Genomic DNA, 71652 nt, shown 5'->3' on the forward strand with positions numbered 1-71652 from the left:
AAGATGTGGTAGAACCTGGCCAGAAAACATGGTATGTGTTTGTGTATGGAAATGCATATAAAAGAAAATATTTTCATACTCGAGTTGTATCAATCAACTTATCAATTCAATGTTCCATGTACATTTTTTTATCTCTTGAATTCTTAAATTAGAAAAATCCTGGTAGCAATAACCAAAGCATAGGAACTAACAGACCCAACTGGATAAAGGCTAGACCAGCATGCATACCTTAGTGAATTCGTGGACTGAATGAGCCTCTAACACTGATTGACTTTGCTGGCTTTGCTTCTCCACTACTCTACCTGTAGTTTGTTAGGAATTGGTTTGAAACCACCTATAAAGAATTCCAGAACAATTAGATATTTTCATTTTCTATAACTAACTGTTGTTAGGCAGTTAGAAAATCATCTATAAATGTAATAGTGCAGTAATGAATAAAGGCAAAGAAGAAATTACTCATCTTAGTATTATTAGGACTAACTTAGAGCAATCTACCAAGTGGTTCGACCTGCCAGCCATCATGTCTGACCATAATACGCGCCTCTCGGCCACCGAACGTCTAGAGGAGGCGGTGTCGCGGCTCACCCAGAACCAAGCCACCCTCACCCAATCCCATTTCGCCATGAATGAAAAGCTTGAATCTATTCTGGATCGTCTTGCTGCCATGGCCATTGTTCCCCCTTCCCCAGCCCAACCACCTTCGACCCCACACCATCACCCTCAGCTAAAATTGGAAGTACCGAGGTTCAACGAACAAGACACCCTGGGGTGGATATTCAAGATTTCTCAGTTCTTAGACTACTAGGGGGTGCCAGAACCGGAGCGCCTCACGGTTGTTTCCTTCTACATGGAAGGACCAGCACTTTGCTGGTATCAATGGATGACCCGCAATGGGTTTTTGTCCACATGGCCCGCCCATGCTTCAAGCGTTGGAGTCCCGATTTGCACCTTCCTACTACGATGATCCCCACGACGCCCTTTTCAAACTCCAACAGCGCAACCCCATCAACGATTATTTGATGGAGTTCGAATGCCTCGCCAACCGCATCGTTACCCTTGCCCCACCATTCCTCCTCAGTTGCTTCATCTCAGGGCTTAACCCCGATTTGCGTCGCGAGGTCTAGGCGCTCCAGCCCATGTCGTTACCATAGGCGGTGGTCGTCGCTAAGCTTCAAGAGGATAAGCTTAACGACCGCCGTAAGAGTTCGTGGACCATGCCGTCGACCTTTACCCCTTCTGCCAGTCGACCTTCCTCGCACCCTCCTCCTCGCGCTTCTATTTGGCGCTTATCTTCGGCGGAATTGGCGTCGCCCCGTGACAAGGGCTTTTGTTACCATTGTGAAGACAAATGGTCATAGGGCCATCGTTGTAAGCCTCGTCTTCAGTTGTTTATTGTCGAAGACGACAAGGATTTTTCCGACGACAGTCCTTCTTCGGAAACGCCTTTGTCCCCCACAAGTACTTCCACCACGTCACCAACCCCACAACTCAGCCTTCATGCTCTCGCGGGAATACAGGCGCCAGAGACATTCTGCATGAATGGAACCATCAGCCACCATCGTGTTGTGGCCCTCTGTTCCTCATTACTTACAAGGATCTTGCCCGGTGGAAGCTGTCGATACACTCCTATCTGATCATACCAACATTCGTAATACTCTGCATCGACGTCTGCTCAAGGCAAAGGCCAGTATGAAGTGCTCTGCAAACGCTCATCGTCAAGATGTCCAATACTCTGTCAGCGATTGGGTCAACGTTCGCCTGAGGCCCTACCATAAAACTTTAGTGACCAACCAATATCACAAACTCTCCAAGCGATATTTTGGTCCTTTCCAAATCACTGAACTTATTGCAGCAGTAGCTTATCGCCTACAAATTCCGAAGACTGCCAAAATCCATTTGGTGTTCCATGTCTTGTTGCTCAAGCCGCATCAGGGTCCACCACCCATTACTTCAGGTACTTTACCAACCATGGTCCACGACAACAATCCCATTGTCCATCCCTTGACTGTGTCGAACTAGAAATGGAACACTGACACGAACCCACCTTTAAAAATGGTGTTGGTTCAATGGAGGGTCTAGCACTAGAGAAGGCCACATAGGAAGATTGGACGGAAGTTCAGAAAACATATACCTTTGAGGACAAGGACAGTTTTCACGCGGGGGGTGTTGATAGCAATAACCAAAGCATAGGAAGTAACAGACCCAACAGGATAAGGGCAGACTAGCATACCTTAGTGCATTCGTGGACTGAATGGGCCTCTAGCGCTGATTGGCTTTGTTGGCTTTACTTCACCACTACTCTGCCTGTAGTTTGTTAGGAATTGGTTTGTAACCACCTATAGAGAATTTCAGTACAATTAGATATTTTCATTCTCTGTAACTAACTATTGTTAGGCCGTTAGAAAAATCATCTATAAATGTAATAGTGCAGTAATGAATAAAGACAGAGAAGAAATTACTCATCTTAGTATTGTTAGAATTAGCTTAGAGCAATCTACCAAATCCCCTATTTTGAAAATTTCATATTTTCCATTCACTTCTTCCTTTTAATCCACTACCATACAGAATCTTTCTCGCTTTCATTACATCCTTCCACTGTTCCACATCCTATCTGAACTGAAGCATACAATATTTATTTGATAATTAGGCATATGGTGAAGTTCAATAAGCTCCTTAATATAATAGTTAATATAACAGGATCCTTCTAACAGGCCCATCATAAAGGATGAGTTTCCACTTTCCATAACTTAACATGAAATGTTGGGCCTTATGTGTTTATCTAATTTGACCCTGACCCAAATGAATGATTGGGCCGACACCAAGTTTCATTTCAAGGTCTTCTACAAACACCTCTCCCTATCAGTTCATTTTAAGTGCCTTTTAGCAAATAGTTCAGAAAGCGATGTCTTCAGGGATGAATAAATTCATCCCCGTCACGTGTATATGTAGATGCTAGATGTAGGACTTCCTCAAATTTTGGCAGTGAATTGACAAAAGGGACAAAATTAATGCGCATTTGGGATGCTCGTTTTAGAAAGAAGAATTTTTTTTTTTATCATCTAGAAAAAAAACATTAAAAAAATAACCTCATCAAACTTGCACAGCAAAACATAGAGAAAGGAGTATTTGGGTATAGAGAAAAGTTTATTTTTTTCCAGAAAAGAAAAACCCAGCCATTTTACCTTCTATTTTGATGTTTAGCTACTCAAATATAAAATGAAACATGATAGAAGGCACTCATTATAGTATCTTTCTTTGATCTTTTTCTATTTAATGAATCAGGGTAATTGCGATTTGATAGGTACTCAACGAGCTTGGAAGTGGAGAATAAGCCAAATGATAAACAATAGCAATAAAGACATTACTTTCTCCTCCGTGATTCTTTCAAATTAAAATAATGAAATTCAGAGCCCACCTCTCCCATGATGGATGGATTAATTATCACAACTCTCTAAGCATGGACCAAACAATATAAAAAGGTTAAAATTCTGAATAGGTACTACTCCTAGCTAGGGAGGGATTTCATTAACCTTTTTTATTCATTCAACAATTCAAAGGCTCATCTTCATCCATGACTCGTGAAAGTCCCTAAAAGGGGTAAAATGTGTACAAAAAGTGAGATGATTTGGGGTGATTATGTGTCCTTAACTAGCATCAAAAAGTCTAGGGACTTTTGTCACACTGACAACCACTTTTGCCCCCATTCATAACAAGATGAATGAGTGCCAGTCCTTTTCAACGAATCCATCAACGCTGGGGATTGGGGACTCCTATTACACATGGGGTAGAAACTACCAAGTGTGACAAAAAAAGTCTTGGCAAAACGTTTTGTCAATAACAGTTATTCCCATATTGCACTTATATATACTTTTGTTAATCATAGTATACTTTGAATTCTAATGACTAATAATATTTTTCTTACCAGACAGACAGCTATGAATAAACTGGCAACGTAGAATACTTAAAAGTATAACCTTTTCCTTTTTAATTCTTTACCTTTTTCCCTCTCTTTTTGGTCAGAATAATGTTTGGTGACACTCGTATGTGTTCATCACACTTGCTTTGTTTGTTTGGAGTCAAAACCAATGGGCGTCACTGCATTTAGCATTCCTTTCATTTTGGGGGGAGAAAGTGAAGGAAAAGATGTTTTGGCTGCATTAGAATTTAGAAAGGCTAAAATACCATTAGTTTTACATATTTATTTATTTTTATTAAGGGTGTTTACATTATTTTATTAAAGTCCAAACATTTGGCATGTATGTATGATCATGTGTCACATTAAATACATGCAATATATATATTTCTATTTTTACTTTTTCCGTTTAAAGATATTTGGCTATCGAAAATGTCTAATTTAATTGCTTAAGAAGTGTGCGTAAGTTGCCGTAAAATGTCTAGAAATACTTTACAGTGTGAAATAGTCATTATGATAACGAATTTGTGACTGTGCTTGCTGATCTTTGACTAGGCACTGATCAATTTGTAACATTATTGATTCATCCAAATTTGATGACATTTCTCCCCATAACAGAATTTTGCATGCATGGTGTGTGTGCATGTGTGTGTTTTATTCATCTCTTCCCATAACATTACACGAGTTCACGTATGAATGATCAATTGATGATAAGGGCATCTCTGCTCACATGTGGTGTATAAGCATAAAGACAAGGCTAGTGGGTCTGCCAACATGGGCAGTGCAGTGCAGAAAGCAACCGTCACCATATAAACTTCATTTCTCGTTTTATTATTATTCCAAAAGAACAGTACACAACGTACAGAACAGAATCGACTCTTTTATCTCTACATCTGCATCTTAATTTGTTCCCTTATATACAAGTTCCACCACAACACAACCATAATTCATAAAATAATTAGGAGGTTTTTTTTTTTTTTTTTTTTTTTTTTGTGTATTGTACATACCGTGGGACCATACTTGCTGATAACATGCATGCAGGTGATAGAAAATGACTTCAATGACCTTATCATAATTCCTAGCTAATATACATTATTTTTTTTATATTGGAGTAGTAACTAATTTTGTGATGTATTTTACATAGATTTATTTCACGTTGTGTCGTCATTTTTTTGAAGAATAAAATGTCAATCTTGAAATACTTTAAAGTATATAAATGCTATTTAAAGTTTAAACTACTCATATATGATTATAGGCCATGTCATTAACATTTACAAGCAGTGCTTTTAATAACGTAATATAAGTATTTATTGTATTTTTGTAAGCCTAAAAACACAGAGATCACGAACTAGCATGAACTAATTGACGATTACGGGTCTGTCAAAATAAAAAGTGACGATTAAGACAAGCAAGAAAAGTGCGAGGATGGATTGATTTTTTTAAAAGTAATTAAATCAAAACTAAAAATAAAAAATGGTGTGGTCCCAATAAATCAGCTTTTCCGATCTCATATATGTGGAAGAGTTGTCTTATATGTAAAATACTTCAGACAACATTTTATATAACAACATTTTTTTTTGTATTTATCTCTCTATAGAATATTTATTATACTGTGTTTTTTATTTCAATTTTATGATTTGTTTTATGAATTATTTTTTATACGTAAATATAGGTGTTAGCAACGCACTTTTCATTAATTAAAATTTATTAAAAATTAAAAAGCATGAGCAGAGTAGAGTTGGTTAAATAAAGAGTAACACTAATTTTGTGACATCTAACAAATTTCGACTAAGAGAGGCTATTGGAAAAAAATGTTTAGATAGTTGTGGCTAGCATTTTTCTACGTATCCAAACCTCTCTCACTTAAATTGCATGATTCAATTACACGTTAACTTATAAAAACGTTAAAAATTTCAACCATATAATCAATATGCTAACTTAACACAACATTGAATTAATTATTACTACTGTTATGTTCTACTGTCAGTGAAAAAACATTTATATTTGGTATATAATTTTGTTATGTGTGAAAATATTTATTAAAAGAAATTAACTTCTTAAATGGTATATAATTATTACTGTTATGTTCTACTGTCAATGAAAAAACATTTATATTTGGTATATAATTTTGTTATGCCTTGTAAAAGTTTATTCAAACTAGTAACCGTCAATTACGAACATTAACATAAAGCTTTCTTTCCATCAACTCTCCTTTTGACTCTGAAGATTAAAAAAATCTTCATGAAACGTTCACATGGACAGAGTTAGATAATTAATATGCATAATTGATAGCACCATAATGATTACAGTCCTCATTGTTTAATTTGCAAAGTCACGAACGTAATCAAAATCATATTATAGTAGTGTCAAAACTTATAAATCCCAATATTTTATATTAAGGTGCTATAGGAGTTCGGGGACTTCTTTTATTATTGTTTCACGTCGATTTAAAGGAGGACTCATGTACGCGGCAATGAAAATAATGACCCAGGCTATGACTAATTAAAGTACATCAAAATAAAATAATGTTTTTTGTTAGACAGAATAAATCTTAATGGGATTCGATGTCAAATTCTTAAAAGTTAAATTGTTAAAATAATTTAGTCATAAATAAATATTTTGTATTATATAATTGTGACAATTACATACTATTTTTTACATAATTTGATCATTATGTAAAAGAATTACTACCTTCACTTTCTTTTTATCCGTCACTTGAAAAAAAAAACCATTTCTCTTTATCTTTTATTTTAAAATTTCAAGATGGCATCAATTATTACTATTTTTAATTATACCCTTAAAAAGAGATTTAAAAAATAATAAATGAGATATGTAAAAAAAATAAAATAACAAATAACAAATGATTTTAATGATAAAAAATAATTATTTTTTTATTAATATATATACTATAACTTTAAATTGTAAAAAAAATAAAAATATTATTTTTTTTAGTTTGAGTGATATTAAATTAAGATTTTTTTAAGTAAAGGGAAAATGTTAACGGTATATTCTTTTTTGTCTTAGATATAAGGAAAAAAAAACTTATTGTCATAATTTCAAATATAAAAAAATCAAATAACTTTTATGTAAGAAGATCATTCCTGAAAAGCTTTTTATTTAATTGAAGTTTTGTTTCTAATGATATATTCTTTTTTCTTGATATTAAGTTTCAAGAGTAAAAATTTTAAAACATGGTTTAATTTTAATGAAATTGGCATAATTTATTATTATAACAAAAAAATTTAGTAAATAAAAAAAGTTATCATTTTCTCTTATATTCGAGGTCGGAAGGAAGGAATAACACACTGTTTATTATTAACTATAATTCATTAAAAAATATAAATTTTGGTGTACCCACTTCTTATTTAATTTTTAATAAAATTTAATGATAATAAAATATGTGCTTCAAAAAATGTGTTAATGTTTCTCCTCAAATAAAATTTAAAATTTTATTCTTGTGAATGAAGAATTATGATTAAAAGGTATATAATTAAAGTTAACTAGTTAAGTTTTGTATATACTAATCATTAACTTGGTAAATATTTTGTAACAATAACATAATAAAAAATATTTTTTTAATAATGATTCTTTTAACAAATTATAATTTCTGTTTAGAAAACTAGCCACGTTATTAAACATGTCAGCTATGCAAACGAAATAAAAAAATAAAGGTTGCTACACATTAGAATTATAAATGGAATAAATTAATTTTAAAAATAGAAAAATTACATACTATAATTTTTAGATATTTTTAATATTATTTTCTAATTAAAATAACAAATATTTGCATAAAAATATCAAGATAAAATTTTAATTCTAATTTAGAGAATAATACAAAAAAATACTTATAAAACTGCATTTAATAAATGGCTTTGTCAGTGGCACAGGGAGAGTAATGGTAGAAATGGAAATTTCAATAATGAGTATATGTCCCTTTTCCCGTCCCTGTGATTTCGGACACGCGTAAACCCCACCAAACGGCAAGGTCATTCTCGTCTTTTCATCTCAACCGCCTCCGACAGCCTGCGCGCGAATGTCCCCTTTCCCACCTTTTATTTATTACTATTAATTTGCAAATTTGCTAAAAGTAAGAAAAGAAAAGAGAGAGCATAGCATCCATTTAATTTAATTTACTAAAATCCGAATTCCGAACAACGCAAACAAAATGATTCCAATAATAATGATAAACAATGAATGCTAATTATTAATTATACTAACAACAATATTAATATCAGTTCCCTGCATCAAGATTCAAGATCAGACATGATGCTCTTACTTCACTCCATTGACATTCAATTCAATTAAACAAATAAACCAAACCCTAACACTCTCACTCACTTCTACCTTCTTCTTCTTCTGATTCCATGGCTTTCAGGTTCAACAGTGATCGTTAGATCACTGATTATAGCAATGTGAATGAATAAGTGAGTGCATTGGCGTGTATGTGAATCAAGTTAAGTACGTGTGCAAACAATGCCCATTTCGCTTTTCTCTTTGATACCAACTTCTGCTTTTTCCCCCCCTCAGAATGATTCTTTGCTTCCTCTCCTTCATTACTCCTTATTCTTATTCTTATTGTGTTTATTTTCAGCTTCACGTGCTTTTTTCTTCTTCTTTTTTTCTCTGCTTCCAGTTGGTGTGACTGAGAGCAACTGCTGGCTACTTGGATCAGAGTGAGTGGACATTGGTAAAGTTTGCTGCTTTGAGCTCAAATTTCAAAAGGGTTGTTTCAGTTTTTAGATATGGAACCAGCTTGTATTTTTTATTCAGCTTTTTTTGAGTTACCGTTTCATTGGTAAAGTTTGCTGCTTTGAGCTCAATTTTCAAAAGGGTTGTTTCAGTTTTAAGACATGGAACCAGCTTGTATTTTTTATTCAGCTTTTTTTGAGTTACCGTTTCATTGTAAAGTTTGCTGCTTTGAGCTCAATTTTCAAAAGGGTTGTTTCAGTTTTTAGATATGGAACCAGCTTGTGTTTTTTTTATTCAGTAACTTTTTGAGTTAACGTTTTGTCTAACTGGTTGGCATTGACTGGACCTGACACAGATCTTGTAAGCTGCTGGAGTTGGGATTGGTTAGTGAGAAATGAGATTGTTGGAGTTTGGGTGTGTGTTGATTGTTCTATCTGCACTTCTGGTTTCTGGGGATGCTGAGGTTTACATAGTAACTGTTGAAGGTGAGCCTATCATAAGTTATACTGGAGGTATTGATGGGTTTAAAGCTACTGCTGTGGAATCTGATGAGGAGATTGATACCACAAGGTACTTGCATTCATTTCTCTCAACTCTTAGTACTACTACTAAGAGTTGTTCCTTTGGCAAGTTTCTTCCTTCAATAAGATATATTTACTTTTGAGTCTTAGACTGGACTTGTTGCTAGTTTTTGTTATTGTTGTTGTTTTTTTTTTTTTTTTTTATCTTTATTGGCAAATGTTAGTTTTGTTAGAAATGTTAGTGGGGGAATTCGAACCTGTGACCTCTCCCTTCACCCTTCCCCCTTCCCCCAACCACTGGGCCACTTGTTGCTAGGTGAGGTGAACACGTGAATAGGTTTTTGAAGAGTCTAATTTAATTTCTTCCCGAGTAAATTTAGTTTAAACCCTCTTAAGAAGTAGGTAATGGTTTAATTGTTCAACTATTGCTCATATGAAGTTATTCTTCGAACCTGAATTATATGAAGTTATTCTTGTGTAGGCTAACTTGTGATTGTGAACAATTTGTTTACAGCTGGTGCTTTTTCTTTTCTCTTTGTTTTTAAGGATAATAATGCAATGATCACCAGCCCACTCTGTTTTGAACAGTAATTTTCATTTTACAAAAAAATAATGATAGTTTTTGGCTGTTATTTTTTCTCCTCTAGTATGTGATGAACCAAGAAATGGATATTGGCAAGTGTGGTTACTCACCTTTTGTACTATTTTAAACTTCTTCCAGTGAATTGGTTACTTCTTATGCTCGCCATCTTGAGAAAAAACATGACATGCTGCTGGGTTTGCTGTTTGAGGAAGGGACATACCAGAAACTTTATAGCTATCGACATCTTATAAATGGGTTTGCTGTTCATATTTCACCAGAACAGGTGAAGTCTTCTTCTTACTTCATTCCTTCTATTATTCTTACTTCACTCTAATTTCCTTATGCTATCCCTTTATATTAGTAGGCAGAAACTCTAAGACATGCTCCTGGAGTGAAATCTGTTGAGAGGGACTGGAAAGTGAAGAGACTTACAACACATACCCCACAATTTTTAGGGCTTCCAACTGGGGTTTGGCCAACAGGAGGTGGCTTTGATCGGGCTGGAGAAGACATTGTGATTGGACTTGTGGACACAGGGATCTATCCTCAGCACCCAAGTTTTGCAACTCATAATTCTGAGCCATATGGGCCAGTTCCAAAGTACAGAGGAAAATGTGAAGCTGATCCAGAAACTAAAAGAAGTTACTGTAATGGGAAGATTGTTGGAGCACAACACTTTGCTCATGCTGCAATAGCTGCTGGGTCATTTAACCCTTCAATTGACTTTGCTTCTCCTCTTGATGGAGATGGACATGGAAGGTTTGGCCCTGCCACCTTTTTTATTTATTAACTTCTTCCCTCTGAATTCTTCACATGTTCCCTTCTCTACGAGATTGAAAGAGATCATAACATGCCATTTCTTTCTTACGAGCAAATCATGAGAACTTAAGAGTAACATTGGTTCTTCATCCTGTGTCTTCACTCACAGCATCATGCTTAACGCAATATATCTTCTAATTTGATTATTTTTTTTAAAAATCCTCTGTTTTCCATGCATCGTCATCCGGCAGTCATACAGCCTCTATTGCGGCCGGAAATAATGGAATTCCTGTGAGGATGAATGGCCATGAATTCGGGAGAGCGAGTGGGATGGCTCCTCGTGCTAGGTAAGGAATAATACCCTTGGTTGTTTTAAAATTGGGAATTGTAGTCCTTTCTGTTGCATTAGACATTTGGTGTGTCTTTTTCAGGATTGCTGTCTACAAGGCAATTTATAGACTGTTTGGAGGGTTTGTTGCAGATGTAGTTGCTGCAATTGATCAGGTATACAAGTATATCATATTTATACATTGACTTGAGAATTCATGAAATAGTCCTTACCTCACCCCCCACAACCACTCAAAGTACTTACTCTCTCACCTAGGCAATTTGTTTACACTAGATTGCTTATGAGTGGATATTATTGCAGCAGCACTTTTTCTTTTGCTGTAAATCTCAGCATTCAACATAAAATTCAACAATTTGTCTCGATAATTTGTCACGGTCTTATATTTTTTACTGCTGGTATTCTATCTCAAAATTTCTAATTTACAAAATTTGAGTGTCTACAGGCTGTATATGATGGAGTGGATATACTCAACCTTTCAGTTGGACCCGACAGTCCTCCAGCAGCCACCAAAACTACATTTTTGAACCCTTTTGATGCCACACTTCTTGGAGCCGTGAAAGCTGGTGTATTTGTTGCACAGGCTGCTGGAAATCATGGTCCTCTTCCTAAGACATTGGTTTCATATAGTCCATGGATAGCATCTGTAGCAGCTGCAATTGATGATCGTAGATATAAAAATCATTTGATCCTTGGAAATGGAAAAACCTTAGCAGGAATTGGGTTATCACGTGAGTTTTCCAACTTTTGACTATATTTTCTTCAGATATAATTGTAATGGATTGCCGTTGAGACTTGGGAGATATAATGTGGAATATTTTGGATGAAATTTTCTTTGTCGTTGATGAGAACATGAAAATAAGTTTCCCCTTCCCAAATAGGTAAAGAAATAAAATGTAAACAAAAACACATTTTCCAGTAGAACACATCTTTTACCAGTTACTGCTTCACTTTAACTTTGTTTTCTTGGGTAGCACTAAAAATAGAATTAAAAAAAAAACAAGATAAAATTGTCATACTGGGACTAAGGTATGACATATTCTTCCATATTTTCATTTACTATAGTTGGAAAAATGCATTTACTATCTTTAATAGGGTCAAGTTAGAGTAGTAGTCAAAATAAAAAAGTTTGGCATTACTCCAATGAAGTTTGGTTTATTAAATATGTATCAGATATGTTGATTTTGTTTTTTTATTTTTATTTTATTAGCATCCAATTTAGGTGGTTCAATGCATTTTAGTGAGACAAGTCTCATCCCATAAGTAATTAATACGTGCAACACGTTCTGTTATTTGGCTTGCAAATTATTTTTTATTTGAAGCTGACTATCTGAAATATTAAGCTCTGACTACTTAATGCTATGAAATGTTGGCAAACTGGTATACATATTGACTACCTTCACCAGTTACGTTTGTTTTGTTATATTGGGGTTTGGTAATGAATTATGTTGGTTGCAAATCAAAATTCATGAGTTCTTCCTCAAGCAATAAAGTCTCTTCAGTGTTTTGTAAATTCAAGCTTACATGGTAAAGCAAATATATGGATGTTAGTTCCCCTTGTATACTTTATATACTCACTATTCAAACTGTATTGCTAAAATATGCATAATGGCTTGTACAGCTTCCACACATTTAAACGAAACATACACATTGGTTGCCGCAAATGATGTGTTGCTAGATTCTTCACTTATGAAGTATAGCCCCACGGATTGCCAGAGACCAGAACTTTTAAATAAGAATTTAATAAAGGGAAATATTCTTCTCTGTGGATATTCCTTCAACTTTGTTGTTGGCACTGCATCGATCAAGAAAGTCTCAGAAACAGCAAAGGCCCTTGGTGCAGTTGGATTTGTTCTTTGTGTTGAAAACATTTCCCTAGGAACAAAATTTAATCCAGTTCCTGTTGGCCTTCCTGGGATTCTCATCATAGATGTCAGCAATTCAAAGGTAATCAGACTCATCTGTACTGGTGTATCTATGTAGAGGTAGATGTTTGAAGCTAAATCCATTTTCTCTTGGCCCTTAATTTTTTGGCTGAATTGCAGTTTTGGTCCTCCTAGTTTTCCAAATTCATGATTTTGGTCCCCTTGTTTTTTAATTGTAACATTTGGTCCCCTAGTTTTATAAATTTGTGATTTTGGTCCCTTGATAGATTATTAACTAATAATTGCAAATATTAGAGAGATTAAATTAATTATAAATTAAATAAAAATTATTAATCATTAAAATTTTTTTAATAAAAGACTATTAATCCTAATGTGGTGTTACTATCAATGAAGTCGCGTGTGACAGTGGAGGTTGAAGAGGTGTTTGTGGAGAAGAGGAGGAGCATGGTGCTGTGAAAAATTAGGATTAGTGAATTTTTTATTCAATTTTTTAATAATTAATGGTCTTGATTAATTTATAATTAACTTAATAACTCAGTTAATCAAATTTATTTGTTAATAATCTATCAAGAGGACCAAAATCACCAATTTATGAGACTAGGGGACCAAAATGTTACAATTAAAATCAAGGGGGACCAAAATCATGGATTTGAGAAACTAGGGGGACCAAAATTGCAATTTAGCCTATTTTTTTTCCAGAGACAAGTACTTATCTCAGTTATCTCTCCCTGTTCTACATTTCCATCTATAATTCTTTTTTGTGTTTATGATCATAAGTATGCACTATGTATCATGTGATTTAATACTTTCAAATTGTTATTTTTCAGGAACTGATAGATTATTATAATATCACTACACCAAGAGACTGGACTGGGCGTGTAAAGAGTTTCGAAGGTAAAGGTAAAATCGGTGATGGTTTGATGCCTATTCTGCATAAATCTGCACCACAGGTAGCATTATTCTCTGCTCGAGGGCCAAATATAAAGGACTTCAGCTTCCAAGAGGCAGATCTTCTCAAACCAGATATATTAGCTCCTGGTTCATTGATTTGGGCTGCTTGGTGTCCAAATGGAACTGATGAGCCAAATTATGTTGGTAAGTAATGGCTTGACTAAATTGTCTTCTTTGTTGTTACTTGAAAACTTCTACCTACAATTATACATTTCAACCTCATGACCTGGGCTTAAGCTCATATGGGTTGGTGAGGTGTGGGGTCTGAGGTTCAATTCCAAAGTTCTCACAAAAATAAAGATCTTTGAACTTGAATTTGTTTGGAGCAAGTGGTTGGTTGGAGATAACCAATTTGTTTTTTTTTTTCTTTTCTTTTGTTCTTGTGGATAGTATGAGAAATTCATCAATCACTGACACAAGACAAGATAACCAACTAGACTAGAGACCGTCTTGCTAGAACAAAGTGGACATGTAAATTGTATAATAAAACCTGTCAAACTAGGAATATTAGATACAGATGTTTAGGGTTTCTCTTTGTTTTGAGCTTACATATAAATAAATTTAACTCCTAGTAATTGATGTTCTAAATTATGGGAAAATGTGTTAAGGATTCTCTCATATTATTAAAAGAATAATTGCTTGATTAAGGACGCGAGGGAGGAAGGTAGAAGAAAACTTACTAATATATTTACATAATTGATTCATTTTAAGCTATTTTGCTTGTGCAGGTGAAGCGTTTGCCATGATATCTGGAACCAGCATGGCTGCACCACATATAGCTGGAATTGCTGCTCTTATAAAGCAGAAGCATCCTCATTGGAGCCCTGCAGCCATTAAATCAGCTTTGATGACTACATCAACGACTCTAGACAGAGCAGGGGATCCTCTTCTAGCCCAGCAAACTTCTGAATCAGAAGCTATGAGGCTGGTCAAAGCTACTCCTTTTGATTATGGGAGTGGTCATGTTGATCCAACTGCTGCATTGGACCCTGGGCTCATCTTTGATGCAGGTTTGGTTTCTTCTTCTACAGCAATGAGCCATGAACAACCATATAAGGAAACTTAACACCACACCTTATTCCAAAACCTTAAGACTCAGGTTATGGGTCTTCTCCTCACTTATATGGTGCTCAACTTTTTCACTTCTACTAGATGTGAGACTTCACCTCACACTTGTTGGTTACCAGAAGTTCAATAGAAAGAATCTCTGTAACATGAGTAGGAATGTAATTATAGCTGTTAAATATGTCTAACCAAAGCTGGAGACCTTCTATCTTCCTCTTTCTGCATTTGTTTGCTATTTACTCAAACAGTATATGACAATCCATCATGGATCACAGTGTAAAAAACCTTTATTCAGCATATTTTAATAAATTTGAATCATCAATTTTGCAGGGTACGAGGATTATATAGGCTTCTTGTGCACAACACCTAGCATTGATGTTCATGAGATAAGGAACTACACTCACACCCCATGTAACACCTCCATGGGCAAACCATCAAATTTAAACACCCCATCAATAACAATTTCCCATCTTGTGAGAACTCAAGTTGTCACGCGCACGGTCACAAATGTTGCCGAGGAAGAAACCTATGTGATCACAGCCAGAATGGAACCGGCTGTTGCCATTGAAGTCAACCCTCCAGCAATGACTATCAAAGCAGGCGCATCGCGCCAGTTTTTGGTGTCACTTACAGTGCGCTCGGTGACAGGAAGGTATAGTTTTGGAGAGGTTTTGATGAAAGGGAGCAGAGGGCACAAGGTGAGGATTCCTGTTCTGGCCAACGGATACCGACGATAGATAGCATAGTGAAGTTTGGTCAGCAAAGGAAAGGAAAGCAAGTGCTGCTTGTAATATTCTTTGTAACCTGTGGGGAATAAGGTATGGCGCTACATTTATTCGTCTAAATATATAAATATGTAATGTTAAATTATGAATAGGTGTAAAGGTAAGCAGGTGTAAGGGGTCACTCCTAGTTTCTTCCACATATAGTTTTGCTTATATTGTCTAGTAATTTTGTTGGAATGCTTCATCACAAGTTTTAACCTGTATCTGCCCCATTCCCCAAAAGTTCGTTGCTTACAGCATGTGTAATACATGAAATAATTTGTATAACATAAGGTATCAATGGCACAGCGTAAATCCTACCAAAGCTATTGGCTAGTTAAATTCAATTGCTCTTATTTCAGCGGTCATAATTTGAAAGCAAATTAGGGCTTTCTTTGAATACAAGGAACTGAGTTTTCGGCCAAAGTATAAATGTCAACCTTTGTTAAACGATATGTTCCACAAAGAATATGATATACATGAAGGGTCGATTTGATATGTACCACAACCGTTATTTCCTTTCATTCTCCTGTCATCCAAACCTCTTCCTAGGTCGGTTTGATGTATATATTATTTCAAGATGCGATAATATCACAAGCAAGCCAACGTTTACTAGCGGTACACGGCATTTGCTGCTTGTAGTATGTATGTTACGTACGGGCTTCTTTTGTTGTTAATTAGCTTGCTTAAAATAACAATTTGAGGTGGTTAAAACCTAGAATCTCTAGACAATTAATGTGCTTAATAATTAACTTAAGAGTGGGTCGGTCATCCAATGTTGTAACTAATCCCAAGAAAATATAAATGTTTAAGGAGTATTTGGAAAACTAATTAAAGTAAGCTTAAAAATGAAATTTTATTTTAATATTTTTTTTAAATTTCTCGGATTAGAGAGCATTTAGCTACATTTCTCTTAATTAAATTTTTTACACACCTTTATTAGTTGAGTTTTTTTTTATTATGATACTAGTATGAAATAGTTATAGTTGAAGATAATGATTAATTTTTATTGAAAATCATCAACATACATAAAATATGTATTTCTCTTTTGACATAATTTATTTTGTATCCAAGATCAAATAAAATTCCAAATCACTTAATTAAGAAGCATAAATCAATTTATGTTTGATATTAGTTGAACTGGTTTAGTAAATTGATACTATATATTCACTTAAAAATAGAATTATTCGTTATACGAATTCTAGTTGAACTAATAAATTATACGTGATTAATACATGATTTGCTTGCATTTATTGTGATAGAATATTTATTCAATCTCTCTTCCAACTCCCAAGTTCCAAATCTGTGCAAACAGCCAAATGCTACAGACTACTAGAACTGAAATATTTTTTTCGAAAATGGGTAAACAATTAATGGAAAAACGCAACCCATGTATATATATATATATATATATATAGACGCTCAATTGTGCCATGTCCATCACATTTCTGTAGCTCTATGGCCGAAATGATACAGTTTGTTTCCTTATTCTAAACCCCAAAGTAGCAATAGTTAGATTAGAGTACATAGTTTTTGTCACACCTCACTTCTCTCCGATTTGCGCTTGTTCTTCTTCTTGGTCAACTCGATCGTAAGTCGTAGAACTAGAAGGTACGTCCTTAATTTGTTTCTCAACAATTTCCATGTGTGTGCACCCGATCCATATCATAGATGAAATAATTACATGTACTGTTTTCGATTCAAATAGGTTTTGATTCTTTATAAGTTTTCCGGCGTCTTAAGAGGGCGGTTTTAGTGTTGGTGACCGCCAAATGAGTGGTATTCCTACGAATGAACACTATATTATTGTTTCTATATAGACATGCTAATCATGCTATGCTCGCTAATCACTCACGCAATAAAATATTATAATATTATATGCCTTGGTTGTCATGTCACCTTAAAGCACGTGAAAACGAAACGAGAAAAAAAAAAAAAAGGTTGATAAAATGTCCCACATACCTTAGAATATTGTTGATGCCAACTCTAGTTCAGTGCTGTACCTGTTTTTTTAATTGCTTTCACTATTTTCTTCTCCTTTTTAACTAATAGGACTTTTCTTTTCAGTTTTAAATATATTTTTAGTGTTTATAATTATATTTTTTTAATTTTTATAAATTATATTTATTTTGTTTTTAGTCCTTAAAATATTTTAAATAATATATTTTTACTGTTTAGAATGTTATTTAAAATATTTTAAAGACTAAAAATAAAATAAATATAATTTATAAAGACTAAAAAAATTAGAAATATATTTAAACCTTCTTTCTCCTGTATTTTTTTATCTTCACATTTTTGCCCTCCTCGTTTTACTTGTGATTCGAATATAGACAAAATTACGCTGATGCGAGTGAGTTTCCCAGAAAAAAAAACAACGTTACCTTTTTTGAAAATGTTGTGTGCCTTCATACAAAAGTTCCTTATCAGATTGTTCATTTCTTTCATCTATGTTGTTAAATACCTAAGCATAAAACTTAATTAAGTTCTATATACAATAAGTTCAAATCCAAAGCACATTAATTCTATTAAAAAAACCCGACGTACCATGTTTTTCCCCTTCATTTTTTAATACTGCTTCGTGCCCAATTTCGTGAATTTGGGTGGTTTAAACTGCTTTGTGGGTGGTTTTTGTAACACATACTACTACACAATATAGATGATTAAATTGTGCAATTCAATTTTCATGAATACAAAGGAGCAGAGTATAAAAAAAATCATTTTTACATATTAATTTTTAAAAGTAATTTAATGTCTTGTTTATTTTTTATAAATAAATAATAAATGTTACATTATGTTTTTCACATTTTAAATTAATTATACATATATTTTTAATAATTTAAATATTTTAATTTTAATTTTATTTGTGCACACAATGCCCGATAGACCTCCTGATTAATATAAATGTGACGGTAAAAAAATACTAATAGAATATGTTTCATTGTGGTTGGGTTAGGGTGAGGGCAATATGGAGGTAACAAAAGGGAAGGAAACTAAAATTGTTTTGACGAAACCCTTCCAATTGGAAGCTGAATCAGATTTAGAACCGTCTTATAGAGCCCCCCATCTCCTACATCGCTTGTTAAGTTTACTCAAGAACGTGCGGCCAGGATCAGATCTCACAAACTTCCAAGTAAGTTCTCTCTCTTCAGTCATTTTAACCTTTTTTCCTCCAACTTGGACCTAGCAAATTACTACACAGTACACACTACTAGAAGCAAATTCCTTGGCATACTAAAAAGCTCATCTTAAACATGTATGTTATTGGTTTTAAGTTTTAGCTACTCCAACAGATTGTATTGTATAATTGTCCCCGAGTTAAGTTTAGTGCTGTTAAAAAAAATGAACTGAACTGATGTCGAATTGAAGTAAATTGTGCTAATAAAACTGAACTGTTTTGAATAAAAAACCAACTGGAACTACTTGATCCGAACTGAACTACAACCTACGAGATTAAAAAATGTGAAAAATTTACTTCAAAATTAGATGTTTATTCAGAACAATTCAAACAATTCGGATCAGTTTTAAACACTTTGGTTCCATTCAGTTCATCCAAACTGTTACGCAGTTCAGTTTAGTTCACCCACAGTTCTGTTTGGACTTTTTACAGTTCAATTCATCTATTTTGCCCACCCTTACTTGAGTTTCTTCATATAAATTTCTTCATCAACAATAAGAGAAAATTATAGGTACACCAGGTACTGTTATCTATAACTTTTTGCAATATCAAACATTGTGACAAAATTATGACCCTGACTACAATTTATATATATATACACACACACACACAGTAATGTATGTCTAGAGGGTAAGTTTTATGTATATGGTCACTTAAGCTAATGGTAACAGTTTAATAGTCATTGGGTATCAATGATAACATATTTAGACAGATGATAAATTAAAGTATTTTTGTATTGTGTACAGCTGCCGCCTGTGTTTAATTTCCCAAAATCTCAACTTCAATGCTATGGTGAATCAGTGTACTGCACATCTTCCAACTTGCTAAGCCAATGCAACAGTGGGCAGAGTCCACTGGACAGGTTCACATCAGTAGTAGCATGGAGCATATCTACCACACGCCCCACATCTTTTGGTGTTGCTCCTTATAATTCCACTCTTGGAGAGACCCACCATGTTTCCAAGGGCAATCTCAACGTCCTAGTTGAGCAGGTACTTAATTGTTGCTTCTAAATTCATACTCAATAACACTTTGGCCACATACCTTAGGACACACTCTTTATTGAACATTTTAGATTTAATAATGTTGTCACCTTTCTTGTGTCTGCAGGTTTCACTCAATCCTCCAGTATCTGCCCTCCATGCAACAGATGAGAAGGAAAACATTGAGATGATATGGTGCCAGCAGCCTGTTCCAAAGTTTCGGGGTATCTTTCACTTTCTTTCTAGGATCATTAGTAACTCAAATCCACTAATTAACTCATAGTTCAGATAGAAAAAAAATGTACCATTACTATATAATTCTCCAACTCCTAATTAATTAGCCAACTAATTAAAACCTGTTTCTGCAATGAACTTCCATATGTCCAAGGTAAAAAAGTTGTGGAAGTTTTCAGTTTGCATCAGCAAATTTATGTGGTTCATTGATAGACCAGTCCCGAGATGTCAACAAAGAATTAAGGGACATATTTTTCACATTATGAATTTGCTTGCCTACAAATCAGATGTCAAAGTGAAACCTGGTAGCTGTTACTTATAACCCATATAGCTTTGTGTAAAAGTAGTTTTTTTGTTTTTAATACTTTAAAAGTTTAGGTAAGTTGGATCTTTTTTCGCGGGTGCTGGGTAGCGGGTTTGGTCCCTTTCATTGGAGCCTCCCCTCTCTTAGCCCCCTCGCCTCACCTTTTATTAAAAGAAAAAGGTGAGTTGGATCGTAGGGGCTCATTAGGTAGGGCTGGCCTCACAGGATACTTAATTACCAATTACTTATTAACGAGTTCCTCAAATTGACAGCAAGATTTTAACTCATATCCATGTGAAATATGAATGTTATTTTTACCAACTGAATCAATCTTCGTTAGCTTAGTATAAAAGTAGTTTCACCATCCATTCTATCAAGTGCCGCATTTCATAAAAGTATTACAGTCTGCTCCTAGATGGTTCATGGTTAAATTGGGTGTGGAAACTTAATATGTTGTTCCTTTGACCTTATCCCAAGATTTATTCCAGGCAAAACATTGCTTATAAATAATTAAACTGACTTTATCACAATTTAGCATGATTTTCTTGGAGTCTCATATTCTTCTCCAATAATATTTAACAAATATTTGAATTAACCTGTCTCAAGTCAATTTTCAAGTTCTAAATGTTTACTCGGCTAGCTAAGCTCTGCAAATTCATACGTGTATTTCAAACTAAAAATGCAGGTACATCTATTGAAGCTCAAGTGCATGGTAAACGGCTGCTGAAGCTCCAAAATCATGGAGAAACATATGAAATGAATTCTCCTCACCTTTCAATTAGAATTCTTCCGGTTCCTGGGATTGATTGGGTTGGCAATGTTAATATAAGGTGCCCAGAGACAGGTCTGGTAGCTGAAATATCATACAGATCAAGCCATTCTTTTTTAGGATTTGGGGGAAGTCGTAAATTGATCAAAGGGAAAATCCTTGACTCATCATTACTCAAAGTTCTCTTCGAAGTTGATGGTCATTGGGATAAGTACGTCTAATCCCTCCAACTTTATTTATTTTTCTTTGCCCATGAAGAGTAAATTTATAATAAATAAAATATTAATATAAAATCTTCAAGAATGCTATGCTACATTGTGATTATAGTGACACATTGCTTATCAAATGAAATTATGCAGGATAGTTAGAGTGAAGGATACAAATAGTGGAGAAGTGAGAGTGATATATGATGCCAAAGAAGCCATTTCAGGTCTCAAAACTCCTATTATCAAGGATGTGGAGGTAATTAACTTCTGTTCTGTCTCCATTTGCTTGTGATATTTAGTTACATTTACATATCTCCTTTCATTAATTTATCAGCCAATCTTCCTGGCATGGCCTTCATAAGGCTTTTCTGATTGGAAAGAATGTGCTTAGATAATTCATTCCGTGTAATCAAGAAAAACAATGTCCCTTTTAATAAAATAGAAATACAAATAAAATAAATTACGAAATCATTAAAATTTAAAAAGCTGATTTTATAATATAATTAAACAATATTATTAGAGCAACAAAAATCTGTTCGCAAGGTGTCATGCAAGGCATCACTTAACTAATCACAGAGACTTAAAACAAAAGGCTTTGATATATAAATACGATAAAAAAATTTATTAGAGACCTAAAACAAAAATTGATTATTTATCAAGGACCTCAAATATATTTAAGCTTAACTTAATTTATCATGTTTAACTGTAGAGGATCCACTCCCCTCCCCTCCAAAGGTGGATCAGCACAAGTAACTCTGAGTAATTTCTTTATTCTTGATGCGGATTGGAAGTATTAATGTGGATCACAAAAGCTGATACAAACATGCTACACGTGTCGGAACACTATGAAAGACGTGGTTTATTTTGCAACACCTCTTATATTATGCTTTGAGTGGTATACTCATGTCATTGTGTTTTTCAACTGAATTCATTGCACATAATTTTCTTAACATATAGCATCACTCACTTTATAAAATAACTCGTAACAACTTTTTAACATCGTGTGGTTGGAGATATTATTACTCTAGACTTTAGAGGAGTCGGGTTCCTTATCAAACATGTTCTATGGATAAAACTTCATCCTAGCCAGGCAGGCAGATGCAGATGTACATTGATTGTCTCTATCATTGTTTAAAGATTTTGATATGCTTGTTTTGAGTCTCAAAATGTTAACATGAAAAAATGGGCTATAGTTTTGTAAACATTTTAATTTGCTTTAACATTTTATTTTTTGGTAATTGTTATCAGAGTGTGTGGCCAACCGAATCAGCCCTTGTTTGGAGTGAGTTGAGCCAAGCCATTATGAACAAAGATTGGGAAAGAGCAAGAGAAGCAAAGCAAGACGTGGAAGAAAGACAGAGGAATATGTTGAGAGACAGAGCCATGAAAGGAGAAACTTGGTTTCCTAAGAATTTTAGGGTGTCTTACAGTAAAGACACATGGGAATGGGACTGTTCACCAACTCATAAATGGGTCCCTGAGGCCCCCATCATAGCTCAATAATTTATTGTTATGTACTTTGTACTGTGATGTCTTTAAATACCAGCCAAAACACAGTTATAGGCTGTTCAAAAATTGAAATGCACTTATTTCTGGTTGGACACCAAAAGGGTTGGAAGATTTATTGTTGTACTCATGAAATTCATTTAAACCTAAGTTATTTATTATTTTTAATTTTTGATAAATATTGAGATAGTTTGATGAATAAATTTATACAATATAATTAGTACTACCAAGTATGGAAAATATGATTGCTTTGTCGATTCCTATTCTTGGATTGCCATAATCTTAGTTTAGGACATGTTGATGCTAAACGTGCTTGCTTTGTCGATCCATGGAAAATGTGAACATGAATGGGAACGTTCTAATTTTATTGAATAAGTTAATCATAGAATAGCTTCTAAAGCCCTGCTGCAAGGTCAGCTGGTAGCAGTGTTTAGATTTTCGTTGGAAAAAACTCGGAATTATAATTGACAGACTTTTGAAAATTTTACATAAAATACCTAGAAAGATAAACCTTGTGGTGAAGTGTTAGTTTAGATCTCCTAAACTTTTAACTAAAATCTAAACAGTCCATTATTAGATTTGATCCCCACGACTTGAGAAACAGACTTAAATTATATTTGAGCAAATAATTTGATTAAGCATTATTTAGTAAATTTAATAACAGGAAAGTTATATATTACGAAAAATTGTTAAATAATCAAAATAGATATTTCAATAAATCAAAAAAATTAGCGCGAGACTGTTTTCTCTTAACCAGACATCTCAGATTCCATCTATTTTAGTATTAAATTAATTTTGAAGTATATAAAATATTTTTAGTTACTGGTTACAACCATACTCACGAGTCACTGGATTATTGTCTTCTTACTGTCTTAAATATAATGATGGTTGGTGTACTTGTTCCATCTATGAGTATGTTTGTTTTAAGGTTCAAAATCCTTTAAACGGACGTTCAACTAAAAATTGAAATTTGTAATTTCTTACAAAACTGAACTTTGGAACGTGTGCCAACGTGATGAAATGTTGGAACAAACACACGTAGTTTTTCATGTCTTATTGAAAGTTGTTTCTTATCAGTTACTACTGCTTGGAAAACGTCTTTCCAATGCTGCTTATTTGACGACAAGTTAAACGCTTACAAATTATTATATATTTTTTAAATATTATGTACTGTTTGATTTGTTTTTTGCTGAGGGATTTGTTTTTTGCAGCTGGTACTCTCAATATATTATTCAAATCGATAAACAGAAAAAAAAAAATCTAATTTTGATAGCATATTAAAGTGAAGTAAAGACATCTCAAATGTACCCTTAAAAATAGATTTATAAAGAAGTGATTTATTCAATTATATAAACACTTATGATGATGGTAGTTAAGCAACTCAATGTAAGACTCACAACAACTATTACTAATTATGGTCATCAATTTCTCATTAGCAACTTATACTTTTTTGACCAGTGACACTAATTTGAGGGAAGATATTAATTAATAAGGAAATAGTAATATATATGTTGTGGTTTTTTACGTTAACAAGGAAATAACTGTATGTATTTAGAATTCCTAATTTAACTTCTACAAATCAAGAAATATTATAATATTTTTTCTTACGGGAGGAAAATAGAATGAAATTAAAGAACCATAAAGCCAAATTTCTTGACAAAAACAATACCTTTCTAATGGAAACAAAAAAGAACTTTTCAAATGTACTACCTGATCTGCTATAGTTATTTTTTAAAAAAGAAAAATAAAAATTAGCTTTCAAATTATTGTCGGCTAAAATTGATAGTAACTGTTAATGCATTGAAGTGTAGTTATTTAATATATATATTAGGTATGAGTCATAATCTGTTTCCATAAAATGGAAAAGAGTATATATCTATGAGACGGTAAAGTCAAATATTATTTATAGACACCCCTGTGGACGGTGATGAGGTTCATGGCAAAGGCTTATCCATTGATACGCCGACTCTGATTCTGATAAAAACAGCACTTATTCAAATATTCAGCTTAGCAATTTTCAGTTCATTCAGTTGTGATTTCTTCAAGACAAGTTGCAAATACATAGTTACATACATACATGCATGGTAAGTACACATTCCGCTTCTGAGTAAGAAATATATATACAGAGAGAGAGAGAGTGAAGTGTTGTTGTCTTCTCTTGATCGATCATCTCTGGGCGTTGTGGTGTATAGGAGACAAAAATAGTGCTCGCAAGGCCATTCTCGCTAGAGAGCGAATCAGACCCAGATGCAAATTATAAAGCTCCAAATATTTTGCGGCGCATATTAAGTCTCTTCAGTAATGTGCGCCCAGGATCTGATGTCTCTTGCTTCAAGGCAAGTAATGTTTAATGTTTAATGTTTAGTTTCAATCATTTTATCAACATCCTTTCTTTCCTGATGTTATTATTGATTAAAATTTATTAAAAAATATAAAATCATTAAAATCGTATTTGGTTACTAAGAAATAGAGTCGAAATTAGAAGAAAGAGAGGATGGAAAAGTGAGGAAAAGACTTTCTTTTTTGTAACATCTGTAAAAATAGGCAAGAAATTAATGTTTAAAAATATTTATGGGGCTCAAGGTTTTCAGGTTCACTCAAGATAGCATGGAAATCTTGAGTCAACCCCTTTTACAAAACTGGCCCGCGTCCTTCTGCTACTCATTTGTAGCTCGAATTCTCGTATGGTTCGTTGTGTACAAGGCATGAGTTAACCGATTATGTGGAGGAGCATAATCAATTATAAGTTAAACATAATAAATTATGTACATTAAGCGATTATGTGTAAGCTAAGTGTAACAATAATTTATTATGCAGAGATACGCAAAGCAACAAAAAAAAATATTAATGTTAAAAGGATAAAATTATATTTTTGTTAATATTATAATTTCCTTCTTTTCTTTCAAACCATATAATCTCTTAATTTTATTTTCAGGATATATATATATTTCTTTTGATCAGATTTTTTACCTACCTATTTTCAGTCAGATTTTTCTCATCTTTATCGAACACAACACAAAGTAAATAAGATATGAAACTCATTTTTTTTATAATTTTGAATAAATTTTAACCCTTAAGAGAGCATAAAAATTAAGTAAAAATAATTGGTGGGTGCAGCTGCCACCTGTGTTCAACATGCCGAAGTCAGAGCTTCAGTGCTACGGGGAGTGTGTATATTCCACAGCGTTAGACATGCTAAGCAACATCAACAGAGGCAACACACCATTGGATAGACTCATATCTGTTGTTGCATGGAGCATTTCTACCGTACGCCCCCTATGGTTTGGTGTTGCTCCCTACAATCCCACTCTTGGTGAGACTCATCATGTTTCCAAAGGAAACCTCAATGTCTTACTCGAACAGGTACGCACAGTACTATATATATGTTTTTTCATTTTAATTACTTTGACCTCAAAATTACGCTTAAGTACTAATTACTTTATCATGCCATGACCTGGTGGCAATTAATTAATCTCCATACATGCATGCATGCCATGTTAATTTTGTTCTCAGGTTTCACATCACCCTCCGGTATCTGCTCTCCATGCCACCGATGACAAGGAAAACATAGAAATGATATGGTGCCACTCTACTGTTCCAAAATTCACAGGTAATAAAATTCTTCAACATATATATCTTCTTTGATAAAATAAATATATCAATTTTTGATTTTCTATTTTATATATATATATATATATATATATATATATATGCTCTTCGAAATCCTTTCCCATTTTTGTTGCTTCAATTGATTTAGAGCATGAATGTTCTAAATTTCTAATGTTCTGGGACACAAAAACTTAATTTGAATTAAAATTATTAACAAAAATACTTATACATAAAAATAAAAATAAAATAAAAAAACAAATAAGCAGGTACTTCAGTTGAAGCTCACGTGCATGGCAAACGGCAGCTGAAGCTCCACAATCATGGAGAGACCTATGAAATGAATGCTCCTAATCTCCTTATCAGAATTTTTCCAATCCCTGGGAATGATAATGTTGGCGATGTCAGTATCCGGTGCCTAGAAACTAACCTTGTGGCAGAATTAAGCTACATAAGCCAATCTTTCTTTCGGTTTGGGACAAATCGGAGACAGATTAAAGGAAAGATCATTGATTCATTGTCTGCCAAGCTTCTGTATAAAATTGAAGGTCATTGGGATAGGTACCTACCTCACTTTAATTTGATGTTTATTAGTTACATATATATATATGACATTAGAAAGCTTAGCTTTTTCTTTTTTTTTTTTTTTTTACAGTTAATTGTGTCTCTATAATTTTTGTTTTGTTTAAAAAAAGAGAGTCCAACTCTAGGACAAAGAGTTTATAACAATTCATCAACATTGTTCAACTAATTGAGTGAAATTTTTTGTGTGTGTGTGTATTATTTAGATTATATGTTCCTAATCCAATAAACTGCACTGTTGCAGTACTGTAACAGTGAAGAATACAGACAATGCAGAAGTAAGAGTGATATACGATGCAAATGAAGTTATTTCAGGACTCCAAGCTCCTATTGTCATGGATCCGGAGGTAATAAATTAATATATACTTCACTTGCTTGTGTTAGTATCAACAATTAAAAATGAAATTAATTAAAATGTTGTGTTTAATTTATGCATATGTAAGGAAACATCCTTTTGTCAATTTTTATTTTTAAAAATGTGAATGTGCATATCTTTCTTAGATTACAATAAGATTGTGTTGTTCTTTATCAGAGTGTGTGGCCAACAGAAACCACTCTTGTTTGGAGTGAGTTGAGCCAAGCCATCGTGAACAAAGACTGGGAAAAAGCAACAGAAGCAAAGAAAACAGTGGAGGAAAGACAAAGGGAGCTCCAAAGAGAAAGAGAGTCAAAAGGGAAAACTTGGATTCCTAAACACTTTAGAGTGTCTTATAGCAAAGAAGAGGGTTGGGACTGTTCACCAATTCAAAAGTCAGTCCCAAACGCCCCTATCGTCACCTTGTAATGTGCTAATTATATATGTATGGTTTATGTGTGCTAATTATATATGTATGGTTTATGTGTTTGAGTAAGTGTTAATAAAATTGATTATGAAATGATGTGATTTATATGTTTGAATATTTTTATTATGAAATTATAGCAGTAATAAAAATTATTATTAAAAAAATAATCTTAATGATGTATTTTATTATTTAATTATTATTATTTTGTGAAATTTACCTTTTTAATTTTTTTTAATTTACTTAAATTTTTAATTTTTACATATTTTATCACTTGGACTTTTTTTTTGGCTCATGACAGTGGAGGTGATTATGCAAGCGGGTGAAATTTAATTTCTAGTACCAAACATGTTTAGGGAGTTATCAGTACAGTAGATAAGCATACCAGCATCTTTTACATTTGGAGGGACAAAAGACTGCATAAAATTTACAAAATGAAATGTGGCGCGTTTATGTCAATCCAAAAAACGCAGTATTTGTGCAGTGTTGACGCACAGAAATAGATCGGTAAAATATATATGTACATGCATTAAGCTAGATCAACTAGAAGTGAGGGCTGTTAGTCTGCATGAGGGAAAACCAGATTAATGACTTCATTTCATGTCATGTGATATCAATTATTAGGTGCATGCTTATTGTCGCCAACCAGCTTGCTTTTGAATCTAGGGATGGTTGCTATTGGTATATAAACCTTAAACTTATTTGTTTGCTCAGAATTTATGGTACAATAATCAACTTATAAGATTGACTAATATAAGTTCAATAGTATACTATATATATATCAACACCTATATAAATTAGGTGAAGGATTCCTAAAATATTTGAGCATGAAAAAAATTGAAGCTTGTAGTTAGATTTCATTGCTGAACAGCAGAATAACATTTTTATGGCTGGCTTCTAATTTTAAACCCTCATCATGATCATATATATCACGATATACTTTTTTTGTTGTTGTTGTTAAATGATCTGTACTCAATTTGAACGCTTTAAGCCTATAACTTAAGTAGCTATGAGTAAATTAAAAAAACTAAATATATATTATGATTAAAAAAAAAGTTTCCGTAAGGTTCATACCGATCCTTTACACATACAATATTTTACTAGCTGGTGCATAACTAATATGCACTGTATAGTTCGGAGCAATAAATTTTAACTTAGTTTGTTAGCACCTATACAAAAATTTGGCACTAAGCTACTAGCTAATAGACCCTATATGGTGCCTAAAAAAACAAGTCAACCCTTGTGTTTATGTGTCGCAAACGCAGAACCAGCACAACCAGAGAGTCTTTAGATTTTGACAAAATTTATTTGACAGCAATTGATTTTGAAAGAACTGATATTAAAAATATTAATTCGCTTAAAAATTATATATATTTTAAAAGTTAGTCTATAAGAATTGATTTTGTTTGGATAGCAAAATAATATCACTTTTAAAGTTTGATATAAATATATTTTGGATAGTAAATAATTTTGTTGTGTTTATGCTATGAAATTGTCTAAATTTTAAAAATGAATTTTTTTTTTGAAAAACAATTAAAGCTTATAAATGGTCAATAATGGTGAAGTTACATATTGCAAGAGAAAAGAAAATGTAATAGGAGATATATCTAATATTGAAGAGTAGGGAGATATCTGTCTGCATCCTCATTTACTTGCATCATGTGCCTTCATGTTGAAAATTATAAAACAAAAAAATTATTTTAAGTTTCGTTAAAGTTAGAAATTATTTTCTGTAATAACCAGATACAAATTAATTGTACCAAACAACATATAATTAGAATTAGAAGCTTCAACTTTGTAAAGTACTACGTTTAATTCTATCATCACCTATCAACTTTGTTTTATCACAATTGTGAATTGTCGCCCCGAGAAAATGCAGCTAGCTAGTCCACTCCAACGAAAAAATCTCTATACAAACGCCGCTTAGTTAGAGATGAATCTTCTCCGTTCCCCATTGATTCCACTCACAAACAAAGTGCACAATTCATCCTTGAGGGTTCGCACAAGCAACCATAAACAAAAACAATAATGATAAGTAGGATTAATTCTTATAAATCAATTTTATAAAATTGAATTAAACCTAAAATTTATTTTTTTAAATTGTATCAGAGTCTATCATAATAAATGATTTTAGGTCTATTGGGTCATCTATTATCTTTTAGTCCTTCAAATTTTACACTATAAATGTTTAATGTTAAAGATTTTTAAATTGACATGCAATCATTATTTTACAACTTAATTGTATAGGATTAAGTTATAGCTTAAACTCACTTTCTAATAATAGAAAGCGAAAAGTTTTCATTAAAAATGGACATTAATACACATTTATACGGTCTTTCTAGAGTGAATTTCAATAATAAAAAATTACTTAACCAACCTATAAAGATACTAGATAGCAAAATTCTAATACTGTAATAATTACTGTAAGGGGTGTAATAGACTAGTATACTTGTAGCTATTTGAAGTAATACTAACTAATCACGTTCAATTCTCTCCAAAGACACACTTTTTTTTATTTATTTTTTATCATACACACTATTTTTATTTTTAAGTCCATCTCCGATGCATGTAACAGTGACAGTACGTGCCGTGCATTTAATTTTACAGTTCTATTGATGGTAAACCCAATTAATTCACTTTCAACTTCCAACAAATATTGGCCTTACCTTAAATGATCAATGCCAGTTTACTTTTCTTTTCTTCTTCACAGAATAGTAGAATACTACATATACTTAAACCTCTTGATAGTTAGGACATACTCTATCTCTTGGTGATACTACATATATAGCTTCGTTTCGCCGCTTTCGCGATAACTTGATGTTCATAAAAGAAAAAGGAAAAATTATGTGATTATAAAGTTCTAAACCCTGGCAGGTTTATATATTCTTAATTTCTCTCAGAAAGAGAACTCAGCGAGGTTCTGTACACATGTACAGTACCCCCTGTCCCACTGAGCAAAGGCTTTTTCTCCTTTGACACAACTTTGATAAAAAAAATCTGCACTGCACTGTTTCATTCAGCTAGCTAGCTTCTCATATATACCAATTGTGTGACTGTTCATCAAAAGTTTCAGATAAATGGTACGTGCATATTCTGATTCACTCTCTCTACATCTTTTCTGCGCATCCGTACGTGAATTTTTATTTATTCATATATATATATATATATATATATATATATATATATATATATATATATATATATATATATATATATATATATATATATATATATATATATATATATATATATCCTTTCCAAAGTCTTGATATTTTCCGGCACTTTAAAATCAACAGAAATAAAACAGTATTTTGAGAATACCTATAATCTCTACTAGTACTAAGATGCATCAAGAGAATACTTTTATCTTGTGCACAACCCCATGTGTGGAATACTACTATGTACACAACAGAGGCTCTTAATGTAATAAGTTTCCAAGCCATGGAATTGCAACTTGTGCAGAATCCAATGTATCTTTTCGATTAACACTTAATAAAGAAATATATTACTTGTCAATTACCACTTGGGTTTGAATGTACGTAATTTAACAAATAAAAAACATGCTGGTAAATTTTTAAGAAATCATTTTAGGCTTCACTTTGGATTTGCTTTGTAATTTATTTATTTTTTTGGATAAACCAAAGATTTTATTTAATCCAAGTGAATACAAGATGAAAAGACCAACGAAAATGAATACAAAACCTGTCACATATATATCTCCCCTTTACTGTAACCTCATCGTAGACATGCATCTTAGTTCCAAAATGGCTTCCACATATGTTGTATATGGTTATTATAAAGCACTGCTATATATGTGTTACTGATGAGCATGCTGCGGAATTAGAAAACCAACAGGATAAGGAATAATTTTAATTACCTTCACCATGCATAAATGATTTACTTAATATCCAATTAATTATGTACCCTTCAAAATGTGTGAATTCCTCAAAAGCCATATTGACCATAAAATAGCAAACCATCTCACTTGCCAAAGTGGTTGCTTAATTTTTCTGGTTACTGTAAACATGTTAAGTTACTAATACTAAATCAATATTTAAGTGCTCAGTTACATGTTACAAATATTCAAGAACAGACCAATACTAAGCCACACTTTTAATGTTTGCTGTTGTAGTAATATTAAGAGCACGGTTGCATCTTAACATTAATTCAATTTTCAAGAACAGACAAATATTAGTCACTTGCTTCTTACCTAGGAATTTAAATGCTTATTATTATATATTATTATGGTCGGAAGGAAATGCTCGTTTCATGTGTAGTTGTTGGTCTTATTTTTCTCTTGATTGAATTGGTTTATGTACGAATTACGATGATATATATGTGGACATAAGAAAATAAAAATCGCAACGCCCATTAATGCATGTCCCACTTTGGGATGAGTTGTTGAATGCTTCTTTGTCTGTCTTTTTCGTTCTTATTTTTAGGGCACTCTTTTATTCCTATTTTGGTTATTTCTTTTATTTCAATGTTTCTTTCTTTTCTTTTTGCTATTCTTTTTCTTTAGTATATTTATTTTTTTTATAGGGAAAAATATTTAATTACATTAACATAGAAGCACAAGCACTGCCATAATACACCAAGACAAAAGATAAAAAGGAAACATAAATCCTTCTTCACAAACATAAACCCTTCTTTAGTATATTCATAAATCATATATAACAAAATTGATTTCTCATTTTTAAAAAAGAAATTATTTCTACACAGTTTTTTTGTTTCATAATTGTTACACGTCATATTTATTTTATAAGATTATCTTTTTAGAAATTTACAATAACTAATATATTTCCTTGTTTATTTAATTATTAATTTAAAGAATTTTTAAATTTTGTTAATTAATACTCAAATTACTTCAATTAACACTGGACCTAATGGAATACTTTTAATTTGTTAATATTTAACAATTAATTAATTTTTAAATTATTTTAATAATAAAAAATCTAAATTCATTTATTTTTATATTTAATTTTTGAATCACCGGTAAAACAATATCTCATTAATTAAATTATCTTTTAAAATATTTTTACTTATATTTTATTATATTTAAAATACTCACGTGACGTCGACACACAAATATTATTTTTATCGATGTATATTAATTGTTAGATTATTATTTTCTTATTAAGACAAGGGATCGACACACGGATACTTATATTAGCGTAGTTAAATGTTAATGCAATAAACGTTTGAAGCTTTGAAAAATATAGGAAAGAGGCCGAGGGTTGAATTGACATTTAGAGTTTCATGATTTATATATATATATATATATATATATATATATATATATATATATTGTCTTTTCTTTCTAACGTAGAAACTAAAGGAACGTGTCCTGTCCGCTAACCGATAGTATTTCTTAAAACTGTCACATCAATTAGTTTCTTTCCTTTTTAGCTAACTTGCTTAGTTGCCCTTTCAACTTCAGCTTCTCTATTTGTTCTTCCCTTCACCAATGTCACTAAAATTCTTATTCAAGTGCTTAATTAAAGGCTTTGTATTTTCGCTTTCGTAGAATCTCAATTGTATGAGCTGCAGCTCTACTTGAGCTTCAGTGGCTTTTTAATATCTCAATCAGATGAGTAGCCGCAACCTTTGATGTTCTTCCTATATATACCTCCAATTCTCCTTTTTTTTCTTCATTTTTTAACATTAGTCTATAAAAATTCAAGGTAAAGAAACATATACTTTAAGTCTTTAAGTATAACACATGCTTTTAGTTTTTCTTTTGAATGGATAGGTTTATATATAGAAGGTTATTTAATGAAATTGGAGTTCTTAGAGCATTGTTGGCTTACGAAATTAATTTATCTCTAACAAAAAAATGAATGTTTTTTGAATCTAGTATATTTGCGCTATATATGTTGGTGCTTTGTTTTATGTGCTTTACAGCTTTTAAATGCGTGAAATTAGGATAAAAATTTAAGTAAATGTGTATGCTGAGCTGTGCAAACTTGTATTGTGGAATAGTGATTTCAAATTTTGATAGATGCACATATATATTAACTGAAAAAATTGTATATATTTGTATACATATTTGTTAACTATATGTATGAGTTGTCTTTTATTTCCATGCATGTATGACTAGTTTTATATGTGGATCAATGTGAGAAATTAATTATCACCCACATGAGTAGCTCGTTAATGTTTATGATGATATTCTGATGTGAATGATTTAATAACGATGTTAACATAATACCTGCCTGTGGGGGAGGGGGAGGGCTAGGGGAAAACATTTAATATTAAGATTGGTGTGTAGCATATTGATACACGTTTTCTCATATTTGACTCTATCGTCCAATATATAAGTCCACATTTGAATGATAAGAACTTGTAAACAAAGTTTGAATATCACATCACATGTCCTGCCTGAAAGAGGAGCTTGGCACCAATTTTAGATTTTTATTTTGATTTATACTAATAAGATATATACCAGGTCGACCACCACATTTTAAACTGAAATTTCAAGATATTAATTAAGTTAATGGGATCTTTGATCCTTATAGTTCTCTCAGAATCTATTATTTATCATTGTAAAATTTCTATCAACAAACTTAATTTTCATTTTAACAGATTCCTAAGTTAGCCAATGCCACACATACTTGTGATTGTGAAATATAATATAATGAAGTCTTCTTTGTGCGTTTTCTTGTAGGACACAAAAATTGTGCTCTCAAAACCATTATCACTTGAAGGCCAATCAGATTCCGATGAGCATTATGAAGCTCCAAATATTCTGCATCGCATATTAAGTCTCTTTAAGAATATGCGACAAGGATCTGATCTCTCATGCTTCAAGGCAAGTTATATAGAAATTAAATGATTTTGTTAAGAAAATTTTAGCATAAGAATGGTCTCCCAGTTAAAAGATAGGGAAAGCTTATGTTTTCTAAAATCAAGCAATAATTTATATATCCACTCCAACGAAAAAATTAATTACAAGTAAATCTGTAATTTATCATAAATGAAATATTGCCTTATTCCAATTGGTAAACTCTTTGGAGCTTAGAAATTGAAATGCTGATATTAAATAAATAAATAAAAGACACTTAAATCTTTATTTTTTTAATTTTCCGTCGTATTTATTCTATTTAATTCCTTAACTTGTGAATACTTAAACAAAGTTGTTTTCATTAATGAATATATTAGAATTATTCTAGAACTCAATTCACTTAGAAAGTGGGATTCATCTTAAAAAGCAAATTGAGAAGTCATAGTTCTAAGTTAAAAATGAATAATTAAGATTAAAACAATTATATACGGGTATGTATTTAATCACAAATTCAACTGTTAATTTTTCAACCAATAGATATCACTTTTTATTTTTAATAATTAAAATAAGGATTTGACATTGAAAAATGTACTTTAAAAGATAAAATATAATTAATTATTAATTAGAAAAAAAATGTGTGCCAAAGTGTGTGTGCGTGTTTTTATGAATACACTTCATTTTCCAAAATACAACTCCTCACCTTAAGTCAAATCCCTAAAATAAAAGCAAATTAATTTGGCTATTCTAATAGAACCATTGATAGGATAAAATGTTTGTTCTTAATTAAAACATTTTGGAGGCGGTTGCTTCTTGCACTCTCATTATAGCTTCTTGCACTTTCCTTTGCATTATAAATGTTTGTTCCAAAATACAAATCTCCAAAAGCTTTACCCATTGAACTCTGTTTGTGTCCAGATTTTGCCAAATCTTGTATTGAAATTCAGTTTTGCCTTGAACAAAAACATTTTGGGCCATTTACGTTCCTTAGCTGATAGTGCCCATGGCTTTGTTAGGCCCATATTTTTCATCACAATCCATAACCAATCGAAAATGATATTTACTTGTGGAATCTGTATTATTTCACAGCTGCCACCTGTGTTCAATATGCCAAAGTCACAACTACAGTGCTATGCAGAATCTGTATATTGCACATCATCAGATTTACTAAGCAACCTCAACAGTGGAAAGACACCACTAGATAGACTTATATTAGTTGTTGCATGGAGCATTTCTACCATACGTCCTCTAAGGTTTGGAGTTGCTCCCTACAATCCCACTCTTGGTGAAACTCACCATGTTTCCAAAGGAAACCTTAATGTCTTACTCGAACAGGTACTAAGTAACTAGGTTTTTTTATACCACTCTCACTTCGGCCTCAAAATTCTTAATTAAATACTTTATCAAGTCATGGCCTTGTGTTGTGGCACTGCACACCTTTTTCTGGTTTTTCGAAGATAATTGTTTTTTCAAAGATAATTGTAATTATTGTATTATAGGATTTGCATGCATGCTTTGTTTGCAGGTTTCACACCACCCTCCGGTATCTGCCCTTCATGCCACTGATGACAAGGAAAACATAGAAATGACATGGTGCCACTCTCCGATTTCAAAGTTCAATGGTAAAATTCTTCAGCACATATATATGGTGTGTCATAAAATAAAATTTAATTTATCTTTTATCTGGTAGGTTATTTTTTTATATCAACAAATATTAGTCGTTAGTTTTTTCTTTTATCTGATAGTACTACATGTCTAGATAGATTGTATCAATTGACACCATGTGTCAAACATCTTCCCATTCTTGTTTTTGCCTCAGTTGATGATTTGGAACATGGATGCTCTAATGTAGTGTTACTTACTTAAAACTTTGAATTGTAGTTAAAGAATTTACTTATGCATAACAAAACCAAATATGCAGGTACTTTAGTAGAAACTAAGGTGCATGGCAAACGGCAGTTGAAGCTCCAGAATCATGGAGAGACTTACGAAATGAGTTCTCCTAATTTGGTTATCAGAATTCTTCCAATCCCTGGGACTGATTGGGTTGGCAATGTCAGCATCCGGTGCCAAGAAACAGGCCTTGTGGCAGAATTAAACTACATAGGCCAATCTTTCTTTGGATTCAGGGCAGGTCGAAGACTTATTAAAGGGAAAATCTTTGACTCATTGTCTATGAAGATTCTATACAAAATTGAAGGCCATTGGGATAGGTATCTCTCTTTGAAGTTTTAGTAATTACTTATTTGTCATCTGAAAGCATAATTTTGGCTTTTTATATATTTTTTTTTTCATTTTAAAAAGCAGTGCTTGTCAATTGTTTACTTTCTTGATGTAATCCTAATCCTACAAAATGTTGCAGTACTGTAACAGTGAGGAATACTACTAATACAGAAGCAAGAGTGATATATGATGCAAAAGAAGTTCTTTCTGGACTTCAAGCTCCTATTGTCCAGGATCCAGAGGTAAATAATAACCATATATGCCCCTCTATTTTTCCACAAAGTATGGTCTTTCATTTTGTCTTCGTTTATGAAATCAAGTATCAAAAAGGAATTATACAACACTCTTTCCATAACTATGACCTTCATTAACAAAGCTTATTTTAAAGCAATATCCTTTTGTCAAATTCTCTTGCTGAAATTGTGAATGCATGTGAATGTCATCTAAGTTTGATATGAGATGTTGTTGTGCATCATATCAGAGTGTGTGGCCAACAGAAACAGCCCTTGTTTGGGGTGAGTTGAGCCAAGCCATTTTGAGCAAAGACTGGGAAAAAGCAAGAGAAGCAAAGAAAACTGTGGAGGAAAGACAGAGGGAGCTCTTCAAAGAAAGAGAGTCAAAGGGGGGAAATTGGGTTCCAAAACACTTCTTGGTGTCTTATAGCAAAGAAGGGGGTTGGGAATGTTCACCAATTCAAAAGTCAGTCCCAAAAGCCCCAATCGCCACCTTGTAAGAGCATGTTTGGTTTACGGTTACAAAATTATATTTGAGGCAAAAGTAATTTTGCTAACGAATGAGAGGACCCTTTCTTTTGTGTTATTTTACTTTTATCTATTGGATTTGCATTGGAACACATGCCACAACATTTCCGATTACAGACCAAACATACACCAATTTGCCAACTGTATCAGTATATTTCAAAGTGTTAGCACTATTTCTGTATGTTTTTAAAACTCATAAAGACAATCTGAAACTGTCAAAAGTCATCAATATATAGCTAGAGTGATCTGCTTGTTACAATTAAAGAGCAATAAGTCAACCACGTGTTATGAGTGATGAGCAGGAAAAGGAATATATTCATTCATCATAAAAGAGAAGCGCTTGCATATGAAATACTACAACTTTGGTTACCCAACTCCAACCATTTCATCAATCAATCATTTCCCGTCATTTGCGCTACCGAACAGTTATAGTACTATTTATTGCTAAAATAAATTAAACGCTAACTCGTGTATCATAGACACTAAAAAATTTGCAAGCTCCAGATTGTAACCCAAAAAATAAAGAATTTATTAGGATTTCAATAGCTGAACTTTCTTCTAACCCGTTTAAACCTGATTTATATTACTTATATATACAAATAAGTAACAAATAGTCCCACCGACGCACTAAATATTACTTAGTACAGAAGGTATCATAAATTGAATGATTTAACTCTTAAGTCTTAAACTTAGGAATTCAGCAAACAAGTTGAAAAGGGCCTCCAATTAAATAGATCACATGTTTCTGGACCCTGCACCTGCATAGATTGTTGGTTAAACATACCGCCTTAGGGTGGGACATACACACATATAGAGAGAGAATTAACTATACATTGCAAGATAAATCGTCTCTCATGCTTATAGCTCAATTGCTAATATATGTTGAGTTTACCGGAAAAGATTTAGATTCAATTCTCACAAAATACAACATTGGAGAGAAGAAAAAAATTTAAATGTGATTAAATTTCAAACTAACAATAAGTCTTATAATCGGTCTTAAGGACCGAAGTTTATAAAAATAATTCGGGATCACACCCAAAAATTAAATATCCTAATTATGTGATTACCAAAAAAAAACAAAGTTATTTGTCATATATCTTAAATAAGTTTTGGATTTGAAATCTACAATATCCAGCGCGTAATAATTGGTTACTAATATAAATATATCCCCAGAGACATTCGTAAGTACATCTTTGGAGAATCAGATACAAAAAATCTCAAATACATATTATGCAAGTCTAATTCTCCTGATCATAACATGAAAGGTTCAGCAAACTGAAACAATTGTCTCAATTTTTTATTTTTTTAAACAATCAATACACCGCCTTACATGTCTTAGTCCTATCTGGTTGCCTCAATCCAAGTTCTTGCAAAAATCATTAACTTTCTTGCAAATCCGATTCACTTCTCTTATGGAATGGCTTCTCTGTTATGGTGTCCAAGATAGGTTTCCAAGGTTGCACTTTACTAGGGCTTCTTCCTCCAATATTCATCAAACCAACACCATATTTCTCTGCCACCCCAACTCCACCAGGACTCCTGGAGGGTGAATTCCAAAATGTTTGGGTTTGGCTTGACAAAGGACCTGATTTGGCTATTGTGGTGAGTCTCTTTGCAAGGCCAGCCAGTTCCACCGGCGAAACATCGGCTTGTAGTACCGAGTATGGTAGCATGAAATACACTTGACCAGGTTGGAGGTTGGTGTCTCCATTCATTGATGTTGAGCATGGGGAAAGAAGCTGAGTGGAAGTGCAAACAAAGTGTTTTTTGGGGTATCCAATTACTTGCCTCACTGAAATTGGTTGATCAAAATCCTCTACATAACCATTGAGATGAACCACACGGATATTCTTCAATGTGGAGGATGAGTTACATGAAAAACAAGCCCCCATCTCTCTCGGTGTAGATGCTAAATGAATGAAAAAGTAGTGAACACTGATGCATGTGGCCTTATGTTTATTAGTATAAATAAGAAATAGTATATACAATAAACAAATGGGGTTTGACTTTGATGATTTAAACGATAAACGGATAAGTGCACACTTATTAATTAAGCCATTTAGAAATGAAATTGATGGGTTACCTAAGCCGTGCCTTTTCTGACCAAGTTGTTTGTTTTACTTCCTAGTTCTATTATTATTTTCATCCTAGATGCATGTTTTATGCATATCGAGAAAGTCAATAGATACATGTGAGAAAATAATAATTTTATAAAATTAATTTTTTTATTATTAATTTTTTTTTAATTTTACTATTTATCATTAATTAATATTATAAGAATATAAATAAAAATAATAGTTAATGTTATGTTAAAAAATTAAAATAATAATTATTTTAGAATCTATTTTTTCTCAATAATTATTATAGAATGGAGGGAGTATTATTTTTATTATTATTAGTGAGAAAATAGCCAAGTTGTTTGTCTTGATCAACTTGCAGCATCATTGACCCGAAAGACAAAAGCCCTCACATGCAGCCAACGATGTGTTAATTAATTTTGTTTTTATGGAGCGGTGTATTAATTCGACGATAATAACTAATAGAGTTTAATTAAAATCAGAAAGCTTAATTTCAGTGTTTTCAAACTAGAATGTTTCTAACCTAACCGGGAGAAATATGAAACAATCTCCACTGTCTCCATTTGAAGCGTTGAAACAATCCTATTAATGCATGAAGTGACAAGCCTAATAATAACGAGACTCTGTCACTTGCCTTATGAAAGAAACAACTTGCAAGTGGCAACTCTATTCACTGTATCTTTCTTTTCAATTTTTTGATAAAATTCTTTTAAATTAAGCTTGTCTCTAAAGTTCCAATAATTGCTCTTTTAAGTTAAACCTGTTTCCAAAGCAACTGCAGCTTATTCTTCATTTTTTTTATAGATCACTTGTATTTATCATGATAATCTATTCTGTTTGAATCAAATAGAAATAGAATCGCTCATAATTATAAATTACAGTTACAGTAAGTCAAATAAATCTTTAAGTTACAAATAGTTGCAAGAAAAAAACAATTGATGAAACTATGATGATTCGAAATACCTTATTGTAATTACGTTTGAGACCACAATTTAAAATCATGAACTACTATGAATAACAAAACAAACTGTTTTTCTAAAGTATTTATGGTAACTAGACATACACTCACAATTTATTAAAATTTAAAGATAAATGTTCTTACTTAGTGTACTTTGACAATATCTCTCTTTTTAATGAACGTGTTTGTGGCCCTGGCAAGGTCAGCAACTGTGTATTGAGTTGACTTACTCTTAAATCTACATACATGTTATGTTAGTAGAAGCTTGAAGGTGAAGATGAATTAAGTAAGGAAAAGGCGAAGCTGTTAGTATTAATTCTTGATGAATTCTCAAACCTCAAAAATGTTATTTCTTGTCTGTTATTTTTCCTTAAACATGTTATTTTCATTTTGCGATAAAGAAAATGTCGTCTTCAATGTCAACCGAAGATGTATGCCACCGTTTTATTGTATACTATAGTACAATACCCGTGCGTACGCGCAGGTAATACTGCTACCTACGCGTTAAAGAGAGAACTTGTGAGAGATGAAAAAAATAATATAATGGGTATTTAAGATTTAAAAATGAAGATTGGGGTGTCTTATAAAAAAAAAGGAGGTGCAATTAGCAGGTTTTTGTGGTAGAAGATAGTGGATATACCGTTATTATCGTTCCTCATAGCCCGGTGGCTCTCTCTCCTTCGATGAACAAAAAAACCAGTCACCTGTCTTAAGTCTTATCATCTCTCTTGCTTGCTCTCTTTTTAAAGAAATATATTGGATTGTCATTCTTAAAGATTTCTAAAGACTTTTTTGTGATAACTAAAAAGGGGAAGTGGCTTCTGCTTATAGAAGGCTTGGGTTATTTTAAAATTTAAGTCTTTTATTTTAATTTAATGATTAAGATAAATCATTCTCATTTTCACCCCAAAAAAAATCATTTTTATATGATACACCTTACATACCAGAACAAAGCTAGCTGGAACATTTGTTTTTTTTTATAATATGAGAACAACTAATCAATTATCTTATCAAAGTTAAAAATAATAAACTACTCAGATTAAAATACATCATCTGATCTTTTATAAGCAACAAATTATATGAAAAGAATCAAAGAAAATACTTAAAAATTCAAATTAAAATCTCATGTAAACATCAAATTTCTAAAAAAATATCAAACAAAAATCAAATATATAAAATATTTTAATTATCATGTCTTAAAATATATTAATTATTATGTATTCTTCTTCGATATTTTTATTAGCTCATTATTATCCTTACTATGATTATCATTATGACAGTCACATATCTTCTTGTGATTGTCAACACATTCATTATCATAGTTATTTTTTATGTCATTATCATCATCGTTATCACCTTAATGTTATCACTACACCATTGTGACCAACAACAGTCATAATAATAACAATCATAATCATAGGATTAACACATCATCACCAACGGTGATTAACAAGTGTATATCACTTTATGTCCAAAAAGGTTTTAAACAAATGAAGTTTTTAAAATAATTTTTTAAAAAATTATATGTGAGTGTTTTATTTGAATCTTTAATAATATTAACATTGTTGTTGCGACATTATTTAATGCTATTAATTGACCAGAGACTAGAGTTTAAAAAAAATATGTAGAGAATTAAAATCAAACCCCCTATTTTTATAAAAAGAAAAGGAAAAGGTCATTTAAGTCAAAATAATACTACAAAATGAAACATTAATGTTAGTTTCGAAAAAAACAAAAATGCTGCTTTCATTGGGCCAGCCGCCGCATGACTAAATTAAGGTCCAATACAAACTGATTTTCAACCTCGGAAATTTTAAATAACAGAATGGCTTGAAAAAAAAGGAAGTTTATGATAACGTAATAAACTATATAGAATAACATACCAGTATTTTTATCATTGTTTGACAGTAATGATATTTTTATCATTGTTTGACCATAGTGATTATTTTTATCATTATTAGACTATATCAATATTTTAAGGATAAAATATTTGGAATGCATTTTATAATATGAAAAAGACTCATTTTATTAAAAATGCATTTTATAATAGTTCTGACGAGGAAGAGAGAAGCAATCTGAATATCTGGCCTAAAAAGCCTAAAGCCCAGCACACTATGCATTTTAAAATGGGTTATAAATAGAAAGAACCTAGTTTGGGCTTGGCCTGGACCAGATCATAAAACAGAAACCCAAAATAAATAAAAGACAATAGAAATTAGAATAGTAAAATGATAAAATGTGAAGAGGTTCAATCGTAAGTGGCAAGCACAAGGTGTTGCTCGCTATTTCTTCCTTGCTTTTTTCTTTTTATTATTTTTTCCGTCATTCTAGCCCCATTGACCTACTCATAACCAGCCCAAGTGCCCAATGTGAATAATTTATTCGATCCAAATTATAGTACAAGCTCAATTAATTAATCTGAAATGCCTGAAGAAATTTTAGGCATTCAGCCCAACTTTAGGAAGCAAAAATATGTGGGCCATTGGCCCAAAGTTTCTTTTGTATTCTCTTTTCTGTATTAATTTATCGGGCGTGGCTTAGTTAGACTATTCTAATGTTAAAAAGATACATGGATAAAAGAGAATTGATATAATAAAATAAAAATAAATAAATGATAAAGTACAGTTTCCCACCTTTAATTCTTAATCCAAAATTTTTATCCTTATTTTTTTTTATTTTAGTTTTCACATTTTAAAAAATTTATAATTTTAGTTTGATTATTAATTTTTAATATTTTTTATTTTTATCCAATTGAATACTAAACCTAGTATTGATTTAATCTATCATAAAAAATAATTTAATTGACTAAAATATAAATAATAAATGTATACAAAATTAATAAGTAGACAAAAGTTACAGATTTTGAAAATGTGTAGACTAAAATTACAAAATAAAATAAACTAAAACCGTGAATCAAGAATTAAAAGAGACTAGAATAAATAAAAGAATCAAAGTTAGAATTTAGCATTAAATAAATGAACGAATAAACCAAATTGAGTATTAGTAATAATAGAAAAACATTATGTCAAAAAATAAAAATTGTGGAAATATCTCTGATCCAAAGTCCAAACACACAGATATTGAATAAAAGAAACATTTTTTTTATTTTAAAAAAACTTTAACACGCCTTTTATATTATTATTGTGACTAACATTTGACTACATCCACATTTGAGAGAGAACCTAGTGAATGTTCTACATTTGGATGAACACAAAACGAATATTTACCCTAAAAGTTAAGATATATTTTTAGTTAAAAAAAAAAAGAGAACAAAACATCGTCAACTACCTAATTGCATCAACTAGGAGGCTTGAAGGATTGTCCCTGAGCTTCCACGACTCACCAATTATTGCCCTTTCCTTAAACAATGTCAATGCCCTCCTGGAAGTTGTGTTCCAACTTAACATTCCAAAAAAGAAAAAAACCACCTTAACATTCCCAAAAAATCGTATATGCATGCTTGAAGATTATGTAAAGCCAAATTTCCATTTAAAAGCCACGCCACGAACGAGCTCAGCTTGAAGATTAGTGGAGTTTCTGATGAACCCAGTGCTGGCTAGTCAAATATTAGAAAGCTCAAAGTAAGTAGTTTTACTTAGTCTGAATTAGATTAATCAAATATTTAATATATTGTTCGGATATAGTAGACTTTACTTCTAAAGAAGTATAACTAGAAAGCAACTATAATGTGTGTATTTATGTGTTTTAGATGGAGTTAATACTTAATAGCACAAATAAGTCACGAAGTTGAAAATTATGGTCAGGAAGTGTGTATTTGTTTTAGGCTAATTCTACTTTTCGAAGAACATTCAACGCCAATCCTCCTCTCACAATGAATTTGCGCAGAAACTCAATTAAAAAATGATAAAAATAAGGACCTAGTTATATATTATATCTAATTAAAAATTCCCAAATAATTCAGTAACTTACTAATTCATTTAACCTAAAATTAACTAATCACAATTTTACACACACAAAAATTGTAGTCATACACCATAAAATTGGTTTGATTAATCACATACATGAGACATATATCCCGTACAAATGATGGTCAAAGTCAAAGTAGTGCCCACAGTTTACCATTATTTTTCTTCTTTTCTTGAGAATCACAGTTCACCAAATTAAGAATATAATAAATTGACCTAACGATCATAGAAAAGCTTAACTTTTGTTCATTATTAATAAGTCAAAGACGGATTATTTATTATGATGTTATTATTGATAGGACCTAACTTTTTAAATTTATTTATTTTTTATATACGACTTAATTTATATTATCTCATATTAATTATTTTTAAATTAAAAATATTTTTAATTAAATAAGAAAATATTACATTAAAATGTATTGAAGAGAGAAAAATATTAATGAAAATGATGTTTTTTGAAAAATATGTAAATTTAGGATAAATTTATTATTATTATAGTTATTTTTTTAATCTTAATGAATTAAATAATTGAATCTTATAAATAAAAATATATATAGTTTTATTAAATAAAGCTAAATTTTGGTATATTTGTGATCAAAATAATAATGCAACGACGTAATAGGACAATAGTTTTTTTTTTTTTTTATGTTAGTAATCGAACAATAGTTAAACTTAGACTAATTGAATTTTCTTGAAAAATTAGCTTTGAATAGATTATTTGAAGATTGAGGCGTTTTGCTAGAATATATAGGTTTATTGTTTTACAAGAATCAGAAGGTAATTTTGCTTCAACTAAGTAAAATTGTTATAAGTAGTAAAAAATATAAAAAAATAGCGAAAGTAATTTTCGTTATTTTCATTATTTCTTAGATAAACTTTTAAAACAAGTAATAAAATAAAAATAAGTTGCTATAGTATAATTAAAAAATATTTATCGAAATAAACTATTTATATTCTCACGAGTTATCGGACACTAATGAAATTAAAAAACTAAAAAAATAAAATTGAGAATAGTTGCATCAATCAGATGGCTTGCAGATTGAACCAAGTCTTGGGCAAGTAGAGCAAGCCGCCGTTAGTGGCAAATTGACAAATAATAAGTTAACATCTTTGTTTTGTTAGTCTTTTTCAATTAAGCCATGATGATGTGGTCTAATCAGGAAAAAAAAACAAACATCGACTTTGAAATGCATTAATGACAATAATATTTTTTATAATTCGGTCAATATCCCAAAATTATTTTGTATTTATACTATAATCAAAGCATGTAATCCTTAGGATTAAAACAAACAAAATTAGAGAATTTATTAAAGATCTTCATTTTTTTTTGGTAGATTATTTTTTTAGAGTCCTTCATATAATAATAATAATAATAAATACTAACATACAATAACATTATTATTATAACGGTTTTCTAAAACGTGTGTAACCTTGCACAAAATAAGAGTAATTGATAATTTAATCTTACCTTATTTAGATTAATACTTATTATTAATTATTCTTCTAAATTAATCCTTATTTAGATTAATATATTCACTTTCAATAAAAATAATAAATATATATTTCTCATTTATAAAATAGATTCATTTTCTATAATATATTTCCCTCCAAAAAAATAATATCTCTTTCTAAAAAAATCAAAATAGTATTTAAACACCATAATTATTTTTCAGTTTTTCATTTCTTTCATCTCTTCCTAAAGTTATAGATTAAATTTTTGGAGATATGTCTTGAAATTATATATTTACTATTTTAATTATAAGGCTTATATTGTTTTTTCCCCTTCTTTTAACCATTTTGAATGACTGGTAAATAATTATTCATTATATTTTTCTGCAGGGTTATTAATTTGCGAGTTATTAACTTTTTGTGTTTAATTAAATATCTACAGTGTAATAGGTACAAGACGTCCAATGGATTTATTAAGGATCTGATTCGTAGAATCAAAACATTGTTTGTTTTGATAGGTTCATTATATATATTATTGTTTTTTTTAGGGAGAGATATTATATAAATTGTACTTATTTGATAAATAAAAAATAAATATTATTCTCTTATTATAATATTTTTATCTAGTAATATTTATTTCTTATTTATTGAGAAAAAGATAAATTAGTGAGATATTATTTACTTCTTATTTATCAAAATATCTCACTGATTTTGATAATTTCACTAATATCTTTATTAAAAAATCTGAATTTATTTTTATAACTCACTGAATCTAATAAATATTTCACTAATATCTCACCGATTTTGAAAAGAATCTAAATAAATATCTCACTGATTTATCTTTTTCTCTAATAATATTTATTTCTTATTTATCAAAATAATAATATTTCTTTCTTATTTATCAAATAAATTAAATTTCTATAATATCTCTCCCTCAAAAAAGTAATAATAAATATAATAGATTCTTATTTGAAAAAATCTGTATATTCTCTTAATAAATATTTTTCAATAAAAAAATCTGTAAGTTAAATCTAAAATACTGCTTAACTTAACAATTCTAACATATGAAACTGTTAAATAAATTGGAATTAATTTTTAAAAAACGTTTTCCAAGAATAAAAATCTGTTAAGATAAAATCACAGGCTTTAAATTTCAAATCATGAAGCTAGTTTATTTTTCAAGAAAAAAAAAAGATTTGTTTTAGCAAAGTTCAGCTGATATTTCAAACACAATAATTATTTGTGGCGAGTTGGTGTAAACTCCTTGAAACTATCTTCAATTATTATGAATAAGAAAATAATAATTATTTTCAAACAATTTCTCCCTAAGAAAACAGTTTTTTTTTTAAAAAAAAACAGGTGTCTCAACCATACTATAGGAGTCACAATTTTAGGGAAAATTGACTTAAATATTATTTCAAATTAATAAATATTTCTGAATTACAATAAAATACTCCATAATTTTTTTAATTAAAATGGTTTGAATTAATAAATTTACTTCTTTATCAAGCCAAAGTCTTGAATGAGTTAAAACAAACATGCAAGAAAATCTTTGTCATCATGAGACGTTTATTAATGATTATAATAATTTATAATTTTGATTGTTTATGTGAAATTTGAAAGTTTATATTTTCTCATCTCACTGTCGAAAAACTTACTAATAAATTAAGAGTATTAATTTTCCCTAACTTATACAATAAATGAATCTTGACTAATTGATTAATTTGTATTTAGTAAATGATTAAATATTAAATCTTTGAATGAAAGAAACCTTTTCCTAATTTAGTAATCTTCATTAAATGATGCAACCGCGTGGTGAATGGTTGATTAATAACAAATTTGACTTTGTTGAACATATGAAGCTGCGTGGTGATTGGGTCGCCATTCCAGAAACACATAGTTTGCTTGGAACAAGCAAACGCGCCTGTATCTGGCGTGAGCCAAATCAATATTTTTTTTTTTTAAAAATACTAACAAAGCATTTGATAAGTTTTTATAAGTATTTATTTTTAATTATAGAAATTGTAAAATTTAAAAAGTATATGGTACAAACAAAATATTTGATACATTTCAAATATTTTTAATTAGAAAAAATGGAATACATCACGATATAAAATAGTTTTATAATGTGATTTGATTATTATTATTATTATTACATGAAAAATATTTTTAATTATAAACTATCATGTTAAATACTTATTATATTTAAAATATAATAAACAGATTTCATTAAACATTAATAATTTCATTTAACAAGTTAACATTTAAAAATGCCCGTTCTTATTAAATATATGTTTAAAATCTTTTAAACCAGTATAATTTTTATATTATAAAAATATTCCTTTTATAAATTTTAGATTTGTACTATTGCATTTTTCATATGTTGAAATACTAATTTTTTCTTCTTTTTAAATCAAAGATTAATTTTACTTTAACACGTGATTGTGAATTTATGTCTGATTAAGAAAATTATGTACATGAAAATAATCAAATATAAATTATTTTTATAAATAAATTATTTTTTTACATGTGAATACAACAATCATATATATATATATATATATTTACAAAATCAGTCTTATTTGAGTTAGATATTAAATTCTATATGTAAATATGCATCTTAAAAAATAAAAATATGAAAAATCTAAATGATCTAAATGCAAATATGTATCTTAAAAAGAAAAATATGAAAAATCTAAATGTAAATATATATTATATATTATATCTTAAAAAGAAAAGAAGGAAAAAGCGAGCGCCAACCAATGGAATGGGCGGCAGCAATGGTAACTTGGGTGACCCAAACAAACCGAAATGACTGTTTCTGTTTCCGAGTCTGCGTTTGTGTTTGTTTCAGAGAGAGAGAGAGAGAGAGAGAGAGAGTGTTGATTTGTTTTTTTTTTTCTTTTTTAAATTAATAAATTAATTCAGAAAGGGTTCCTTCCCTTCCTTTTCCACTCTTGTCTTATGATTCTTCTTCATTCTTCCATTTGCCCTAGATTAGATCTTTCTCTTCCAATCTTTAATTATATTAGATTTGATTTTCCTTAATCCTTCGCCTGCTTTTTCATTCCGGGTGGGTGCTCTCTCTCTTTCCCTTTTGCTTGATTTCAAATTAATATCGTCGCTTATTTGATGAAGAAACTATACACACACAACACAAGGGAATAATTCTCCCTTATTTTTTTCTTTTTCTTGTAAATAAATTGGGTGAGATTGTTTAGTGTCTTGCAAGTTATTTTTCGTTATACACTCTCTGTCACCCAACAGAGGTTTCGATATCTTTTTTGATTTCGACCCCGAGGTGGTTGCCCGTTTCAATTCTAAACTTAACTTTCCAGATTTTTCGTTCGGATTAAGGTTGTTTTAGCTGTTACGATACTCCGAAACAAACTTCCCAATAGACTGGTCCCTACTCCTGTCCTGCTGTTAAAGTTTTTAACAATAACTCTCTAGCATGAATAAATTAATTGCTTGAGTTTTTACATGTTTCGTGCATTTTTTTATTTTTTTTATTTTCCGGAACATTAGTCTATGTTCCTTAATTCCTTAATGTTGCCAATGTTTATTAAAATTAGAAGAAATGTTAGGTTGGGTGGATGATGTATTTGGGTCGTTGTATGATGTGTTGTTACCTGCCTCTCTTTTGATGATGTCGTGAGGGTTGTTATATTGCTAATGCACTTTTTTTTTTCCAGATTTTTCTGCATCAGTCTATTTGTAGGGTGTATTCCCTTGATTTTGTGTGGGTTTGAGTGAGGGTGCGTGTGAATGAAAAGGAAATTTGCTGGAGGTGATGCATTTGCATAGATGAAGACAGAAAAAGTTTGGCGTTTAGGCGGCATGGGTGATATGCAGATACTGCCTGGGTCTCGCCACCGTCCTCCCATGAAGAAGCCGAAGTGGATTATTGTCTTGGTGTTGTTTGTCTGTGTCTTTCTAATCTGTGCTTATATCTACCCACCGCAGAACAGTTCGACCTGTTATGTCTTCTCTTCCAAAGGGTGCAAGGGTTTTGTTGATTGGCTTCCGCCTATGCCTGCAAGAGAATACACCGACGAGGAGATTGCTTCGCGTGTTGTGATTAAGGATATTTTGAACTCGCCGGCAGTTGTTTCGAAGAATTCTAAAATTGCCTTCATGTTTTTGTCACCTGGCTCTCTGCCATTTGAAAGATTGTGGGACAAGTTTTTTCAAGTAAGAATTTGTTACCTGTCTAATTTGATATGTTCATGCTGTTGTTTCTCAATTTGACTGGTAAAAGAAACATCAAATGGTTAGTACCAGGGAGACTTTGAGAATCTCATTCATTCATTCAGAAAACTGAATTGGAATTATTAGAAAAAAGAGCTGCTTATTGCTCCCTTAGATGGCACTGGTACTCTGCATGAAAATTGTTAGTGGTCTCTCTTGCTTTTGGGGAATGATGGGCAAAGTAAACTGTTGCATGATTTAAATAATTAAAATGGTCTGTGATTTGATTCAGTATTTTACAACATTGCATTTGAAAGCAACTGTTAACACAATAGATATTTTGCTAGTTCTTCCAACATTGGACAAGAATTATTCTTGCACACGGTTGTGACAATGATGTTTTTTAATTCTTTTCACAGCCTTGGGCACTTACCTCTAACTGAAAGTGCTATTTAATGTTTTGTATTTGACCCTTGAAATTTCTGTTGGTATAGATATAGCCTTGGCACAGTGGTAAAGTTGTGCCTTGGTGACCTGTTGTTGGTCATGGGTTCGAATCTGGAAACAGCCTCTTTGCATATGCAAGGGTAAGGCTGTGTACAATATCCCTCCCCCATACCTTCGCATAGCGAGGAGCCTCTGGACAATGGGCCACACTAGTTTTTTTTATAGATATACAACACAAAATGCAAAATATGTTTTACACTTTTACTAATAGACTCATAAATTATTGTGCGAATATACATCCTTTGTATTTGTAACTTCAGTAGTTGGTACATGGTTTCCTTTTCTTTTGAATCCTGTTCATCTTGTGGTGTGCATTTACCTGGAAGATGCACTCCTCCTTTTTTTCAGGGTCACGAAGGGAAGTTCTCTGTTTATGTCCATGCATCCAAGACAAAACCGGTTCATGTGAGCCGTTATTTTGTTAATCGGGATATACGCAGTGACCCGGTACATATTTTCTTGTTATTGTTCAGTTTACTATTTGTGAATCGTACTGTCTTAATTAAATGATAAAACAAATATATATTCTCTTATATGAATCATATTTTAATAGACCATTTGTTTTAGATTTTTATTTAAAGAAAAAAGTGTTAAAATGTATAATATTCAAAAACCTTAAAAAGGTTGTTTTAGTAATTTTTCTCATAAGCTAAAAATTGTAGTTTCTGACAAAAAGCTGTATCACAGAGTGACTTGTTTATCTTTTATGCTTAAACAAACAAACCCTAAATGTATTCGACTTAATGTTTTACCTACTGTATTGAACTCACGGCTTTTGATTTTAGGAAAATAGAATAGTATTGTTGATTTGACTTGAGAGATTAACAGATACTTTGACTATGTAATTCATGATTTGGAAATATAATGCTGCAATAGATCCACATCATAGACATTTTATTTAATCCAGAGTAGAAAGGAGAAATAGTAGCCCCATTGCCTGGCATCATGAGATGTCAATTTTGCAGTGGTAACCCAAAATATAAGCATAAAGATCTGTTGTACGCTTTCCTTCTCCTTAAATATGTGATAAAAGTATATTTGTTTTCTTCACTGGAATAAGCTCTGATGTCAACAAGTCCAGTTTGGCTTTGAACTCTGAATTTACTTTGCCTGAACAATGTTGTAGCTGCTCGTAATTAATTGGTATTTTCTTGAAATAATTCTGAATGTGTTATTTAAGTTCAACTGTTATAATAATAGCAATAGTGATTGAAAGTGTAATTTTCCGTTGTTTTCTAGTAATCTGTGGTTTTCTATTAAGCAGTTCTTTTAATCAGAAGTCTTGTTGCAGGTGATTTGGGGGAAAATTTCTATGGTTGATGCAGAGAGACGACTATTGGCAAATGCCCTTCAAGATACTGACAACCAGCAATTTGTTCTACTGTCTGATAGGTAAACCGTAAATGTGTTATGACTTATGAGATTGCTTTTAATTTTGTTCCTACTTATTAATTAGTTTTAGGCTTAAATATGTATTTAGTCTCTACAAATACGACTTCATTTGATTTTGGTCCTTAATTTTTTTTCCATTGGTTTTAGTCCTCCTAAATTTTAAAACTTTTGAAAATTGTCTGTCACTACATATTGATGACGTGACATATGTCTAATCATGTCATGATAACTACCATTTTGAGGTGGCATGACTTGATGCATGCAATGTTTTCCCTAAATAATTTAAAACGTTTAAATTTTCTAGGGCTAAAACCACTTAATATCATATTTACATGGATTAAAAGTATATTTTACTCTTAGTTTTATAGGTTTTATCAATTTCTGATTTTCTTATATTGGTTTTGCAGCTGTGTGCCTCTGTATGATTTTGAGTATATCTACGAGTATCTGATGTATACAAATATCAGCTTTGTAGACTGGTATGACTTGCAGTATTACATGTGTCTCTCTGGGTTTTTATTGAGATAATGGCTATTATTCTATATGTTTTCTGCTCTGTCTATTTGACATCCTTTACTAATGTGAACTTTTCCTTTTTGTTATTAGCTTTAAGGATCCCGGTCCTCACGGCAATGGCAGGTATTCAGATCACATGCTACCTGAAGTTGAGGTGAAGGACTTTAGAAAGGGTGCACAGGTATATTCTTGCTAAAGTCATGTTGGAGCAACTTAAATTCAATATTTAAAATAGAAGTCTTGCATATTAATATACAAAGAATTTGAAATTTGAACAAGTATTTAGGCTACTTTATTTTATGATTGCCCCTTTCACAAGATACCAACTGGATAATTGGAAGTTGCCATTGTTTCATACCCTTGATTTGTGATTTATGTCAATAGGCTACTTAACACAGGGCAGAGTTGAGTTGTCATAAAAACTTTGTGACATTTGTCAATAACATGAACAATACTTTGATCTTGCGTGAAATTCCTTCTATATCTTTTGGTCACCCAATCAGTGTTCTGCTGTCATTCAATATCACCACACCTATTCCTTTAAGCATTTCTTCTCTGACATAGTCCGAGTCTTTGGCAACCAAAACACACACACACACATACATGTATATATATATCCGGTTTATATGTCTTTGCCTCATTGTTTAACTTTTTCTGCAGTGGTTTGCTATGAAGCGGCAACATGCAATTATAGTCATGGCTGATAACCTTTATTATTCAAAATTCCGGTCTTACTGCCAGGTAAAGACTTATGTTTCATAGTTTAATTTATTCTCCATAAGTGTCAGTTATATTTATTATTTAACCACATTTAGTTCTGCTTAAAATTGTTTTACTCATCCAGCCAAGCAAATATTTCATGAGGTTCAAGATGCCGAGTTTCTTATTTTTAAGCAATACATGGATGCTGCATTTTGCTACTTGTATTTTCTTAATAATTTTTCTCCAATATATGTTTGCGGTAAACTGTATGCAAGACGTTATACAATCTTCTTTTTCTTCCCTTGAAAAAAGAAAAGCATTAGTGCACTTTAGAGTACCTATACTTGCACGTACAGGTATGAGGTGCCACACAAAAAAAATTTAAAAGATGGCAATGTGGAATGTCAAAAAGTGTTAGCACCCTTGATATTGTTGGTCTTATCTTGTATGCCAGTGTGCTTATGTGATTAAGGTGATCAGATCATATATGTTCTAATAAATTAGAATTTTAAGTCCCATACATGTACTGCTGTGCAAACCAGAAAAGAGGCACCTTATTGACCAAGGGAACATAGAGATGATATGCAAATGACTTATATCAGGCATCTTGTGTGGCAGTGTTGTGGCTTACTTGATTAATATGCTGACAGCTGTTTGGTCTAGAGGGGAGGGACACCTTGGTTGGTTCACAGGGGGTGGGGAGGAGAAATAAACAATTTTATTTTTTATATACCTAGAATGGTAAAAAAAGTTATTAAGGATAATTTAGTCCAGTTTCTGATGTGGGAGCTAATCTTCCTTTTCAAAATTTTGAATCAATCAAATTTCTCCCCGGCCCCCCTCTTCATTTTCCTCCAACCAAACACCATGTAAGGTGATTGGACAAGATTTTTAAATCCCCAATATGTATTGCTTGTTGTCCAAACTACTTAACTGTCAACATAGAGCTGATATTCAAATTATCTACATATAGTGATTTCTGTGGAACTACGGATTCAATTGATATAAAATTTCTTATTATCCCAGCCTGGTTTGGAGGGGAAGAATTGCATTGCTGATGAGCATTACTTGCCAACCTTCTTCCAGGTGAGAATTTGAATTCTAATACAGTTCTTTTGTTAACATTTTTCAGCCTTTAGCTAATTAGCTTTTGTCTCTGATTTAGATGGTTGATCCTGGTGGCATTGCAAACTGGTCACTAACTCATGTTGATTGGTCTGAGAGAAAATGGCACCCTAAATCATACAGGGCTCAGGATGTTACTTACGAGCTTTTGAAGAATATCACGGTATAGTTCTGCTAAAACTCTAATTTTTACAACAATGCATATTCATTCTTTTCGGCAAGCATCTATGCAGAGGAGAGGGATAGCCTTGTCGAGGGTAAACCTCTGGCATCATCATCACATCCCAGTCTTAATCTGTTTGGATATCTAAGGATATGGGTGAAATGGAATGGGTTAGATTATTTTACAATGAAATTGAAGTTTCCCTTCCATTGTTTGGATGGTGAGTAAATAATAAGTTATCCAATAACCTCAAATTAGGGTAAAAGAAATACAGATATTGGATGAAATGGGATGGAATTAGATTCCATCCTAATTTACACAATCCATGTTATGGCAACTAATGTCATTCCATTCCACTTGTTCTCAAATCCAAAATAGTAAGAGTATGATTGAGTTCCAAGCGTGTTGGCAACACGTGCATTCTTAGCTATTAGAAGAAACACTTGCAATGCTGGTAAAGGAAAAAAAATGCAATTTTGTTTTAGGTGTGACACTTCTTCTTTTTCTACAGTGGTGTTGTTTAGTAAGCGTGCTGCAACTGTGGTAGTCTATTTCAACTTAGCGTTGTCCTTCTGATTTGTTTTCAAGTTTAGTACTTGGATATTCACGATAATTGTTATATTTGCAGTCCATTGATGTTAGCATGCACGTAACCAGTGATGAGAAGGTATGGTGTATGAGAGCTTTATTGATCTGTTTTATTGAGAATGTATTAACCAGCTTGATGAATAATCTTGTGTTTCCACAGAAAGAAGTGCAAAGCTGGCCTTGCTTATGGAATGGGATTCAGAAGCCATGTTACCTATTTGCTAGGAAATTCACTCCTGAAACACTGGATAGTTTGTTGCGTCTACTGGCCAATTATTCAGGACCTTGAGAGTTGAGCTTGCTATTTTGATCTAATTCTTTGGTCGGAAAGTAATGTTAGTTTCGGCCCCGATCTTGGTTTCTCATATGGCATGAGAGTTGTAAATTGCAGCATTATTGCGGCTTGATCGCCTGCCAGCCACATATATTGAGTGCAAGAGTTGAACTGGCCTTGGAGTTCGAGTGGCCTAACATGGACAGAAGAGGAGGCTAACGATTTAGTGTTCCTTTTGGGGATGGATGGATGGCTTATTATTTTTTCCTTCCATTTCTGTTATATTTTACATGATAGATTTTGGAGGAATCATATCAACTCATTATGGTTGTTCATCTTTGTAAAACTTTCAAAATTGTTTAGTTGAAAACACTACGTGCCACTGTTCATTCAGAAAATTCATTGGTCTATTCTTAATGCGTATCTCTTTGATGCTATGTTGCTGGCCTTTTTGTCAGTGTTTTCTTTTCCGGCTGTAAGTGATGTTTAGTATTGAGTCTTATGAATTTTGCACTTGAAATTTCTGATGAAGTTAGAAAAAATTCAACAGATTACTTTCTTTGATGATGGTTTACGATGGAAATAATTATATATTTTTAAAAAGTAATTTCTGACAAGACTTTGGGATTCTTGTGACTCCCAACTGGGCCAAGCAGAAGTAAACTATCCCTTTAGGAATTCATGTACCTTAATATTAAATTCCTGTGCGACGTTCAGAAGAAAAAAAAATGTGGACATACACTACTTTCATAGTTTCATTGAAGGTGATGTGTGAACAGGCTTTCTTCTCCGGTATTTGTAGGCTTCTCCTGTGTTTGTAGCTAAAAATTAACGTGTTAAAAAATGTTACTTTAATCAATATTTTTAGAACATTAAAATTTATGAAGAAATTATTAAAAAAATTATTTACCGAATAGTTAAATAAGTTTTTTTAGTTAATAAAAAATTAAAAATTAACTGAAATATCTTTGTCAAAACATAATCTTTATTGTTTGTTAATTTTTTTTTTGACAACATTAGTTAAAATTAAAAAAATTTATATGTCTCATTTCTCATTTATTTGATCTTGTTTTGTAATGAAGTTTAACTAAGAGGAGTCTTAGTAACACACTCTCTAATATACTATTTCTAACATATATTATTATTGAGAGGACCAAACTTGTTCGTGACCTATCCCACATTTTGCAGGATGGAGAGGACCAAACTTTCGTGACCTATCCCATTGCTATCTCTGCACTTAGCCCATGCTCTTTTCCTCCACACCATGACAAATGACAATTAGTCTCAAAAACAATAAGGTTGAAAAACAACTTTTGTGGCATCTAAAAGCAATGTTAATTGGAATATAAGTGTGAGGTAAAATTTCATATTAGATAGAAATGAAAATGTTAAAAATCATATAAATAAAGAAAAAATTTATAAATCTAAACCTTAAGATTTTGAATTAAAGTGTAGTAATCAGTTCACCGGTGTGGTTACTCGCAATTCTTTAATGTAAAATCGGGATTTATCCCATTAATTCTACAGCATTTCCTTATACTGTTTTTGGGTGGAAGCACTCGTAACAGTATAGTGTTTTATTATGTTTATGCATCCCATTAACTACACGAGTTTATTTCAATCACAAACGAAATTCAAAACTAGCAGATTCTAGCTAGCAAACTTAACATGTATGCTAGGATTAAGCAATGTAGAAAAGACACTTAAAACGCGCGTATGCAGGAAAGCCAGGTCCATTACCATAAACTGTCAGTAATAAATTCAAACATATAGGTAAATACTAGTAAATACATTCTCCTAACCATGAGAAAATTTAGTTAAACAGTAGTAAACACACTCTTTGTAATAAGGTCCCTAAGAAAACTAATAATTCCAATCCAAGTATATCAACCTCCAGTTATGTCTTTCGACAAAAAAGAACCTTCCAATACTGTGTCTTTACTCTACTCTGTTCCAAAATCAAATTATATAGTTCATGCATCACTACTCATCAGCATTGCCGGAAAAAATTTAAGTCCCACATCGACTAAAAATAAAGTCAAATTATAATATATAAGTGAGAGACAATCCTTACCTTTCGAGCTAACTTTTGGGGTTGAATTAGGTCTAAACTCACGTTCTCGCATTTCACTTATTAGCCTGTGTAATCTTTTTGGGTCATTGAGGCCAATTTATACGCAGAGGATGGCATCCATAATAACTTGAGATAATTACAGTTAGACACATGTTAATATTAAAGGTAAACATGAGTGCCAACAATGCATTCTTCTTTTAACACGTTTCTTTTAATACACTTTATTATTAGTGAAAATTTATTGAGAATTATAAAATTCCATCAATAATAGTGTGTTAAGAGAGTATGAATAAGTAAAAGTTGTTGCAACTTGCATTCTTATTGTCTGGAATCATGCAAAAAAGTTGACTTAGCTCGTTGTCTTTCTAAAACTGTGTGTTGATAAATTTACTGTTGTGGGAATAGAATATGAACAAGAAAGGCAGCCAGAGAGTAGTAGTGGTTAGTCCATGTTTCTGATTTGGCATTGTCATTTGTCGATGGGAATTTGTTCTCTGAAATTTAGCTGATTAGAAGAGGTTCTGATTACATTTTGACTTTATTTGGTTTCCGTAACAGTATGGGCATTCTCACACATTGTATCAGTCTAAGAACAATACCGATTCCTTCTCTTTTTCATAGCTAAACAAGAATTTTCTTTTTCTTTTCTCATTGTCTTTGCACGTGTAACCTTTGTGATGTTCCCGGCCCACTGCATGATCTATTTGGAAACACATCTTTTTACCAGATAGGATATCACATGGATTTTGCACGTAACTTCTCCTTCTTTGTTGAGAATCCATTTCGGAATTTCAAAATCTCTTTTTTGGATATAGTCAAAGAAAAAGGATATCATTGTTTAACTCGAATAAGTTTTCTAGAAGCAGGACTAGTACTGGACAGCATTTTATGACGATAAGAAATTATTAGATAAGCCTTTTTTTAGTATAACCTGGATTTTACATTTTACATATCTTCAAATTTTAGATTTTAATTAGAATGCATTAATTCGTGAAGGCTTTTCATACTGTGATTTAATCACATATAACAATTTGACAAGCTTACTAATTTTTAAAAATAGTTATTTTAAAAGCTTCTTATATATGTTGTTCGAGATGGATCAAGCTTACACGTTAAAGATGTGTTGGGACTTGATGAGGTGTGTTCCAAGTGGTTTGAGGTCCGAGATTTTTCGCATTTGGTTAATTTTCTGGCAAAGTTGAGACACTTTGTAATGGGTGGATACCTACAAAATACATTGTAACATTAAAGTTAGTAGCGACTCTACCATAGTAATGATGTGTATTAAATGTTTAGATTAAGTTTTGATGATAGTGGTATTTATAGGAGTAAGAGAAAAACTAGATTCCCTGTTATGAAGCCAAAAGGCCTCTTAAGGGCAATATTACTCTACTCTGGTATAGGGACAGGATAACTTTTCAAATATTTGGACAAACTTGGGACGATCGAAATTGAAGTGTTTAAAAAGAACCTGTCTGGAATTTATCTCTATTTTGTCTCAAATATTTCTCGTTGAATATAAAAAATTTCCCACAAATTACATACAGATTGTTTCGTATGAAATATACAATCTTTATATTTTTACCAATTATTTAAAATACGGTTAAAATTAGAGACAAATTTAACACATGCATTATTGTTTTGCGAATTGGTGTAATATATATATATATATAGATAGATATCAACTTATATTATGAGTTATTTTTCATTTTTATCATTTATTTTTTTATAATCTAACAGATAAAATTAATAACTTATTATAAATATTAGATTTTAAGTTAATCCCTCTTTTCTCTGTATATTATCCATATGAATATCAAAGAGTTTATCATAATATACACACATGTTAAACCAACTCAATTATATCTCCTTGGTATATATTATATTGTTATATTAACATTATATATAAAATAAGATAAAAAGGGTAAGAGTTTTCCAATGATGGATAACATGTTATGGTTAGATTTCATCAAACATTACTCTCGCTTTCAAAATGTGCAGCATTAACTTTAAACTTCAATATTATTAGTCATATAATGATATTCTAAATCCTAATTTTTTAAGAAAAAAGAATCTAAGTTTCATTATTGAATGAGAATCCCTTGAGCGCTCAATAAAGTAACTTGTTTTAGGCTTTATGATTCAAACATAACCAATAAACCAAGTTTGATTTCTAGATACAAGGTTCATTGAATGTTTTGTTTCAACTCAAAATAATAAAAGTATTTTTCAATCATATTCACATAACATAAGTTATGAATTGAAAAATTGTCCTACATAGGAAGTAAGACATTAATATTGAAGAACAAATGTTCAACGTAGGATTTTTAGTTATTCATAGCCATGCGTGATGTGCAGCATCAAAATACAAAAAAAAAAATGGTGGGAAGAATCAATGGAGAGCTTTCAACTTCAAGACACCAGGATACAAAGTGAAAACATAGAGATTTTTTTATCCAAAATGGCCCCCTTTTATACATAACTGAAATTTCTTTTCTTTTAGTAGAAATTCGCAAGTGAAATTGCAAAATTGAAATGACCATTCCTATATTGCGATCTAGATTCCCTTAGCAAACTTTGACACTTTGACATTCGCTCCAATTTTTGCCTAACGAGATAAATTTGCTAAACAAATTCTCTCTATTCAAAATTTTGCTCCAACTACGTTTTCCCTTTCTAAACTTGATTTTTTTTAAAAAAAGTTCAACAAAAATAATTAGATGCAACCTTTCAAAAATTGGTTGATTAAAGTAAAAACAAACTACCTGCAAGATTACACTTAAATTAGTCAAACATTACTTAATTAAGAAAGTGAAATAATTATCTCTAAACTTGAAGAAATTATTAGGTACTTCAAGACCACCATATTATCTATATGCACTCATGCACTCCACAATTAAGTATATCTATGACATATTATATAAAAAAAAAAATTATACCTATGGCAGTTATCAACAACCATTAATAAATGCTTTAACCTCTATCCAATTTTTGAAAAAATCTACTACTACAATAAAAGATTTCACCTACGTGGAAGAAAAGGTCTCAAAATATCCATTCCCCCATTGATGGAAAGGCCAGAGGATAGGTGCGACCCACAACTCACTAGCTGGGAATGGCTGATATTGGCATGCTATTGGCACTTTTAATTCGTATTTTTTAACATATTCAACTGCATCATAGTTACCCAACAATACCCTACTTCTTAATTAAATTTCATTATCCAGCATGTATGTTTGTTTAATCATTATATCCAAAATGATTAAATATAGTTTAATAATGTAAGTTTGGTAAGCATGCATACAAAAAAAAAATGAGTACGATGGCTAGTTCTTCTGCACATGCATCTTGACTAATATATTCATAATAAGGACTGATCAAACAGATGTTGAATCTTGGTGGATACTTGATAGAACTGATCGAAGAAAGTCTAGTCCAACAATGTTTGCCATTTTCAGCTTATCCTGAAATAATGATTTTTCCTCCATTTCTTAAACATGTAAAATTGACCGGTTGTGTATAACAAAGATATTATTTCAATCATATTATGTCATAGATTAAGCAATGGGGAAAATTGACTCTTAAAACGTATGCAGGAAAACCAGGTCCATTTCGTTAAACTATAATAAATAACAAAATCAAATAAATAGGTTACTAAATAGTAAATACATTCTCCTAACCGTGAGAAAATCTAAATCACACTCTTTGTAATAAGGTCGTTACCCACGTATATTTTCCTGAAGCTTGTTTCAATAATGCCTCTTCCTTTTGAAGTAATTAAGTACTTTAAATAGATAAATAAGTTTTTTTCTAACCTTGAGTCTCAAAAGTACGTAGACCAATGCAACAAGAAAATGGACTCCCTCAAAAAAGGCCTACTACTAAGCAAACTAATAATGCCAACTATTTCCAGTTTTGGTTATTACTCTGTTCCAAAATCAAATAATATAGTTCATGCATCATTAGCACTGCATCAAAAGTGATACAGTACTTAAAACAAGGCTGTGGCACAATTAATGCATATCATATTTCAAGCTCTTTACAAAGTCTGACATGAGAGTGTAAAGGGAACAAATATGAGCCTGGATGGCCACCAGCATAATACCCACGCAGGGGATCTTTTTGCTTTTAAGCATATGCCGGCAAGCCATCCTGGCTCAAATCTACTCTCCCTACCTTCATGCAAGACACTAAGAGAGAAAACTACACCACACTTTCTCACTCACACTCACATTTCACTTATTAGGATGTGTCATCTTGAGAGTCATTGTGGCCAATTTATAAGCAGAAAATGTCAAACAAAGTCAAAGGATGCCATCCTTGATAAAATTATATATATATATATAGCCCATAGGCCCGCCGTTTCTGAGTTTTTTTTTTCATGCTGCTCCTTATCCAAAACCATTCTTATTGTCTAGAAGAATCATGCAAAAGTTGACTTATTAGCTCGTTGTCTTCCTAAAACTGTGTGCGTTGATAAATTTACTGTCGTGGGAATAGAATATATGAACAAGGAAGCAGCCAGAGAGTCCATATTTCTGATTTGGCATTGTCAATGGGAATTTGTTCTCAGAAATTCAGCTGATCAGAAGAGATTCTGATTAAATTTTTACTTTAATTTGGTTTCCGATCAGTATGGCCATGCATAGAGGTCAACGTTCCTTTGATCTTTTATATGCACGTTTCATTCTCATACATATACACTGTATATATAAGTCTAAGGCATAATAGTACGGATTCCTTTTCTTCTTTCTTGGCTAGCTAAACAAGAATTTGCTTCTTTTTTTTTTTTTACTTTTTCCATTAATTGTCTTTGCACGTGTAGCTTTTGTGTGATGTTCTGGCCTACTGCTCTAATTGGAAACTGAATACCAGGTATGATGATATCATGGATTTTGAACGTAATTGTTTGTTGAAAATCCATTTCCGCATTTCAAAATCACTTTTTTTTTTTATATAGTCAAAGAAAATGCTGTCATTGTTTAACTTTAAATACACTGTTCAACCAATCGGACCTTACACGACTATTTGATTAATATAATCTTACTTTTACATTTTATTTATCTTAATTTTTTAATTTAATTATAATAAATTAAAGGTATAAACATATATATCATTATATTTAACGGAGTAGGAGTTTAATTGTTTGTAAACTTTGAACAATGAAATTGTATATATCATCTAAACAATTTGACTTTCTATTTTTTAAGCTTGCTCACTAGAATTAAAATGCCCCATTTCTTCGGTATAGATGTGGTATGGAGTAAATCCGTAACGCAATGTTTGGCAGAGGAAGGAAATAGAGGAAGAACACCTACGTATACGTAGGTAAGAAAAAAAGTGGAGAGAAGAGAAATATAAAAAAAATAAAATAGAAGTTTTTGGTTCAGGATAAACAGAGTGAAAATTTAATTTTAAAATTGTTTAATTTAAAATAGAAAAAATAGAAGTATTAAAAAATACCATTTTACCCTAACTTTAGATAATTATATTTTGACTTAAATATGTTTTTGGTCCTTTAAATATAAATAATTATTTTTTTAGTCCTGAAAATAATTATTCACATTAGTCCCTATAATTTTTTAATGACTACTTTCAATCCATTTTTATTGGTTTTATAATGATTTTTAATCATCAAAATTTATTTTTTTAAAACAATTTTTTGATGATTTAAAACTACCAAGATATTTTACTCTTATAGTTTGGTAATCATTTTTTATATATTCTGGTGATTTTAAAGAAAAAAAATAGTTTGGTAATCATTTTTTATATATTCTGGTGATTTTAAAGAAAAAAAATAAAAAATGAAATTATTCTTACATATTCTAATGATTTTAAATTGTGGTAAAACATTAAAAAATAAATATTTATGAAGGTGTAAAAATTTTACAAATTATAACATCACTAACACAAAAGAATAAGAGAGACTAAAAATAATTTTTCAAAAATTAGAGAAACTAATAAAAAATATTTTATTAGGGATTAAAAAAATAATTGTCCAAATTTAAAAAATTAAAAATATATTTAAATCTTATTTATTTATCCCAGGCACATAATTAATTATGTTATATGCATAATCAATTATGTGGCATTTTGAACATGATGTTTTCTCCTTTAGGTCATATAATTCAATTATATGGTCTTTCAGGGTGTGCATGAGGAGAGTAACCTAGTAAACAATCATAATTTCTTCAGTTTTCTTAGCTCTCTACTCTAATGTGGAAGGTTTTTAGGTGATTCTCACCATTTTGAAAAAAATTATTTGCTATTTCATCTCTACCACAAAAAGGAAAGATTTTCATTTCTTCTTCATTTGTTTGCTTTCACTCTCTTTTCCCTTTCATTTTTTTCGCAATCAAACAAAGCGTAATTGTTTCACTCTCCATTAGGCATACTCAAATTTGTGTGTAATAATTAAACTGGCCTGTAAACCAAATATTGACACAAAGTCAAGGAAGGAAGGCAGAAATTATGGTATTCTCCAAACATTGATACGTATTCTAACTTCTTATTTGTGTTTTTTTTTATATATAAATAGAATTATTAACCCGTTAAAAAATTTTGACGTTTTATTCGATTCCAAATTTTCCAAAATTAACAACCTATATTTTAGAAAGTCCTTTTTACCCTTAACTTTGTAATATTGACCAAATTAAAGATCATGAAAATATCTCGACGTTCTGTAAAATGTCACTAACATATACCATGCATACCATAGGAACCTTCGTGAAATTGAGATAGATGAATTACATAGCAAGTTCAGATCAGTGCAGCAACTCGTTGAAGTTTAACAAGTTCAAAATTAAAGAGAAATCCGAAAAATGAATTTGAGATAGTGATTAAAAAACCATGCACTGACTGATAGTGTTCTTAATCATGAAAACAACCCAATGAAGGCCATTTCAATGATTTCAAGGAGGACACATACCTAAATTTCAATGGTGATTATTGCTTAAATGAATTTGTGGATTAGCTCCAAAAAATTATAAAGAGTGTTTTAGTTGAAGCAAATTTCATGTTAAAGATTATTAATTTGTGTGTAGTTGAAGAAACGTATCAATCTGATGCGAGAGTTTTAAGAAGAAAAAAAAAGCATAATTAAAAAGGAAGTAATAAGATAAGAAAATGAGAGAAAAAATAATGAAAATTCATGTGTAAATCCCTTCTTGATCACTACTACCAAGATAACTTCATTCAATGCAATAATCTTCGTCAAGAATCAATAATGATGGTAGCATATAGTACAAGAGAGTTCACGCAACTACTGGTGAAGAAATTCATGAAAACTAGAAAAGAAACAAGCAAACCATGGGCAGTGATTTAAAGAGCAAAATTTCCTAACTAGTTCAACTTTAACGGTATTAATTGGATCTTGGTTGATTGCATCGAGCTAGGTATCCAAATATAAATATAACTTTCTAAAAAGCTAAATATATATAGCACACAGTTCAAAAGCCAGAAGGAAAAGAGAAAGAAATAGCTCTCTAAACTTATAAAAGAAATTAATTCAATTGCTTGATAATAAAGTCATTCATATATAGAACTGGTGTTTACGGACTGAGAATGGAACTAAAATATATATAATAAATAAAGAAAATTAAGTTCGATCGCATATGACTTAAAAAATTACGGTTGTACATGGAGGCTTGTAACTTAAGGATCACATGCTTTGGGGGGCACTAATTTCATGCCCTCGTTTCTAGAGAGACAGGACTACTTGTATGAGTGGGAGCCTTCTTTTTTAATTTTAAAATGTTTAATTTATATAAGGGGTAATGTAGAATAGTAATATTTAATTAAGAATTATTTTTTTATTATTTAAAATATTTTATTTCTTATAGTTTTATTTAAAAATAAGTAATGAAAGTTTTTTACAATACTATATTGTTTTGATTTGGGAGATAATTGCATATTTTTCTTTTTTAAGAAAAAATATTTTGGTATTATTTTTTCTTTTAATAGTCTATATAATACTATTATTAAATAATAAAAAAATAGACCGAAGAAGAAGAAGAATTTTAAAACAGATAAATTTTATAATGTCAATTAATATGAAAGATTTTAAATTATAAAAATAAATTCTTAATATACATCCATTTAATCTTTATATATATATATATATATATATATATATATAGATATATTCGGTTTCTTTTCAGCAATTATACGAGGGAAAGGCCTTAAGAAACACTCCAAATTATAAAGTACAGTGCTCAATATTCATTGAAACCTCAAAAGGGTATTCATCTCTTTTTTCAATATTTTCTTCCTATTTATCACTATTGATATTAACAAATTTATCATCTATTTATCTCTTTTTCTCTTCCAATATCTCAATCTCTTCCACCAATGATTTTTTCCCCTAAAATACGCCGACAGAAACTCCCTCGTGATATCATCCCTTAAGAATAGTGAAGTAAATGACTGTACAAGGAGTGAGGAAGAATCTGCAGAATAAATTGTAACGAGCCAAATAAGAATTATTTAGCCATCTACACTGTCAGTATCACTTTACTTTTCCATCTTTTGTTCTTGCAAACTTTTGTCCTTGAAAAACAAATATATACTATACGTACGCTTAAATATAAATAAACACAATTAAGTGGAGTCAAATCAATTAACTAAACATGCTGCATATACAAGAATGTGTATTCATATCAAAATAGAACATAGATTAATCAACAAAATGAATTTATTATTATATGGCAGCTGGTAACTAATGAATAACACAATATTTGTAGTTTGAGACGATGCAATTAATCAACTATATGTACATTAGTCCGCAAAGCATCACAGTAGAAGAAGAAAACAAAATGTAGCCAAGAACAACTTGCCGGCGTGAAAGAAGAAGAAGAAGAAGAAGAATGTTATAAATAGATACATTTTATTGTTTATTCTTATTGCTCCGGCAAGTCATCCTTGGCTGCACTCTACTTTCTACCTCTTATTGTGAGTTGAGAGGACCTTAATATTATAAGCTTGGAGTGCTACATTGATGGGTTGGGTGGTGTGCTTTTATAGTAGAAGAGAAACACATAATATATAATATATATTGGACTGAGATGACTCTGACTCACCGATTTATTTTCTCTGACATGAGATAATTATGCTTTATGGAAGACAGCTACATAGGGAAAGGGCCACGTGCAACTCTTTAAGTCTATCCACGATCTCCGCTTATTTCTTTAATGTAAAGAAAACACCTCTTCTAGTGATCATTCATGAATCATCTACAACAAAATAATTCTACACATAATTAAATATAGCTTTGGTATTTATTCCGGTTAGCTTGCTTTGCATATTGAGAGGTGCTGAACTAAATTAAATCCGCAGCCTTGTGTTTGCATTGCATGGTGGGTCAAAGCACAAGTGCACAACACAATCCCACATAAAATATTGATATCCCGCACTAGTTCTGTCTATTATTTCATAGATTTATATTCAATTTTTTATTGATCATGTTAGTTAATTTTTTTAATAAGAAGATACGAACTAATGGCTCATAATTTCTTTTCTTCTCTTCTTTCTTCACTATCAAACTGGTTTTATATATAACCTTAACTTGATTTAGATTTGTACATAATCAGTCTCAGATTTAAAATTAATTTAGTATTTAATAAAAATTAAAAGATATATGTGTAAATTAAATGAACCTAAATGTAATGATAAAAAAAATGAAACTAAAATGAAGTATTACTCCATGATGGGCCCATAAATAGGCTCAATTTTGAGAGCATAATGATACTCCAAGATTTAAAGGATATTGTTCTCATGTACATCTATTTGCTATGGATAGATGATTCAATTATACTATCACATTTCCAATTCCCAATCTAGATGACATATCGTGATATATTTTCATATATCTAAAGTTTAATCATATTTAAGAGGTAATGATAATTAGACATTCTTAAATATAAAACATATCATTTATGTTTTTAATTTATTTTTCTTTTTCTATCATGTTATTATATCATTTATTAATTTATATTTTTATCTCTCCTTTCTTCATTTCTCTTTAAGGATCATATAATATTTGAGTGTTCATTTATTTCTTTTTCTTATTTAAGAGGAATGTTTTTTTTAAAAATATCTAAACACCTTATCTGTAGCATATTATTAAAGTATCCCACATATATATATATATATATATATATATATATATATATATATATATATAGTTATATTAAAATTTGATTTGACATTTGATTTTTCATCATAAGTGTCATTACCTCATTTTTCATATTCAGCCATGCTTGATAATCATTGGAGTAACAGTTTAATCAAGAAACCACCTAATACAATTATGAGGTCCTACCATTTTGGGTCACATCATATATAATATTTGTTTAGATTTTTTTAACCGAAATGGAATAGTTAATTTCCTTTTAAAATTACTTAATTAGTATAGTTTTTGAATAACTAATCAATATGAGATAAATTGTATTATTAGTATGCACTACCATCATCTCTACTAACAAGTAATAAGGTGGAATATAATTGGTAAATAATATTATTCTTTAAACACGTGGTCATAATTTTAATTTTTATCCGTGTGTATGAAAAATATTTGTCGAAAAAAATCAATCTTTTAAATAAATTTCAGTATGTGAAGATTTGATCCTTAACTTTTAAGATTGCATTAATCCTAAAAAAAATAAACAAAAACAAAATCATCAATCCTAAAAATATAAGTAAATGTTGACTATAAGATTCCATAATCACAAATGTTTAATTTGTCTTAAATTTGATATATATATATATATGATTCGTTGAGTTAATATTAACAGTTGGAAATAAAATTTAATCTGTATAAAAGATTATTAAAGGGAATTATTTTACAGAAAATTACTCTTAAAAGTTATAACTTGATATCTCTTGTATATATTATTTTAATTTGTAATTAAAATGATATTTTTTAAGTTTTCCGTACCCGGGAAGAGATCATTTGCGTATATGTACGCGTATGCAGAGAGTCTGAAGCTAGCCCGTATCATCTTAATATATCCTGCATCAAATGAAAGAAGAAGAAAAAACATATATATATAGTTGAGAGATGAATTCATAAGATGAGTCTCCCATTACGAAAGCTAGTTAGCTATTAAGTAAGTACATACATATGTGCCTCATCTCATATTACAGGAAGAGAGCAAAATGCAGCCAAAGATTACTTGCCGGGTTAACTCAATTTTCACGATCAAAGCATTTAGCCTCATCATCACATGGAATATGACTCCGGCAAGTCATCCTTGGCTTCATTCCATCCTCAACCTAACCCTCAGCTAGTTAACAAAAAAAACATGCAGCATTATTTGATGTACTGCGGGAGCTTAATTAGTTTGCTTCTAGTTGCTGTATTAGGTGATTGTTATATAGAGTTAGAACAGTAGAAATACAATTATATTACTATTTCGTATGAATTCTTAGCCAGGACAATTAATAATCATTCAAATTGTAGGTGACTACTGACTAGGTGGCATCTTTATATGTTATTCAAAGGGAATGATTAGATGCAACCCCCCTCAACTTATGCTATATATTTTCCGTGCCAGTACTCGAATTCTACCATATCTAATGAAACTGTGCACTTTTCGGCTTCACAACAAATTTATGTGTCACACCCTTTGCATTGAGCACAATAGAGAACGTGTTTCTGTGAGGCATGGGAAAAGGGACTGTATAGAATCTTATTTACGCTGCGTGTTGGACGCACAATAAATTTGGCAATCGATTATCACTCTGAATTTGCTGCCTTCACCGATTTCTCATAAATTACGTTACGCAAACAAGTTATTTTACCCTACTTGCTTGAGTTTGTTTTAGGTTCATAAAAGATTTCAATTTAGCAAATAAAATTTAGTAGAAAATAAATTTTAATTATCCTCTGTATTGTTTTGTGTTACTTAATTTTCTTATAATTTATGTATTATTAAACTTTTTAAGGATTCGTTAAAATTAATCGTTTCTAATAATAAATCTAAATTTTTTACTAACAAAAACCTCTATAGTATATATAGGATGGGCCTGAACTGTAAAATCAAGCCTATGATTGAATTGGGATATGATTATAAGTCCAATTTAAATTTTAGAAATAATAAACAGCACGGCCTAGCCTGATTTGCATATAAAAAAAATTATGTAAAAAAATTAATATTAAGGAATCAATTAATTTAATTATATACGAATACTACCCCCGAAATATGATGACACAATACAAAATTTTAAATGAAAATATAAATAAATCTTTCGTTAAAGTTGATTTATCTTGAGGAAAAAAAATCTTTTTATTGAAACAAAAACTAATCTTTGAAAAAATATTTTAATTCAAGTGTTAATTACACACTAAATCAAAGTTGAGTTTTAGCAGCCATTAATACATCTTTAGAGGCCATATAATTAATAGCGACCAAATCCTTCACAAGTAGGAAATGGTCAGTAAATACTAAATATATTCAAGCTCGGGAAAAGTATGACTGACATTTAAATTAAGTACTAGTAGTAAACATATGTTAAATAGCTGTGAAAATTAATGCAGTAAAAATCGCATTGGAAATTAACATTTTAGGGGTTAATATCCATTAGCCACAAAAGTTCTAAGCTAAATAGTGAAATACGAACAATTGTTTTTTTACTTGCTAAATAATAGCAGCAGTTTTATTTTTTTGGTCAGAAAATAATGGCAGCTAAAAGTAAACTTTCTCACTAGGAAATATATGGGTTATTGAGACATTCAGCAAAAAACAAAATGGGTCATTGAGTCAGGTTTGACTTGTGATTTGTGAGTCTTGCTTTAATGGGCCAAAATTGAGTCTTAAATCCAAAAGAAATGGGTAATGGACCTTGAATTGTTTAAAAAATTGAAAAAAATTATTTAATTTAATTAATAACACTAAAGGGAAAGAAATCAAAGAATCACTTTATTGGGGTCACATTCTCTTAATTTATTTATCTAATTAATTAACGTATCTCCACTTAAATGTTGGTTAGGGATCTTCTCATTTACTGTATTCATATTTTATCGACAAAAAAATATTGCATGATCAAAGATGTTTTTGTAAAAGAAAACAAAAAGTAACAAACAATTTAAAATGGTCTTGTAAAAATATCAAGATAAAAATCTATAATAAAAAAATCCGATTAAAAAAACTTGAGAAAATATTTTAGATTAATTAAAAATGACTTTGAAAGAAATTATATATATATGATAAGAAAAATATATTGATAACATTAAATATTACACTTTATATTTCACTTTTGAATTCCTTGTTATCAGAAGCCTTTAAAATTAAAGCAGTTAACTCCTGATTTTATGATGTAAATTGAGTTCATCAAACATTGGAACGAGGTAAAGAAGACCCAAAAGAAACAACACACAATTGAGATGAGATTGACAGAAAACGTTCAACTTCTTATATTAATGTCAATGAGTAGTGCTGCATACTATAGTATATAAGCAACATACATTAAATAAATAAAAAAGGAAGAAGCCCTTAACATATACCCAAACAACTGCCAAAGTGATTCCCCTTACATTGATCATGACCCTTCATGGTGCTGCAATGGTTAACAATTCCACCTAAAGTTGAATTTCAAGAGCAGGGTGGACATGTTGAGAAACTTGTTTGTGAGGCACACTTCTGATGATGTTGATCGTGTTGGTCATGGTTATGGTATTCATGTTGATGTTGACGGTGGTGATGATGATGATGAGAGGAACTACCATGAGCACCACCACATTTCTGAGGTGGGAACAATTTTTTTGTCTTTTCTGAGCAACAACGTTTGTGGCTATGATCTTCATGTTGATGTTGATCATGCTCATGATGATGGTGATGATGAGAGGAATTATCATGAGAGCCACCACATCCATTTTTGTGGTTATGCGGTTTAGTAGAAGATCTACAACATTTTCCTCCATGGTTGTGTCCTTTTCGCAGAAGTAACATGCTGTTAAAGATGACCAATAGGCATGTTCCAACATCAGCCACAACTGCTGCCCAAACAAGTGGATGACCACCAATGGCCAAATCAAGAATCGCAGCCTTAGTCATGATTGAAAAAACAATGTTTTCTACCACTTTCCTACTAGCTTTTCTTGCAAGCTTAATGGCTTCTGGTATCTTCATAATGTCATTGGACATAAGAATTATATTGCCCGTCTCACTTGCCAATGCAGAACCTGAAATGCCCATCGAGATTCCAATATCAGCTGCAGCCAATGCCGGCGCGTCGTTTAGGCCGTCCCCAACCATGGCTGTTGGACCTTCCTTCTTAAATTCTGAGATGATTTTCACCTTGTCCTCTGGCAAAAGTTCTGCATGAA

The 71652-nt window shown here is 31.3% G+C and overlaps 6 protein-coding genes and 4 non-coding genes across 30 annotated transcripts in view; 5 read left to right on the forward strand and 5 right to left on the reverse strand.

Moving 5' to 3' along the window:
- The first annotated feature begins 8002 nt into the window (after positions 1 to 8002).
- On the forward strand, positions 8003 to 15762 carry LOC100776104 (subtilisin-like protease SBT2.5). Of its 7 annotated transcripts, none has more exons than XM_006600418.2 (12): positions 8003 to 8371; positions 8505 to 8600; positions 8958 to 9172; positions 9845 to 9989; positions 10071 to 10465; positions 10717 to 10812; positions 10897 to 10969; positions 11257 to 11542; positions 12433 to 12758; positions 13525 to 13792; positions 14377 to 14658; positions 15044 to 15762. In XM_006600418.2, exons 3-12 carry the CDS (start codon positions 8997 to 8999, stop codon positions 15448 to 15450), a joined length of 2454 nt encoding a protein of 817 aa, XP_006600481.1. In that variant the 5' UTR covers positions 8003 to 8371; positions 8505 to 8600; positions 8958 to 8996; the 3' UTR covers positions 15451 to 15762. The 7 variants fall into 7 exon arrangements, with proteins under 7 accessions (XP_006600481.1, XP_040867299.1, XP_040867298.1 ...); XM_041011365.1 differs by having other exon boundaries at positions 8505 to 8586; XM_041011364.1 differs by having other exon boundaries at positions 8547 to 8600.
- Positions 15763 to 16892: 1130 nt separating this feature from the next.
- LOC100778772 (oxysterol-binding protein-related protein 4B) lies at positions 16893 to 22757 on the forward strand. 4 transcript variants are annotated; one of them, XR_005889414.1, is made up of 8 exons: positions 16893 to 17088; positions 18431 to 18607; positions 19399 to 19644; positions 19763 to 19859; positions 20859 to 21153; positions 21302 to 21404; positions 21858 to 22043; positions 22397 to 22528. XR_005889414.1 is itself a non-coding variant. In XM_041011368.1 (7 exons), the coding sequence occupies exons 2-7, from the start codon at positions 18443 to 18445 to the stop codon at positions 22649 to 22651; spliced, it is 1020 nt and encodes a 339-aa protein (XP_040867302.1). In that variant the 5' UTR covers positions 16896 to 17088; positions 18431 to 18442; the 3' UTR covers positions 22652 to 22757. The 4 variants fall into 4 exon arrangements, 2 of the variants coding, with proteins under 2 accessions (XP_040867302.1, XP_003549313.1); XR_001385888.3 differs by having other exon boundaries at positions 21858 to 22005; XM_041011368.1 differs by lacking the exon at positions 21858 to 22043 and having other exon boundaries at positions 16896 to 17088; positions 20859 to 21017; positions 21307 to 21404; positions 22397 to 22757.
- Positions 22758 to 24538: 1781 nt separating this feature from the next.
- On the forward strand, positions 24539 to 27783 carry LOC100819769 (oxysterol-binding protein-related protein 4B). The gene is made up of 7 exons (XM_006600424.4): positions 24539 to 24738; positions 24847 to 24990; positions 25772 to 26017; positions 26168 to 26264; positions 26530 to 26821; positions 27087 to 27189; positions 27375 to 27783. The coding sequence occupies exons 1-7, from the start codon at positions 24736 to 24738 to the stop codon at positions 27624 to 27626; spliced, it is 1137 nt and encodes a 378-aa protein (XP_006600487.1). The 5' UTR covers positions 24539 to 24735; the 3' UTR covers positions 27627 to 27783.
- A 2610-nt stretch (positions 27784 to 30393) lies between these two features.
- Positions 30394 to 37650, forward strand: LOC100527225 (oxysterol-binding protein-related protein 4B). Of its 2 annotated transcripts, none has more exons than XR_419012.4 (7): positions 30394 to 30701; positions 34289 to 34432; positions 35492 to 35737; positions 35928 to 36024; positions 36324 to 36615; positions 36765 to 36867; positions 37107 to 37650. It is a non-coding gene; the product is annotated as an oxysterol-binding protein-related protein 4B (transcript). The 2 variants fall into 2 exon arrangements; XR_005889415.1 differs by lacking the exon at positions 30394 to 30701 and adding an exon at positions 33044 to 33305.
- Positions 37651 to 38516: 866 nt separating this feature from the next.
- LOC100775396 (uncharacterized) lies at positions 38517 to 39437 on the reverse strand. Its single transcript, XM_003550603.5, has one exon. The coding sequence runs from the start codon at positions 39276 to 39278 to the stop codon at positions 38766 to 38768; it is 513 nt and encodes a 170-aa protein (XP_003550651.1). The 5' UTR covers positions 39279 to 39437; the 3' UTR covers positions 38517 to 38765.
- Positions 39438 to 48535: 9098 nt separating this feature from the next.
- LOC100784132 (glycosyltransferase BC10) lies at positions 48536 to 55653 on the forward strand. Of its 3 annotated transcripts, none has more exons than XM_006600426.4 (11): positions 48536 to 48580; positions 49493 to 49991; positions 50844 to 50942; positions 51787 to 51887; positions 52295 to 52366; positions 52494 to 52584; positions 53064 to 53144; positions 54132 to 54191; positions 54271 to 54393; positions 55022 to 55060; positions 55142 to 55653. In XM_006600426.4, exons 2-11 carry the CDS (start codon positions 49605 to 49607, stop codon positions 55268 to 55270), a joined length of 1182 nt encoding a protein of 393 aa, XP_006600489.1. In that variant the 5' UTR covers positions 48536 to 48580; positions 49493 to 49604; the 3' UTR covers positions 55271 to 55653. The 3 variants fall into 3 exon arrangements, with proteins under 3 accessions (XP_006600489.1, XP_003549320.1, XP_040867303.1); XM_003549272.5 differs by lacking the exon at positions 48536 to 48580 and adding an exon at positions 48592 to 48870; XM_041011369.1 differs by lacking the exons at positions 48536 to 48580; positions 55022 to 55060 and adding an exon at positions 48593 to 48870.
- Positions 55654 to 61396: 5743 nt separating this feature from the next.
- Positions 61397 to 61499, reverse strand: MIR169R (microRNA MIR169r). The gene has a single exon (NR_126670.1). It is a non-coding gene; the product is annotated as a microRNA MIR169r (primary transcript).
- A 4636-nt stretch (positions 61500 to 66135) lies between these two features.
- Positions 66136 to 66265, reverse strand: MIR169G (microRNA MIR169g). Its single transcript, NR_048784.1, has one exon. It is a non-coding gene; the product is annotated as a microRNA MIR169g (primary transcript).
- A 2210-nt stretch (positions 66266 to 68475) lies between these two features.
- Positions 68476 to 68595, reverse strand: MIR169S (microRNA MIR169s). The gene has a single exon (NR_126671.1). It is a non-coding gene; the product is annotated as a microRNA MIR169s (primary transcript).
- A 2121-nt stretch (positions 68596 to 70716) lies between these two features.
- The window catches only part of LOC100775934 (putative inactive cadmium/zinc-transporting ATPase HMA3), a 15652-nt gene continuing 14716 nt past the window's right edge, over positions 70717 to 71652 (reverse strand). For all 9 annotated transcript variants that reach the window (XM_014770147.2, XM_041011373.1, XM_014770146.2 and 6 more), the window contains one exon: positions 70717 to 71652. This exon is cut by the window's right edge and continues 22 nt beyond it. In XM_014770147.2, coding sequence (XP_014625633.1) covers positions 70919 to 71652 — 734 coding nt within the window. In that variant the 3' untranslated portion in view covers positions 70717 to 70918.

Source organism: Glycine max, chromosome 17, assembly GCF_000004515.6.
Source record: "Glycine max cultivar Williams 82 chromosome 17, Glycine_max_v4.0, whole genome shotgun sequence".
In the NCBI taxonomy this organism is placed as follows: Eukaryota; Viridiplantae; Streptophyta; class Magnoliopsida; order Fabales; family Fabaceae; genus Glycine; species Glycine max.

Coding starts and splice junctions, on each gene's coding strand:
- LOC100775396 (XM_003550603.5), bottom strand. CDS start 39,278: ATGGGGGCTTGTTTTTCATGTAACTCATCCTCCACATTGAAGAATATC.
- LOC100819769 (XM_006600424.4), top strand. Junction 26,018..26,167: donor TCAATGTCTTACTCGAACAG/GTACGCACAGTA, acceptor TTTTGTTCTCAG/GTTTCACATCACCCTCCGGT. Junction 27,190..27,374: donor CTATTGTCATGGATCCGGAG/GTAATAAATTAA, acceptor GTTCTTTATCAG/AGTGTGTGGCCAACAGAAAC.
- LOC100776104 (XM_006600418.2), top strand. CDS start 8,997: ATGAGATTGTTGGAGTTTGGGTGTGTGTTGATTGTTCTATCTGCACTT. Junction 10,813..10,896: donor GGGATGGCTCCTCGTGCTAG/GTAAGGAATAAT, acceptor TGTCTTTTTCAG/GATTGCTGTCTACAAGGCAA. Junction 14,659..15,043: donor TGGGCTCATCTTTGATGCAG/GTTTGGTTTCTT, acceptor TCAATTTTGCAG/GGTACGAGGATTATATAGGC.
- LOC100778772 (XM_003549265.5), top strand. CDS start 18,443: ATGGAGGTAACAAAAGGGAAGGAAACTAAAATTGTTTTGACGAAACCC. Junction 18,608..19,398: donor CAGATCTCACAAACTTCCAA/GTAAGTTCTCTC, acceptor TATTGTGTACAG/CTGCCGCCTGTGTTTAATTT. Junction 21,405..22,396: donor CTATTATCAAGGATGTGGAG/GTAATTAACTTC, acceptor AATTGTTATCAG/AGTGTGTGGCCAACCGAATC.
- LOC100784132 (XM_006600426.4), top strand. CDS start 49,605: ATGAAGACAGAAAAAGTTTGGCGTTTAGGCGGCATGGGTGATATGCAG. Junction 54,394..55,021: donor AGCTTTTGAAGAATATCACG/GTATAGTTCTGC, acceptor TTATATTTGCAG/TCCATTGATGTTAGCATGCA. Junction 55,061..55,141: donor ACGTAACCAGTGATGAGAAG/GTATGGTGTATG, acceptor GTGTTTCCACAG/AAAGAAGTGCAAAGCTGGCC.